Source organism: Panicum virgatum, chromosome 2K (assembly GCF_016808335.1).
Source record: "Panicum virgatum strain AP13 chromosome 2K, P.virgatum_v5, whole genome shotgun sequence".
Classification (NCBI taxonomy): domain Eukaryota; kingdom Viridiplantae; phylum Streptophyta; class Magnoliopsida; order Poales; family Poaceae; genus Panicum; species Panicum virgatum.
Window position 1 is genome coordinate 63,469,250 of NC_053137.1, and position 65,923 is coordinate 63,535,172.

The 65,923-nt window shown below is 46.9% G+C and overlaps 6 protein-coding genes across 11 annotated transcripts; 5 read left to right on the plus strand and 1 right to left on the minus strand.

Moving 5' to 3' along the window:
• Nucleotides 1-14,759: 14,759 nt before the first annotated feature.
• Nucleotides 14,760-19,076, plus strand: LOC120694157 (putative methylesterase 11, chloroplastic). The gene is made up of 5 exons (XM_039977331.1): nucleotides 14,760-15,273; nucleotides 16,701-16,937; nucleotides 17,923-18,066; nucleotides 18,213-18,344; nucleotides 18,450-19,076. Exons 1-5 carry the CDS (start codon nucleotides 14,929-14,931, stop codon nucleotides 18,735-18,737), a joined length of 1,146 nt encoding a protein of 381 aa, XP_039833265.1. The 5' UTR covers nucleotides 14,760-14,928; the 3' UTR covers nucleotides 18,738-19,076.
• A 3,937-nt stretch (nucleotides 19,077-23,013) lies between these two features.
• LOC120696220 (cytochrome P450 78A5-like) lies at nucleotides 23,014-25,074 on the plus strand. Its single transcript, XM_039979350.1, has 2 exons — nucleotides 23,014-23,995; nucleotides 24,133-25,074. The coding sequence occupies exons 1-2, from the start codon at nucleotides 23,048-23,050 to the stop codon at nucleotides 24,748-24,750; spliced, it is 1,566 nt and encodes a 521-aa protein (XP_039835284.1). The 5' UTR covers nucleotides 23,014-23,047; the 3' UTR covers nucleotides 24,751-25,074.
• A 5,054-nt stretch (nucleotides 25,075-30,128) lies between these two features.
• On the plus strand, nucleotides 30,129-33,500 carry LOC120694164 (protein NRT1/ PTR FAMILY 8.3-like). Its single transcript, XM_039977340.1, has 5 exons — nucleotides 30,129-30,479; nucleotides 30,983-31,091; nucleotides 31,422-31,639; nucleotides 31,783-32,330; nucleotides 32,543-33,500. Exons 1-5 carry the CDS (start codon nucleotides 30,441-30,443, stop codon nucleotides 33,345-33,347), a joined length of 1,719 nt encoding a protein of 572 aa, XP_039833274.1. The 5' UTR covers nucleotides 30,129-30,440; the 3' UTR covers nucleotides 33,348-33,500.
• Nucleotides 33,501-33,673: 173 nt separating this feature from the next.
• LOC120694175 (dihydrofolate synthetase-like) lies at nucleotides 33,674-38,901 on the minus strand. Of its 2 annotated transcripts, XM_039977347.1 has the most exons (10): nucleotides 38,386-38,859; nucleotides 37,861-37,958; nucleotides 37,314-37,464; nucleotides 37,064-37,126; nucleotides 36,412-36,573; nucleotides 35,476-35,667; nucleotides 35,279-35,378; nucleotides 34,995-35,126; nucleotides 34,772-34,903; nucleotides 33,674-34,655 (listed from the first exon to the last, which is right to left on the minus strand). In XM_039977347.1, the coding sequence occupies exons 1-10, from the start codon at nucleotides 38,644-38,646 to the stop codon at nucleotides 34,267-34,269; spliced, it is 1,680 nt and encodes a 559-aa protein (XP_039833281.1). In that variant the 5' UTR covers nucleotides 38,647-38,859; the 3' UTR covers nucleotides 33,674-34,266. The 2 variants fall into 2 exon arrangements, with proteins under 2 accessions (XP_039833281.1, XP_039833287.1); XM_039977353.1 differs by lacking the exon at nucleotides 36,412-36,573 and having other exon boundaries at nucleotides 38,386-38,901.
• Nucleotides 38,902-39,000: 99 nt separating this feature from the next.
• On the plus strand, nucleotides 39,001-42,788 carry LOC120694188 (pentatricopeptide repeat-containing protein PNM1, mitochondrial-like). 2 transcript variants are annotated; one of them, XM_039977361.1, is made up of 2 exons: nucleotides 39,001-40,542; nucleotides 42,441-42,788. In XM_039977361.1, exon 1 carries the CDS (start codon nucleotides 39,079-39,081, stop codon nucleotides 40,528-40,530), a length of 1,452 nt encoding a protein of 483 aa, XP_039833295.1. In that variant the 5' UTR covers nucleotides 39,001-39,078; the 3' UTR covers nucleotides 40,531-40,542; nucleotides 42,441-42,788. The 2 variants fall into 2 exon arrangements, with proteins under 2 accessions (XP_039833295.1, XP_039833298.1); XM_039977364.1 differs by lacking the exon at nucleotides 42,441-42,788 and adding an exon at nucleotides 41,311-42,410 and having other exon boundaries at nucleotides 39,020-40,542.
• A 2,155-nt stretch (nucleotides 42,789-44,943) lies between these two features.
• LOC120694205 (probable 6-phosphogluconolactonase 2) lies at nucleotides 44,944-50,580 on the plus strand. 4 transcript variants are annotated; one of them, XM_039977370.1, is made up of 4 exons: nucleotides 44,944-45,146; nucleotides 47,662-47,898; nucleotides 48,016-48,151; nucleotides 49,745-50,572. In XM_039977370.1, exons 2-4 carry the CDS (start codon nucleotides 47,714-47,716, stop codon nucleotides 50,273-50,275), a joined length of 852 nt encoding a protein of 283 aa, XP_039833304.1. In that variant the 5' UTR covers nucleotides 44,944-45,146; nucleotides 47,662-47,713; the 3' UTR covers nucleotides 50,276-50,572. The 4 variants fall into 4 exon arrangements, with proteins under 4 accessions (XP_039833304.1, XP_039833300.1, XP_039833310.1 ...); XM_039977366.1 differs by lacking the exon at nucleotides 44,944-45,146 and adding an exon at nucleotides 45,229-45,395 and having other exon boundaries at nucleotides 49,745-50,580; XM_039977376.1 differs by lacking the exon at nucleotides 44,944-45,146 and adding an exon at nucleotides 45,449-45,588.
• Nucleotides 50,581-65,923: the final 15,343 nt, after the last annotated feature.

Sequence of the window (65,923 nt, forward strand, 5' to 3'; positions counted from 1 at the left end):
TGGAAGGACAATGGGCTTGGTTTGGAAGATTTTTCCACCCAATTCAAGGGACACACTCGGAATTATTCGATGGGTGTGCAATCGTGCACCCGGTGTACAAATAGCATAAGGTCTTTTTATTTGAATTTCTTGCAAGTTGAGTCGTTCTACGCATGCTTGACTGATAAAGGTATGGGATGCTCCCGAATCAAATAGCACAGTAACAGGGCAGTGATCAACGGAGAACGTACCCGCCATCACTTGGGTGCCCTCTGGAACTTCTTCCAGGGTGGTGTAGTTTACGCGACCAGTCTTGGCAGGTACAATCTTCTTTTTCTGATCCTTCTGGCTGGAACCTTGACTCAGCGCAGGAGTCTTGTAGTTATTCTGCCGAGGTGGCAGACGACAGTCACGTGCAAAGTGCCCCAGGTTACCACAATTGTAACATGGGTAGTTGTTGGGGCGTGGAGCTTGTAGCATTAAGGGCCTCTGCTGCTGTGTCGGGAAACGGGGTCCCCACTGCTGCTGTTGCTGTGGTGGTCTAGCGACCCAACGGCCCTACTGTGGAGGACGGTTTGAAGCCTGCTGATTCCCGGCCTGAACCAACTTGTACCTCTGGGGTGCATTGCTGGAGGATCCAGCAGGTGCCTTTCTCTTCTTGTCAACCTTGTGCGCCAGCGTGGCATCTTCCTCAGTAATAGCTTTATTAACCAGCTCGGTAAAGTTGTTGCAAGTAGTGAGAGCTAGTTTGTCCTGAAGCTTTGTGCTGAGTCCCCTTCTGAAGCAATCTTGCTTCTTCTCATCAGTGTCCACATGAAAACCACCATACTGGGATAGCTGGTTGAAGGTCTGAGCATATTGGAGCACGGTGTTGTTCCCTTGCTTCAGAGCTAGGAACTCTGCCATCTTTCTCCTCATCAAGCTCGTAGGAATGTGGTAGGCTTTAAAAGCTGCCACAAACTCATCCCAGGTGAGACGCGTATTGGCGGGAAGTAAAGCCTTGTGATTGACCCACCATATTTTTGCAGGTCCCCTCAGCTATTGCGCTGCAAAGGCGGCTTTGTCCATTTCTGCGCAATTGAGGATGCTGAACTTATCCTCAATGGTGCGAATCCAAGCATCAGCCTCAAGGGGATCATCAGCCTTATGGAACAGAGGTGGCTGGGTGGCCAGAAAACCGACATAGTCAGTTTCTGTTGGTGGTGGCGGGGGAGCGTGTCGACCTCTGCCAACATTGGCTTGGGCTTGCACCAGTTGCCTTATCAACTCCGTCTGCTCGTTGCGGTCAGCGATAAGAGCTGCAACAGCTTGAGCCAAAGAGGGAGGTTGTTGGGGCAGGGCTTCGTGATTCTCATTGTCATGATTATCGCCCATCTGCAAAAATAATCATTCCCCTAGTTAGCCATTTCGCTATCAGGACTAATTCATGCAATTTAAAGAATGTGCACATATAATATGAACACATGGCATGAATCCTTCCCCTCGCGATATGTTTCAGCAAGGGAAGATAAACTAACTTACTTTGGTTGAAACCGCCTCAACTCAACAAGTTTCGTCTAGAGTAGCTCTAACGTATGCCATACTAACCTCGCTCAACAATATTTCAGATTCGAAAGCAACTAAAGTACAGCTCACAATTAAAGTTTCACACACTGACAGAAAGATCATTACGGAAGTAAAATTTACATTAAGCAGCCACACTGTTTAAACTGGAACAAGGGCTATTACATTACCAAAGCCCTGCTGCAAACCAACTAACATTAGAGAAGGGTTCACAAACGACCTGACAACACAGTACTACGGAAAGAGGGGTCTTACACGATCCGGCTACACACCACACTAGCGAGGGGTTATCCTACATGACTCGAACTACCGAGCCACAAAAGAATTCTCAACCCAAGGTTAGCCTAGAGCACTATGTTGGTCATCCTACCCAACTATCCTACAGTTAGGCTACACTGCAATAGGAGAATCAACACTATCCAGCTGCGTCCTCACGGAGTCCCAGGTCCCGACTCGACTCCAGACACTTCCTCGATCTCCTCAGGGTCCTCTTCTTCTTCTTCTTCCTCTTCTTCTGGCTCCTCCTCGGCTGCCTCAGCCTCCATGTCTGCTGCTGCCTGCACCTGAGCCTGAGCGTCCTCAATCCACTCCTGGGCCTGCTGAAGCTGCCCCTCAAGGTGCTGCACCATCTGAGTCCTGTTCTCCAGCTCCTCCTGCAACTCCTGAATCCTTATCTTCCTCGCTCTGGACTTGGCCTTTAGGGTCTTGATCTTATCTTGAGTACCGATCATGCGCTGCTCATGGAGGTGAGCCTCTCGAGCCTTGCTCCTGCATACCACATTTTCCTCGCGAAGTTGCTCATACATGTTGACCAAAGCGGAGGAGTAGCAGAACGAGAGGGCTGTCCTGACGTTGTAGTCGGGCATCATGTAGTTCATGTTGCGGTTCACCCGATCTGCATATGCCTGAGTGGTCTCATCCTTCAGAGGAAACACACTGTAAGGAGTATCTATGATCTCAGCACTATGCTTCTCTGAGAACTCCTCAATAGCCTTCCTAGCTGCAATCTCCCAGGAGTCTGCCAGCTCCCTACCATAGACAGTGAGCTGCCACGAGTCCTATTCCAAGCGAGCGGGGCAAGCAGGAATCTTCACTATCATCTGACAGCGCTCGGTGCCCAACAAGCTAGACTCGTGTCCTGAGTACTGTGGGGGCTCAGTGTAGTCAAACGCCCTGAGCATCTGCCACAACAGATGAGGAAAGTGGCCGGTGTGGAGGGCATTGGAGTGCGCCCAACCCTCAGCGTCCACGATCACGTGCGTGAAGCTAGCCATCTGTAAGAACACATAGCGCTAACGTAAGCCACAGATTTTTAAAAGAACAGATTTAACTTGGCAACGCAACACAAATAAATTTTTAAGAACACATAGTAAAAACATGTGATCCAAAGAAATTTTTTTATGAAGTGCAACCGTAAGCAACAAAACGATCAACAAACTCGGGTATGCAAGATGCAAGATGCATGCGCGTTCTAGCGTTTCTCACCCAAACAAGTACCAAATATGGTATACGAGGACAATCGGTGGCACATTTACGTACTCTCCCTATATATAGACTAGTCGTTCCTACGATCAAGGATTTTATAACGTGCTTAACGTGGTTAGTTTCCTGCAGACAAACCAAGACAACAAGAGAGATATAAATATCCATTTCTGGACCCTTCGTGCCAGCACACACGAACGGCCCCATATGTCCTACGCCACACGGGTAACGCATATGCAGTTTCCCACATATTCACACATACATTACCATCCACTATAGAGATGGCACCCAGACGTTCGACGATGAATGGGCAGCGCTGCATACGTCATAATAACATATTCACTTCCCGTACACTCGCCTTACGGGACCTCCAAGGGTAGACGTGTCCCAAGGGTCACGGTCATGACCAACCGCATGACAGGTTTACATCTCGTAACATTGCCTTACGAAATGACCGTGATCACAATCACACGGTATGAAATCCGCACTCCATATCAGGCGGCAGATAGCGACAGGCTCGTTTGAATTGAGTCTTATCACCTCCTCGTATGCTCATCATACGGGACCCGCGCACGTATGAAACACGTGGGCTATTCTAAAGGACTACCAAGAATGCTTACCTTGCTTACCTTAGCGGAGGTGCGTCGTTACAGAAGTAAGGTTTAACAAAAAGTAAAAGCTGGAAGTGCTGGAATAAAATAGATACTTAGATGCCACCTAACTTATGTAACATAATTAGGGCATACGAACTATCTATCCTATTCCTTAGCGCATCTAGCGTCAACTTTTCGAAAAACCCAAAATCGTCACAAGGTGAGAGTTGTTTAACGTAATTAAGCACACCAGTAATCACCCAGTGCAATTTAGAGCTCTGATGCCAGCTGTAGCAGCACCGTCCAAATTAAACCGGCTTAAATGCACTAACCATCATCTTAATACTTAATCAAGTTACTGTGCACTTAAAACGGTGTAACCTGACAGGCTGTCGGGTAAAATCCCGATTAAACTACTGTACTCCAGGATCACAATTGCACTTAGACCCGCACGAAGACGAGCACAGGTGATACCAGCATACAGAAAACTTCAAATTAATTTACAACACAGGTTTTACATAAAAGGTTCGAATACAAACGACAGAGTTCAAAAGCACAGCGGAAGGTTAAAAACTGAGTTTGAAATACAATACGATAACCATGACGACGATACAAGGTGAGCTCCACATCCTGCCCACCGATGTGACGCCAACCTGCCCGATCTTCACGGGGAAGACGGGGCCCACTCGACGGTCCACCCAGGAGGAAGCGGCTGTCCAATCCAGGACGCACATACCTCCTCAAAGTCAGCGGGGACGCAACCTGCTTAGAAGGGTTACAACAACAACCCTGAGTATACTAATACTCAGCAAGGCTTACCCGACTTTGGGTATACTTAGCCCATTACCTAGACATGCAAAGCTTTTTGGCTCTGGAGTTCTTTTGCTGAAAGGCTGCTAGAAGTGAATCCTTACTTTCAATATTTTAGCTCCATTTAGTATACCAAGTATTAACTAAATTCGCCTAATCATCTAGAGCACACATGGTGGAACAGATTATCTTTCAGTAACTCCCAAACCAGCCTTTTCCATTCCGTTTTCATTCCACTTTCTTACTACGATGTGACAAAGTGACCAAGGCTCTCATATCCGCGGGTCACGGCGAATCGATCCGATTTAACCTTGCAAGGTGGACCTAACTCACACGACACGTGAAAACCCCGTCGGGCCACACACGTCAACTGTTCCCATCATCACCCCGACGTCTGAATCACGCCTGCCAAAACCCGGGTGAAGGGTCCCTCACGGCGAACTCCCAGAGAACCAGGAGGCGACATGCTATCCAACACCCGCCATCATTCCACTCCCAGAGTAGCAGGTCGCGATTCAAAGTATCGTTGCAAATCAGGTAATTAGCTTACCGGTTTCGACTACCACCTACTTCCGGCATGTGGTTAGTACTGTTCAATCCTCGATCAACACTGCCAACAACGGAACGGTCCTCAATCGACACAGGCGGAGAAATCTTTTCATCCCTTCCATACCATTAATCCAACTCATTTCCGTCCGGTCTCCATTTCTCTTTACTCAACAATTCATTTCAAGCCATAACTAAGGAAACAAGATCCTAAAACTCGCGAGTGACAGCAATCACTCGACTTTTATCGAGATCCTACTTAGCAAAGCATTTCTATCGACACCTGCATACTAGTATAGACCCACGGTACCTAGGGAAAACATGCATCTATGGTTCCATACAACTCCTAGACATAAATGCACAAATACTTAAATAAACATTGAATAATTTAAATTATGGTTATGCTCCGGGGCTTGCCTTGCAGGTCAGCGGGGTTAACGAGACCTTCTGGAGCGGGCTCAACGGCGACCTTCTGCGGCTCTTCTGCTCGTGGCTCCTGGACCGGCTCAGCGATCAGCTCGTAGGCGGCCTCGTTCGCGGCGTCTACACGAATACAAATATGCCATGCAACAGTTAGGACACAGTGCAATGCATGAGTGCTTATGATGCGATGCAAAGAACTCATTTTAGCCTGAAGTGTTTCCTTCGAAATAACAACTACTAAACTTGCTTAGGGTAGCAGGGATTAAAACAGAGGCTTGTTTTGCATGCATGAAACAATTAACTAACAACACTAAATAAAGAAAAGAGCACAGTTAGGGGCAAAATAAAGGCAAAACTTAACTTTCAGACATGCTCTAGCAACAAAAATTTACCAACTTAACGTGATATTGATAAAACATGCCATCTAATTTTTCCAACATTTATTGCTGCTAACAAAGCATTTAAATAACCCTAGCAAGGTAAGCGAAGCATAAATAGATCTACCCAAAAGTGCATAGCAACAGGTCATGAAACTTTTACAGTGGGCTACACATGAAAGGAGTAAGCCACTGCGAATTTTTCATAATGTTTAGAACCATGGAACTACCGACATTAAATAAATTAGGTTAAACACAAACTGAATTTTCAACAGGGGCAAAAAGCGACATTTCGCATGAACAAGTATTTTTCCACTGAAGATCTTGATTTTTGAAACCTAACAAAATTGAGTTTTCATTTTTAGGAATTTCTTGCATTTTTCTACAATTTTTGGAATGTTTCAGCCATTTAATAAATAAAGAGAAATAAATAAAGGGGGGAGCTGACAGCCGGGCCCCACATGGCAGTGGGCGCCGGGCCAGCTCCCGCTCCCCCCTTCCTCTGCTCTGCCCCGCGCGGGCCAGCGCCGTGGCCGGCGTGGCGGCCAGGCACCGCGGCGGCGGCGCATCTTGGCCGGGCAGCGGCTCGCCGGCGGCGCGGCCGGGGCCGCCTGCGGCCTAGGCAGCCCGGCGGAGCCGGCGCCCGCGGCGGCGCAGGGGGCACGCGCGCAGCGCAGCTAGCGGCGGCGTAGGGGGGCACGCGCACAGCGCAGCTAGCGGCGGAGCAGGGGGGCAGGGCAACGGCGGCGGCGGCGTTCCGGCCCGGTCAGGGCCGGCCAGCAACGGAGGCGGGGCGGGCGACGGCCAGGGGGTCCAGGCGGACCTGGGGCGCGCGACGGCCGCACGCGAGCTGGCGCAGTGAGGGCCGGCGGCGTGCGCAGTGGGGGGGCGGCGCACGGTCACGGCGGCGCGGCGGCGATTCGGCGGCGGCGGCGCCGAAATCAAGTGGGGAAGGGGTCGGGGAGTAGGAGTAGGCCGCGATTGAGCTCACCGTGGCTCGATTTAGGGCGGAGGATGGCCGGAGGAGCGGGTCGATGGAGAGGGGTGGAGCTCGGCGGGAACGGCGACGGCGGACTTCGTCTGCGGCTCGATTTCGGCCGGGGGGTGGCTCGGCCGAGCTCGGCGACGGCGAAGGAGGTGGAGGGCTAGGTGGATCGGAGTTCGGGAGGGTCGGGGCGCGAGGAACGGCGGCAGAGCGACGAACGACGGCCGGCGCGACGAGCTCTGCTCGCTTCAGCTCGCCGTGCACTGAGGAAGGAGAAAGGAGGACGGGATGGAAGGGGAAGCTTCGAGGCGTCCGCGAGGATAAGAGTGACATAACACCTCCCGACAAAAGAGTTACGCGGACAAAAAGCGTCAATCTATCATGTTTCAAGCGGGGGATCATGTCTATCTGCGGGTATCTCCAATGAAAGGGGTTCAACGATTCGGTATGAAGGGAAAGCTCGCACCTCGCTATGTTGGGCCTTTTCTCATTGTTGAGCAATGTGGGCCTGTGGCATACCGCCTGGAACTTCCTGCTCACTTATCCGCGGTCCATAATATATTCCATGTCTCCCAGCTCCGGAAGTGCCTCCGTGTTCCAGAAAAGATAATTGACATTGAGAAATTGCAACTGGAGCCCGATCTTGTCTATCCGGCGCAACCAATAAAAATTGTTGATTTCAAGACTCAGGTTACTCGGAATCAAACTAGCAATTTTTATAAGGTTCAATGGAGTAATCATTCCGAGCGAGAGGCTACTTGGGAGACGGAGGACTTCATTCGGTCTAAATATCCGGAATTGCTACAAATGTATCAAGGTACTCATCAAGTTCCATTTTCTCAATTTAGCACCTCCACTAAATCTCGGGACGAGATTTCTTTTTGGGGGAAAGATTGTAACACCCGAGTGTTATACTTGGGATTTAATTAGCTAGTTCGGGACTTAAGACGTTCCGCTGCGAATCGAGTTAGAAATGGATCCAAGCTCAGTTTTCAGATTCCGGAGCCAGAGAAAACCGGAACTTCCGGATTGGGACCCGGAACTTCCGAAAATATCCGGATACTCCGGTATTTAATCCGAAAACTCCGGATATTTGTCCGGATAGTCCGGACCTGGAGTGGTATAACACGTGTTTTGGGTTGGGTGACTGTTCCCAAACGTTATAAACTGTTATTTACTCTCTCCCGTGCTCTCTCTCACTCTCTCCCGTGCTCTCTCTCGCTCTCCCGTGCTCTCTCTCACCCCAAACCCTAGGGATCCAAAACCCTCCCTCTACCCTTGATCCAAGGCCCACGGGAGCTTCACTTGGGTGGTGGACCATCTATCCCGCGTGCTCCATCCCTGGACGGCTTGGGTTCAAGCCCTTGGTGCAAGGAAGAGCTTCCCCCCCAAGGTAAATAAGCTAGGGTTCGGCAAGTCCCGTGTTCTAGGGGGTTTGAATCGATTTCCTCCGGTCAATCATCTTCTTATGAATCAATCTACTAGGGTCTAGGTGGGATTCGATTTTTGAAGGTTGGTTTCGCTAGAAATCAGAGTTTCAGTTTTGGGGGCGAAAGTTGTGCCAAACCCGGATACTCCGAGTATTATCCCGGATTCTCCGGAATTGTCGTCCCGGAAACTCCGGGTTTAGGCCCGGACACTCCGGATTTGGGAATCCGGATGCTCCGGATATGAATCCGGATATTCCGGGTTATGCAGAGTTATGGACGTTGAGATATTCAGTTAGTAGTAATTATGATAGATTGGGGTTTATTTCAAAGTTTCAAATTATTTTTGCATACATTCTCATATCATTGCATACGTGTAGCCGCTGCCGCCGAGGGAGCCGTGTACGAGGTGGTTGCGGAGCCACAGGGGCAGGCCCCGCAGCAGGAGGACCGTGGGGAGTCGGACCAAGGCCCAACTCACCCCAGTGTTGAGCAGCAGACGCAAGGCAAGCCCCGGTGCATGTCCTATTAATTTAAATTATGAATCATTATGTATATGTTTTTATCTACTACTTGTGCATTATGTATTAGGAATTGAATGGAACACTAGCTGCATGATCCCTAGGTTTCCTTGAGTTTTTACTAGTATGTCTAGGTCGATAGCGGTGCTAGACTAAATAAGTCCGGTAGAAGTCGGGTGACTTCGCGTCATTCGCGAGACACAGGGAACTTTAGAAATCGAGTAATTGCCGGTTACTCGCGAGATACATTATTATCTTTATACTTTAGTATTTGAGAAATGGATTGAAATGGATAGGGAGATGTGAGATCGGGCGGGGATGATGGTATTAGGTTTGGCAGCAGGACAGGGTTCCTGGGTGTCTTAGCCCCGTCCGTGTCGGTTAAGGACCGGTCATTGTGGCAGTGCTGATCGGGGATTGAATTGTACTAACTGCATGCCGGGAGTAGGAGGTAGTCGAAACCGGTAAGCCGAGTACTGCCTTGTTTCGAAAGTACAGGAACCCGCACCCAACTCCTGGGGCGAGTCGAGTAGTCGCGGAGAATTGGGATGCATATGTTTACTTTTGGTGGTCTCACGTTGAGCTCGGCTGACCATATGTCATTGGGCTGGTTCCTGTAGTTCGAGGCGGGGAGGGAAATGGTTGGCATGTATAGTCCGACGGGGCAAATACGTGCCGTGTTGGTTAGGTCCACCTTGCAAGGTTAAATCGGATCGATTCGCTGTGTCTCGCGGATATGAGGGCCTTGATCTCTTTGTCACCTCGTAGCAAATGTGTTAGGGTATTAGAGATATAAAAATGGATACTATTCTGAATCTTAAATTGGATGCTCCAACATGCGTGTGTAGATAGGCAAACATTAGTGAGAGTCTATCTATATAAAATATGCGGCTAAAACATTGAAAGCAAGGATACACCTCTAGTTGCTATTTCTGCAAAATAACCACCAGTCAAAAACCTTGCATGTCTAGTTATGTGGGCTAAGTTATACCCACTGATCGGGTAAGCCTTGCTGAGTATTAGAATACTCAGGGTTTGTTGCCACATTTATTATTTCAGGACACCCGGACATCGACTTCTGCCCCTATTGTGTCAAGTTCATCCGCCGGGATGCAGAGTGGTGGCAGGTCGAGGAGCGGGACCCTTAGGCTAGGGCTTTGTCGAGTCGTATACCTGGGGCTGCGTGTGCAGCTTGTCTGTTTTTGCGCGGACCGGTCTGACTGGTCTTGTTAGATCAGAACTGGTGAAAGCTAGAGTAGTTGTAGTATCTCTTATATTGGAACTTCAGTCGTATCTATTGTAAAGTTAGGTTGTAAATTATTTATGTATTCGAACTCGGTTTGTAGAACTAAATGTTTCGTGTCGTAATCACTCTTGTATTTTCAAGTAATGAGTCGTGTTTGTACCATCTGCGCCCACCTTCGTGTGGGACTACCGGTGTTGTTTTGATCGGGCCGTGGGTTGAGAAAAGATCGTCAAATTAATCCGTTAAGCTAATGCGCCCGATGTGTTCAAATGACGGCCATTACGCTTAATTAGAATTTTAATTTGGCGGTTCCGTCGCAATGACTCAATCAACTAGTTCGTTCAGTCAGTTTCAGACAGCCTAGTGCCCCTGCTTAAACTCTGAAGTCTGAACACATGCAGCACTATATATTGGCCTCCATTCGAAACAGTTCTGTCTATAAGGCGGCTAAGACAAGGAATTCTTCAGACAGTTGAGCTTCCAAGCTCCAATAATCTTACCTGAACTTTTATCTGCTACCCCCCAAGCTGACGTGCAGGGTCAACACACCCATGATGCCATGACAATAAGGTACCTGCTTGCAAGGCAGCTTGAGGCAGAATCTCCTTGAGCCTTAGCCCGCACTCCAGAAGCTCATGAGGAAATGATGGCTCGCACGCAGCATCCTCACGGTGTTCAGATGATGTTCTCTTATGATTAGGCATGAGCGCCGTATCGCGGCTTCTTTTGTGATGAAGCTAAAAAAGGACAGAGAAAGATATAACCGTACGTGGAGTCTCATGTGATCCATGATATTTGTGGGTGGCCCTGATGCCATGGGAAGTGAACAATGATGCTCCTCATCTGCCTGATCTGGGGGCTTTTGGCTTTTCCCCTATCCCAAAAGGGTTGGCCCTGAATAAACTTCCAGTGGAGCTTTTGGTGGGGAACATGTGAGTGAGCACTGAGCAGCAAGCTGTTGGAGATCAGAGCAGAATTGTTCGGTATCAAAATCAGATGAAATCCACCTTTGATCTTTCCATTACTGTGAGCTGCGTGTCAACAAAAGTTGACTGAAGAAAGAGAAAATGTGTAGTATGTTGGTAACTATGGTTGGTTGGGCTAAAAGCAAAATCGGATTGCCCACCCCTCAACTTCGGTTACCGTGTAGAGTGTATAGTTAGTTCTTACTTTCAGAAGAGATAGTTTTTGTAGAGAATGTTTTCGAACCTATGGTGATTTTAGCAAATTAAACCGCGATGAATTTTGTATGTATTTTTTCTTTAAATATATGACGTTTCTGACAGACTAATTAGTTTATTTTTAACCTACGTAAACTTTGTTTTTGTAAAAAAAACGTCACATATTTTAAAACAGCGGGAGCAAGTCCGATTGTAACAGCTAGTTTTACTGTATTGAGGTTTAGGGTCTGTTTAGTTCCCACCCCGTAAACGCAAAAAAGTCGTAAACGCATTAAAGTGAAAATGAATCTTGCTAATTTGAAGTACTAAATGAAGTCTATTTACAAAACTTTTTACATGGTTGGGTTGTAAATCGCGAGACGAATCTAATGAGCCTACTTAATCCATGATTTGCAACAGTGATGCTACAGTAACCGACAGCTAATTATTGATTAATCACGGATTAATTAGCATCATTAGATTCGTCTCGCGATTTACAACCCATCCATGCAAAAAATTTTATAAATAGACTTCATTTACTACTTCAAATTGGGAAGATTCCGACGCAAAAAAAATTTAGAACTAAACACGGCCTTACTGTATTGAGGAACAGGTTGATAGGTGCCAGTTACATGCATAGTAGTAGCTTGCTTTGGACCACCCAATTAGGTCTCCACTGCTAACATGCGGTTTGGAAAGCATAGTATGCTCATGACTAACAAGCATCCTTACCCCATGCTCGCATCTAAAAATATTTAAAATGTTCTTAAAAACCGACCATCATGCCATCTAAGTGCAAACTAATCATGTTCAGCACCTCTAATTAGCAGGCCAACAGTCTTCTTTTTTGGCTGGAAGAATCCAACAATGCAATTTGGTGCCACCCCACCTAACCTTTTCTCTGCGCTCATCAGAAAAGGGTGAAAATCTCGGCATATTGGTAGAAGTTTTTCATCTTTCAAAAGCATGCACACAGAGTTGGTTCATGGGGAAAAAAGCATGTCGAGAGAAGGAAAGCTGTGACGATGACATGAAACCACCTCACGCATGAGGGTAGCGTAATTGAATTCACACAACTAGCACCTGAACATAAACAAATCCTTTTGTTTTGAATTCAAGATTCCAATCGCATCAAACTAGGGCACCATCCCTGTTTTTCCACAGCGGTTGATCCAAAAATCGTCTGGAGAAGATTTTTTGATCTGAATCCTCAGTAGAAGCACGATGGCGTTCGATCTCCATGGCATGTGCTTCCATTCTTCTGCGCGGTTGGTGCGCGGCACGGCCATGGCGCGCCAACTGCATTGACAACAAGATGATCGACCTCAAATTCTACAAAATTTTCGCAAAGCGCGTGCAAGTTTGTGGAGCCCCGGATGGAAACTTTTGCGCTACTTTTATCTGATCCGTGGCGTGATCAGGATCGCAACCACCGGTGGCCGCGTGAGCCGTGTCGCCGTGCATCCCATGGTTAGTGGAGTATTGAATGGTCACAAGGACAATGGCGAGGGACACCCAACCACACCCCAGGGCCCAGAGCGCGTAGCCGCGTAGGTGTTCACCGGTCACGAAGAAGGAAGAAGATTACTTTAGCTCCGAGTCCGAGACGTGCTAATCGTGCTTCTCATTTTTCTTCTAGGCCGACGCTCAGTGCTCACACGTAACAAGCTTCTGCTCCGCGTGCTTCTGCTCTTTCTTGTTTAAAAGCTTATTGCCAAAATAGGCGTGCCGTGATCCGTATTGCCACGACTCAACAAAAAAAAAGGATAAGTCCCAATCATTTGTTTACAGATTCCTCCGTTCCTGAACTTGTAAAAAAAATCAATCATGCAAGTTTGCTGTGGATCAGCCCGGTCAAACAAAATCAAGCACGTTCCTTGTTCGTTCTCCGGATGATCCCATCCCCTTGGGGAGTCAAATCAACTGGAGCATGCTCATGGATCAGAATACAGATAGCTCGGCATGGGTTTTGTTTGACTCTGGTATATGATGATTGATGAGTATACAGATAACCGGTCGGCCTTCAATTCGACTCAACAACCGGCTGGTTAAATAAACTAATCGTTTCCCAGCTCTGACAGAGAACCGTCGCCATGACGCGCGTGTCGTCGTGTGCGTCGCCCGAGCCATCTGGCACATCCGTGAGCCCGGGCTGGCCGCGGCCGACCGCACCTCTGTTCTTTTCAGAAACAGGAATAGGCCAGGACAAGATTCAGCTGAGCCAGTCAGTCGATCCAGGCCCAGCGCCCTGTTGTTCGCAAGTGCCACTCCTCTGGTGCCTCTGTTCTCGGCGAGAGATTTCGACGCCGTCGAGTTCTCGGCGCCGTCGGCAGATGAGCTCCGTGGGCGCGGCGCCGGCGCGCCGTCGTGGACACGGGTCCAGCCTGCTCGCCCCGCCGCCTGTTGGCGCACGGCGAGACGCCGGCGTCGGGGCCGCGCCCGCCCGCCCGGCGGTCTATGTCTATCCACGGTTGTTGCAGCGTGACCGGAGGCTGCAGCTGCGTGAATTTGGATCTGGCCTGCCAAGAGGACGCGTCAATCTCTGCCACTGTGCTCCGGTCGCGGTTTCATTGGCAGCAAGGAGGACAGTGCGGCACGGTACGTCCTGCCCGCGTGCCGCCAGCACGGATCTGCATCGTGCAGCCTTCGCTAGTCGTTACGCGTTCGCTCGGAGCTCATAGGGCTCTGAGTTGCCGCTATCAACCGCAGGATGCCTCGACAGGTCATGGCAGAGCGCCGGAGCCTGCCCCTGGGTCCGTTTCGAGCTGCAAAAGTTTGGGCGGGTGGGAGGTGGGCACAGATATGCTCGGTCTCAAGATGCTAGCGTTTGTTCAGACAACTGAACTTTTATTTGGAACCGAGAAAAATGCTGTCACCTTTGGGTATGTAGTACTATTGAGAGGCGTTGTTAAGGTCGCGAAAAAGAGGCGTTGTTAACCAAACATGCCACATTTTGACGCCAGGGAGGGGGTTCAGGTAGCTTTTGTGTGGCTTCTCTAGCCACGTACTACTGACCCTGTTTAGTTCCTAAAAAATTTTGTAAATCACATCGAATATTCGGACATATGCATAGAGTATTAAATATAGTTGAAAATAATTAATTACACAGTCTAACTGATTAGCACGAGATAAATCTTTTAAGTCTAATTAGTCCATAATTAGATATTATTTGTCAAGTAACAACGAAATGTGCTAAGTACCAAAATCAACAACTTTTCACTGCCACAGGTGGAACCTGCTTCACGTCCGAGTCACGTACTAACATCTACAGCGCGCAACAGAAAATTTGCTTCAACACTTCTGCTGTACTACCTGTCAAGGATTGGAAGTCGACGTCGTGCCAATTCTGTAGTTCGCAACGTCAATTCTGTCTGCGGTACCAAATGTCAAAAATGGTTGCTGATTCTTTTTTGACAGATTGAACACGGTATAACTTAGCATTTCAATACCCGCAACAAAAAAAAACTTAGCATCCTAAAGAATGTTTGTGGATTCAGTTGTACCAAATTGTCAGCTCTAGTTATCTGCTAATGATCTCCGACCCTTACTAGTCAAGACTAGACTGGAACAAAATTCCCTCAACTAGGAGCCCTTTTGTGCAAAAACGGCGGTACCGGAACAAGTATAAATTTTTCGTCTCCTTTTTTCCTGCCATTGCTGCCGCGCCCGCTGCTCCGCTGCCTGCCTGCCGCCCGCCCCTGCTGCTGCTTCGTTCATCTCCCTCCCCGCCTCCTCGGCCTCCGCCAAAGCCAGCCTCCTGAATCGGAGAAGCGAGAGCAGGGATTTCTGGGATTTCCCCTCCCCTGAATCGGCCCGATGGGCTCGCTGGTCTCCTGCATGTCCGATCCTTGCCCGTCGGCGTCCCCGCCGCCGCAGGCGAAGCGGCGCTCCTCCACCTCCTCCCGCGGCCGTGGCGGCGGCGGCGGAGGCGGCGGGAGGGACTCCGCCAAGGCCACCATGGCCATCGACGAGGAGGCGTTGGCCACCGCCGCGGCGCTCGTGCTGGGGCAGCGGGGCGCCGTGGGGGCGTTCGAGCGGTCCGCGTCGGTGCGCTGCGCGGCCAAGCGCCAGGGCCAGGGCCCGCCGCTGCCCCGGAGCAGCAGCACGCGCCCGAGGTCGCTCGCCGAGCCCGAGCTCCAGCCGCAGCACCTGCTCGCCAAGGTGAGGACCTGCTTTCTCTCCCAGTCTCCCTCCCTCGCTTGCGCCTCTCGGCCCCATGCACCCCCATTGCTTGGTCTGGTTGGTCTCCGTGCCGCCGCCTGCGCTGCGTTGAATCCTGGCGCTGTTTTCGATTGACTTCGACCCGTTTTTCCTTCGGGTTCGTTTTCCTTCGATTGACTTGGTTGCCTTTGCGTTGCGTGTAAGAAACGTGCGGCTTTCGGTTTTTTCCACTTCCAAATTTTCAATTCTCGGATCTCTCGTTCTTGTGTTTTTTCTCCCTTCGTCTCTGTGAATTTTAGGCCCCTTTCATGGTTTGCTCGATTCGTTTGGCTCAGTCGTGGTAGGTGTAATGATCCCTGGTGGAGATCCTTCTCGCTCGTCTGATTCGGTGTATAATTTCCAGTATAATTCGATGCTGCTTTGCCGACGAATTCCTCTGATTTGTTTCTTGCCACATTTGCCTCTTGTATCAACCGGTAGACGACATCTGTGACACTGCCTAGTGGGACCGGGCAATGTATTTCCCATGCCAGAGGCGAGCAAAGCAAGGTTGTTTGTTGAAACTGGAAAGCCTACAAATCCGGGCTGGTGCCATGCACATGTGGTTCTCCACCTGTTTGCATCTGTTGATAGTATCCTGTTCAACGGTGGGCATTTGACCACGACCGAGCACTGATTTGGGAGTAACGTAGGAAACTTCGGTTGTGACAGATAGTAGTTGGTCATATGTATTGGGTCTTGTTCAGAAGCTCATCATGCATGGGATCTGCTGAAACTGATTGCTTGTTGGTTCTGGTTCTTGTGCGATTATATTGGCATGTGTGTTCGTTACTCTGGAGATAGGACAAGGGAGGACCTGAGGGAATCACAACTTGTGTGATGGTGGGGGATCTTGATTCTCGAGGTTGTTTCTTCAAATTGTTTCAGTATTGACACATACTATGTGTTGTGGGGATCTGCTGCCAGGTTTGCCTGAGTCCCTGATCTTGACGAGGAGAGGCAGCCAGCGTGGCCACTAATTCTGTTGACTTATATACCAGCATTTTCTGACTAAATAGTGGTATTGACTAGTAAGAGGATACCGGCTAGGAAGGAAACCCAGGTTGATTGGGTATGGAAGGTTTACGTTTGACGTTTTCAGAGTCATTTGTCAGCTGCCACCTGCCAAACGCATAAAGCTGGTATGCTATCAGTGAAAGCGTTTCTGTCTCTTTTTTTTTTTGAAGAACCGCGTTTCTGTCTTTTAGTCCTTATCGGCAAATGACTCCACATCGGTGACTACAAGAATAATTTGTATACATATCCATCAGGACCTCAGATAGTTTTTCTAGTTTCCTCCCCACTTGAATAATAGTGTTTGACTATTCTTGTACTCCTGTTGTTTCTATGACCATAATTTTTTTACTCATGGTTCATTTCTCAAACAGGATTTGAATACTAAGGATTTGGAAACCAACATCATTGTTCTCGTTCATGGTGGTGGCTTTGGTGCTTGGTGTTGGTACAAGACTATATCACTTCTTGAAGATAGTGGGTTCAAAGTTAATGCCATTGACTTAACGGGTTCAGGGATTCACTCTTATGACACAAACAAGATTAGCAGTCTTTCAGAGTATTCTGAACCACTTACATCTTACCTTAAAGGCTTAGGTGATGCTCAAAAGGTTAACCCTCTTTCCATATATCAATTGTAGATGCTTTGAATATTTAGAAACTTAAATTCTATTTGGGATGATGCAGTAGCCTAAAAAATGACTGTTGTCGTGTTATGCATGCTGTTTAGTAATTTAGCCCCTTTCATGCTTTATAGTTTTAATATTATTAGCATATAGGAGTTGCTTGCCTGTAGGGACTTTCCAATGTAGTAATATAACAAAGGCCTGCTTGAGCATAATCCATAATTATTTCCAGGCAAAGATAAATTCTTGTCTTTAATATGCTTAGGTTTTATAATATGCAAACTGGGATGCCATTAGCTAATTTATTGTAAGCTAAGATTATGTAGTGGCAAACGTGCTTGTTCCTTGGGCAAGAATAGATAGTGCAGCAGCATGAAAATTGTGAGCGAAGTGTTAATCTAAGTGTCTAATGTCCATGGGCGATACTTTAATCTTCTGGGTGTGAGGTCGAAACTAGTAGTTAATAGCCCAATGTAGAAATACCGAACTAGGGGAAATCATTAATAAGCCACAATTATCTTTAGTGTTCTGCCGGATTAAATATGTATGTGTTATGTGTGTGCTAAATTCTGTAGACCTTTTTTTTGCAAAGATCAAAATCATAACAGGAATCATGTTAACTAATTCTCAAATCACAGATTGAACCGGTTCTAGATATGATTTGATGCTTGGAATAACCTTATTATTATGTATGCACCAATGACATAAGGTAGTTGAGAGCTACTCAAGTTGATCTATATTTCCTTAAACTGATTCCCAGGAATTCTTTGTGAATGCTCCAATATCATCTTAATATTTAACCAGAATTTTGAGAAAAGTTCTTAGCAGTGCAATATTGATAGGAACTGTTCAGGAGATTTTTATACTGTAATTTTCGGATTTATATGAAGATCCCTGCTTTCTTTTTTTGCACATAACCTCTTCATCTTTTACCAGAAATATAACAATTCGATCCTCTACCATTATGCAGGTGATTTTGGTTGGACATGATTTTGGTGGTGCATGTATATCCTACGCAATGGAGATGTTCCCGTCCAAAGTTGCCAAGGCCGTTTTCCTCTGCGCAGCAATGCTGACAAATGGACACAGTGCCCTTGGCATGTTCCAACAGCAGGTTGATTTCCTGCTGCAGCAATTAATTTTGTTGAATGATAACATAAACAAAATCAAACAGACAAACACTGAATGTTGTCTTTTCTCGCTCATCCAAATTACACTGTCTTTCTATGATTATGTGCTGATCCCATTCTTCCGCTCCAGATGGACACAAATGGCACTCTCCAAAAGGCACAGGAATTCATATACTCCAACGGCAAGGACCGGCCTCCAACCGCCATCAACATCGACAAGGCACTGCTGAGAGACTTGTTATTCAACCAGAGCCCTTCCAAGGTAGGAGCCCTATGTTTCTGTCAAGGACAATCATCTCCAATCACATAACTGAATCCTGGTTCTGAATTCTGAAGTTCTTACACCCCCTACCTTGTGCTCGTGAAGGATGTGTCGCTGGCCTCGGTGTCCATGAGGCCCATCCCCTTCGCCCCTCTGCTGGAAAAGCTCGTGCTAACCGCTGAGAACTACGGCTCGGTGCGGCGGTTCTACGTGGAGACCACGGAGGACAACGCCATTCCCCTCCCTCTACAGCAGAGTATGTGTGGCACCAACCCGCCGGAGAAGGTGCTGCGTCTGAAGGGGGCAGACCACGCGCCTTTCTTCTCCAAACCACAGGCGCTGCACAAGACACTGGTCGAGATAGCCACCATGCCTCCGGTCCAGGCGTCGTGAGATCACGTTTTCATAGCTTCAGGTTTTGCCGTCAGGTGAGCGTGCATGGCTGGTGTACATGCTGAGGATGTAAGGATGTTGTCAGAGGTGCGGCAGCATAGCAGGGCATCCTTCGGTTGTGGACTGACATGGTGACATCTTGATCTTCGGGGCAACTATCACTACTGAATCCCGTCTAGAAAAAGTTTGGAAAGGTGAAATTTCACGAGATTTCTGTGATGCTTCAGCTTATGTGAAATTTCACATTTCAGATATAGGGCCTTGACCACTTCAGCATGTGTAACTCTACAACAGCCAAAAAGGAAAATGATAGTAAAGAAACATCTTTTTTTTCTCTTACGAGGTCTATGCTCGTGCGTTGCGATGGGTAAAATGAAACACTTAATTCTTTTCTATTTTGCATAAATTAGATAGATCTGTTAGAATTTCATGCAGTCTCTATCAGCTGCGAAACACTTCCAAGATTGGAAAGAGGAAGCATAAATGAACAGTAAGTCACCAGAAGCTAGGCTAAAATGCGCGGCCTTCCATCTTATCCGGAGGCACTTCAAATTTGTTTTGTTAGTTGCAAGTATCTGGAATGGAAAAGGAAACTAAAATCATTATCATCTCGATTCACACATTTATTTCAAGCAGAATTTAACTTGACAAAAAAAATTCGGCAACTTAAGACTAGACAGAATTTTTCAGAAACAAAAACTTCTGCTGAAAAATTGAAACAAAGCAAAAAATAGTTCGATAATAAAATTCTGAAGAAAAAATCATCAGAAAAAATTAAATAAAAAATTGAGAACAAAACTTAAGAGAGAAAAAAACTTTGGCAAAGGGGGGAATTTTTCAGAAGAAACGAATGTGAGCAAAAAAACAAAAAGATAAAGTTGGAGCAAAAACTTTTGGAATGAAAAAAAATTGGAGAACAGAAGTTTTAGAGAAAAAAAATGGAGAGCGAATGTTATATATCCATCCGTTTTAAATTATATGTCGTTTAACTTTTTAAAAATTAAATTTTTGAAAATTAATATAAAAGTTCGCATCCTCGGAGCACCCCAGATCAGAGATCTCCCTGAACGGCCGAACCCCAGAACCAGGATCTTATCAGTATTTGAGAACAGACAGCCCTGCAGGGAGCCCCCGGAACCAGCATGGCCGGCCGGCGTTCCCGGTTCCCAGGCTGCACTCGGTGCCAGCCTGAGACACCGTTGCCGGCCGCCCTAGCCAAGGCCCCGTCAGGCGGCCTATGGGGCGACGGGCCCTGACGCCGCAGCTCGCCTCGCAGGACAACACGCCGCGCACCGGGCCACCATCAGTCAATCATTCTGTCCGCTCCGGCGCCGGCGGGAGTAAAGCATGGGCAGCAACGCAGGGAGGACGGTATTAATGACAGTGTAAACAGGAGGGTTAAAGGAAGACGCCATTGCCGGCCATCCGGAGCACCCGACGTCGGGGGGAGAAGAAGGGCTTTGGGAATTGGGCTTGGGTCTCCTACCATGGGCTATCAGGCTATCAAATGTCGGAGCGGGCACGGCCGGGGAGGAGAGGCGGAGAGGGATGGTGCGTGCGAGCCAACTGCCAAGTGGAACGGATTCTCGTGTACGACGACCTCCGCCGGGTATGCAGGCGCAGCCCTCCGCACCCTACGCGATGTCCGTTCGTTTCAGTGCTCCAGGACACCATCGCCGCCGGCACTCGAGCACGACCGTGCCCCCGCCAGCCGAGCGCCGCGCTCCTGGAGGAGGAGGAAGACGCGGGCATGATTGGGGAGGAGGTAGCAACTGCTAGCGCGGGGGGCCGGAGACGGGGAAGGAGCGTTTGGCCGTGCGGCGGTACGGCAACGGGCCGCGGCGCACGTTCCGTTATGGGCCGTACCTAAGGTAAGGTCTCGGCCCGTTCCGTTATGGGCCGGGCGGCCTCATCGGAATGGGTCCGTATCAATTTAGTCAGTGTGGGCCGTGTGGGGACGGCTGCCGTGTGTCTTCCTCCCAAGAAGCTTCTAGAGAAAAAACCTCTCGTGACTGGATACGTACGTTGTACTTGGGCCCAGGTGTCAGTATCACTCCTCGGGTTCTGGGCAGGGCCCCTCATGTTGGAGCCTGATGAAAAAGGTACCGTGAACTCTGAAAAAGAGCACTAGGAGATATTTTTGGCTCTGAAGAAACTGACGATCCGATGGGAATCGGAACGGCCGCATGGCGTAGGGCCTGCATGGGTCACAACTCACAGATGCATGAACCATCACCACTAGAACTAAAACCCAGCCCACCATCGCTGCTGCAGCTGTTTTTGTTTGCTCTCCTTCCGGAACTGTTTCTACATACGAGCTGTCTGCACTAAGTAAATTGCGCAATAATCTGACATCCTCTCGAAACGTATTGCCATTTGCCAACCAATAATCTCTCTAGCCTCTATCATGGATATGGCAGCGTGAAGGCCTGGCTATTCTTTGCGCCTCTGTGTAGCAAACGGCAGCAGCAGTTTCTGAATTTCGTTCGCAGAGATTTGCCACATCATCCATGAACAGTCGTCGCTGTCTGCGCACCATGTCGATCGCCAGCTCGGCAGGAACCGATCGTCGGGTTCATCTTTAGTGGAAAAAAAAGCGAATAAATGAATTTGAAAGAGGAAGTTATTGGCGCAAATTAAATCGATCCACGACCTTTCTTGGCACTTGCAGCGGAAACGTCGTATCAGTTTTATGGACGGACGACAGGCAGCTTGAATTTCACGATGGCAAAAACAAACAAACAAACAAACGAACGAACGAACAAACACAGCTCGCTACATACGCCAACTCCACTCCTAGTAGGAGCAGTGTCCCTTGCACAAGAGGGAGTTCGATCTTGAAGTGTGCACTCTAGCTTGCTGCTAGCCTACACTATACACACACAAAAATAAAAAAATAAAAATTGAGGACAGGGACTTCCATCAAATGGCTCTCATGAGTTGCCCGGCCTATCTCGCGTTGGCTAGCTGCACTTGGACCATAAAAACGAAGGCCCCATGAAGCAATGAGTTCGTCACTTGCGTGTCATGTGCAAATCGAAAGGGAATTGAAACTGATTTCGATTTGCAACCACTTTGATTCGGTTCCAATGCAGAAGTTGTTGGTTTCGGTTCGTATTTAGGCCGAATTCGGGGGGGGGGGGGGGGGGTGGTTGCCACGCAACGGGCCGTTAAAGCGGAGCGTCACCGGCGTCCGGCTGGCGGCCTTTGCGTGCTCATCGATTTACGGCTGCGCTAGTGCTTCGCCACGACTGCTAGAGCAATACACGTAACCAGAGCCGGCTGGCTGACGATTTAATGGTAAGATTTTAAATGCCCCGTTTCCTGTGTTTAATTAGTCATGGACCTGTCATGATATATGAGCAATCAGCATTTTATTATATTCCTTTTTCAAGATTTGATTTGGTACATTGATGCACATTTCTGTTTCTGGTTGCCTGTTTCAAGATTTCCAGCTTGAAACGTCGATGCACATTTCTGTGCTTATTGATTATTTTTGGATTTCCAGCTTGATGTGTTTGGATTCCTGGCGAACTTCAAAGATTTATCTGTATTTAAGCTTTCAAGAAACGCGAACAAAACATAGGCTGGAAATGGTTAGCCATTCTGTTAGTCTCCACCGAACAATTATAAGCGTCTTCATGTTCTTGTTATAGGAGATTACAAATAACCAGCTTCTTATCATCGTGTGCCAGTTACCTCTATTTTTTTCTCTTTTGTTTTTTTAAAGAAAATGCAGAGCTTTTAGTTAAACTCTGAAATTTGTTCCTTCAGAGGTGCAGGTGCTGTTTCATATCTGCATGTACTGTTTCAAATCTTTAGACCGTTATATTATTATGCATTAGGTACAAACAGTACTGCAGTTCGTCTTTGATTTCATTCCATACCGTCTAGGATTTTTAAAATAAAACACGCACAATGACCTCATTGCACTTGAAGAAGCTCTGGCCCGTTTCAAATATAGTCTACACAGAATATTTTCTTCAAGAAAAAGATCCCACATATTTCTTTTCATTCATCAAGAGCTAAAATCAAGTCATTCATAAAGGTTAGTACACGCTTATTTAAAGGCGTTATTATTGTTGCAAGCAAGGGCGTCAATCACAATCACTCCTTGCCTTGCCTCCTAGGCAATGCAATTAGTACTAAATAAATACGCGCAATTTAAACGGAAATCAGAAAATTATTTTCCTTAACAGCTGCTACATCAGCGGTGGACTCCCTCCTATTTAAACGCTCCCTCCCTCTCACCATTCCACCAACAGACCAACTTCTCCAAACCCCTCATATCCCACACCACCCAAGCAGCCATGGTGCTCACCATGACCACCGGCCATGAGGACTCGCTCCTCCTGCTCCTCCTCCCGACAACCTCCCCACTGCCGCCCCTCGTCGCGGCCCTCGTCCTGGCTGCCCTTCTCCTGTGGCTCTCCCCCGGTGGGCCAGCGTGGGCGCTCTCCCGCTGCCGCCGCCCGCCGTCCGGCCCTCCGGGCGTGGTCACCGCGCTCTCCAGCCCCGTGGCGCACCGCACGCTGGCGGCGCTGTCCCGCGCCGTCGACGGCGGCGCGGCATTGATGGCCTTCTCGGTCGGCCTCACGCGGCTCGTGGTGTCCAGCCAGCCGGACACGGCGCGCGAGATCCTCGTCAGCCCGGCGTTCGGCGACCGCCCCGTCAAGGACGCGGCGCGCCACCTGCTCTTCCACCGCGCCATGGGCTTTGCCCCATCCGGCGACGCGCACTGGCGTGGGCTCCGCCGCCTCGCCGCCGCGCACCTGTTCGGCCCTCGGCGCGTGGCCGGGGCCGCGCACCACCGCGCCTCCATCGGCGCGACCATGGTCTCCGACGTCGCCGCCGCCATGGCCCGCCACGGCGAGGTCTCCCTGAAGCGTGTGCTGCACGCCGCGTCACTCAACCACATCATGGCCACCGTCTTCGGCAAGCACTACGACGACTTGGCCAGCCAAGAGGGCGCCTTGCTGGAGGAGATGGTGACCGAGGGCTACGACCTCCTGGGTACTTTCAACTGGGCCGACCACCTGCCATTGCTCAAGTGGCTCGACCTCCAGGGCGTGCGCCGCCGGTGCAACAGGTTAGTCCAGAAGGTTGAAGTGTTCGTTGGCAAGATCATCCAGGAGCACAGGGCGAGGCGTGCGAATGGGGCAGTCTACGATGAGATCATGGGTGACTTCGTCGACGTCCTCCTTGGCCTCGAGGGAGAGGAGAAGATGTCAGATTCCGACATGATCGCTGTTCTTTGGGTAAGATCCGAGTTTGTATAATGTGTAAAATATGCATGCACTTTAGTACAATCTTTATTTATCTTTTCTGTTATATGTAAATTAATGGTTTCGTTCAATTTACGCACGTTTTGTCCTGTTGTTTTCGTTGTGACCAGGAAATGATCTTCAGAGGCACCGACACGGTGGCGATCTTGATGGAGTGGATCATGGCGAGGATGGTGCTGCACCCGGACATCCAGGCGAAGGCGCAGGCGGAGCTGGACGCCGTCGTGGGCCGCGGCCGCGGCGTGACCGACGCCGACGTGGCCAGCCTCCCCTACATCCAGTGCGTCGTGAAGGAGACGCTGCGGATGCACCCCCCGGGCCCGCTCCTCTCGTGGGCGCGCCTCGCCATCCACGACGCGCACGTCGGCGGCCACCTCGTCCCCGCCGGCACGACGGCGATGGTGAACATGTGGGCCATCGCGCACGACCCCGCCATCTGGGCCGAGCCGGAGGCGTTCCGCCCCGAGCGCTTCCAGGAGGAGGACTTTAGCGTGCTCGGGAGCGACCTCCGCCTGGTCCCCTTCGGCGCCGGGCGCCGCGTCTGCCCGGGCAAGATGCTGGCGCTCGCCACCACCCACCTCTGGATCGCCCAGCTGCTGCACCAGTTCGAGTGGGCCCCCACCGCCGCCGCCGCCGGCGGCGTCGACCTGTCGGAGCGCCTGAACATGTCGCTGGAGATGGCGACGCCGCTGGTGTGCAAGGCCGTCCCCAGGGTCCAAGCAGCCTAATAAGCTGTCGTCAACTCGTCATCACCGTCACCGTCAGGCCCTTCAATTTGTTTGCCCGCGTGTCCGACCTACCTCCATGCATGGCCGCGTCGTCTTCTCCTTTAGCTGGTGTCTCGCTCTCCGAACCAGTTAAGGAAGCTACCAAATGGTCGCCGTGCATGGCGTCGTGAGAGTTTCCTTTTATATTTTCCGTGTGTCCAAGCATGCCTCACCTCTTAGGTTGTGGCCTGCTAAGTTTTGGGTGCTTCATCGTGTCCGAAAATAATTTGGTGTGATCGGCTCGGATTATATTTATGGCTTGTGATAATGATCATGAGCGATAATATTAAGAGTTATTTATATCGACTTGGTCTCAGTTTTTTTTTTAAAAAAAAATCGTTGTCATGCATGGACTTCTTGCACTGAACAGTCACATTTTGTTACCAAGCAGTGACCAATGCTCAGCAGTCGCTCAACGCCATTGACATGTACATGGAAAAATTGCTACCTGCGAGACGAAATGGCATGCGCCTAACAAACTATGCTGCTCTTATACTGTGTGTTCATGCTACTCTGCCTGCCCATCTCATGCATGTCCAATGGCATTCATGCTTGGCAGGAACAACAACTCAATAGTCATGCATTGTTCTGATGCTGCTTATCAGTTTTAGACTTGGTCGTTTCATCTGCAACGGGCTTGCTTATTTCATCGTCTGAATCCTGATGAATCCTTTTTTTTATGGGATCTGAATCTCGAGGCATGCGTTCACAGTTCACACGAAGCCAGAGCTCAGGGCATCAGATAGATTCAGATCATCATCTAAATTTCGCCCATTTCATTGTTCCATGTAGTGTACCAATGGGCACAGTACTGTTTTTTCTTCCTGAACGTGCAACAGGCGCAAAGATGCACAAGATAGCCAATTAGCAAAGTACGGATGGATGTCTTGAATTAGGCTGATTTTACAGCCTTGGTGTTGCCTCCCAAGGACCGTAAAACTGTCCCATGGTTCTTACTATGAACGCAGATGGTTTTTGGTGTGGGTATTTGAGCAGTTTGTAGCAGAGGAGATAAAAAGATATGAAATAATAGCTGAAGGTGCTCGTGCAGTCGACTCTGATACTTTCAAGAGAAAGGACTAGTTTACTTTCTTCTCTCCGCTTCCCATGATCCTGAGAGCTGACTTGTGTAGAAGTCGGTGACTGTAAAACCGCCTTTGTTAATCGACGACCAGTCAGACTCAGATCATGATCATCTTTGATACCTGCCAACAAATCAAGAAATCAGCTTGGTCATAGCTACATCCAGTCAGATCGAGACGATCAAACGGTTTTTGTTACATATCTTACATATATAGAAAAAGGGAAAAAACAAACTGCTTTGATTCCTAACTAGTCTGGTCATAGCTGAAGATTCGACAAATAAGATCTGATGGCAACAGTCGCAGCCAAATGCAAGGCCTGTATAAAAAAAACTAATATAGTCGCAGTTCAACGCCTGTGCCTTCAGAAGTTCAGATAGGCACTGCATTTGCCATGTTTCATGGAGGTAATCGAGGTCTGCTAGCATTCAGTAATCGAAGTCGGTCAAACACTGGGAACCAGAGCACTGTTTCATGGAAGGGAACCGGACGCTGGGCTGCAGAGCATTTCTTTTTATTGGCCTGCGCGCAGTGATCTGTTTCGTTTGAGGAAACCGTGATCTGTTTCCCAGTGGTCGTCAGACCGCATGGTGTAGCAGTAGAGACTTCTGGGAGATGAACGACTAGCAAATGATATGATTCCACCAAGGCACGGCAGATTCAAGCAAAATCTGATATGAGTATGGTTTCAGCTTTCACCCCGCCTTCGTTTCCCTTTTCCAGTTTTTTCCACAAATCCAAATCTGCGGAGCACTCGGGCTGTAGACATTCACCCCTGTTCGCTGAAACTCCCCCTCAATCTAAAAAAAAATCGGATCTAAAAGAAAAAGATCTGCGCGGCACATGCGACGAAGAAGACTGGAAAGCTGCGGGAATTTCTAGGCGCTGTTTGGTTTAAAGTAGTACAAGTAGTATAAAATTTTTGACTAATAATTAGGAGTACTAAATAAAGGCAATTTACAAAACTAACTTCACAATCCTGCGCTACTTCGCGAGACGAACCTAATGAGACCTTTGTCCGTACGATTAGAGGATGGTTACTGTAGCATCACTGTAGCCAGTCATTGATTAATTACTACCATTAGATTCGTCTTCGTCGTGAAAAGTTACACTCATCCGTGAAAAGGTTTTGCAAATAAATCGTTTAGTACTCCATGCATGTGAGATTCTTTTTTCGGAAATCGTGTGCGATAGGTATGATAGGGAAACCAAACAGGGCCCTAATTCGCGAGCGCTCGCCAGGAGGTTCACGAGCGAGCGATTCCCGGACAGGTCAGAACTTTCCTCTTTTGGAAAGTTTTATTTTCCGTATTTTTCCTTTTTTAGAAAGTTATAAATTTGTACATATAACTTTTGTATATAATTTTTTCATATCCAAACTTTTCTATGATATCTTTCCAATAAAATTGTTATTAGAAAAGATTTGAACAAAATTTTGATGCGTAATTTATCCTTATAATTTTTCTGAATAACTTCTTAGTGATGACCTTTAATAACAAGTTTTACATAAGAATAGTGCCAAAGAAAATTTATGAGCAAAATTATAATTAAAATTTCTCCGCATAATTGTTCTAACACAATTTTTATAAATAATTTGTACAAATAATCAACTCATAGTTAATTTATACACGAAACTTCTTCGCACAACTTTCTGCATAACTCTTTTTGTAGATAAACATTTTAAACATATGAATTTGATTAGATATGTAGCTAGTGGTTGTAGCTACCCAGATATTAAATAAGGAAGATACGGGGAAATGAAAAAGGAAATAAATGATTTGCCCATGGTAATGATGGTACGTACCCACGTGTTGAGAAGTAAAACTAAAAGAAAAAAAAGGAAAACAAATGCTAGCCACGCACGCTCTGGTGACAACTCGCGTGAAGTGGAGCGTGTCGGGCGCGGGGCGCGCATCGTCCGCCAGCATCAGCACTGGCGAGCGACTGCCGAATTGGATCCCGCGAAAGGTGCGCCGTTGCCATCGGTGGAAAGATCAGATGTGCCTGCAATGACGGAAATGGAAAGGCCGGTGCCGCTTGGAGCCAACCGGTGGGCGCCACCGTCTCTCATCATTTGGCGCAGTCTGGAGGTGCGGGAGATCTGGCGGCCGGCGGTTGGTCACGTCGCCGGTCTAGTCTGTGAGATGGTGGCAGCGTTCTGTCAGTAGATCAGGAACGTGATCGGCTCGGCTCATCTGGGCGAGATGCATGGGCTCCGTCCCGTCCCGTCCGTCGCGGTGTGATCGCCGGCCGCCGGGCGCTGCCCACGTGGGCTATACCGTCCCGCTCGTCGGTGCAGTAACCTAGTAGTCGGCAGGCAAAGGCTGCCGCGCACAGCCGGACGCGACGGGACTACGGGAGCGGCGGGGCGCTGCGGCGCAAATCCAATTTGGCACGCGCTCGTCAGGAACGCTCCTGACGCGCGATAAAACTCCACTCCAACCGTCCAACAGGGTCCACAAACCACGTCTGGGTGGGGCCGGCCTAATTAGCTTTTACGTTATAACTTTTATCTTTTATGAAGGTTGTAGCGTATAAGTTGTTCATATATCATGAAAGTGGTGGCACAAAATTATCGAGCGAAGAAATTATAAAAAAAAAGTTATACATATAAGTTGTGTATAAGTTACAGCTTTGTAAATAAAGAAGTTATACGTACGAGTTGTGTATAAGTTGACTAGAAGAAGTTAAATTATGCGTATAAGTTATGTGCATCGCGGAAGTGGCACTACAAAATTACACTCATATAAGTTGTGTGACAAAAGTTATATATAAAAGTTGTGTGCTTAAGTTATGTAATCGTGAAAGTTTATATTACATAATTACTCTTATAACTTGTTTGAAAAAGATTATATAAAAGTTGCGTCATTAATTATGTAACACGGAAATTTGTGTTACATAATTACATGCAAAAGAAATGGCCTACAAAGGAAATGGCGAGAAAGGAAAAAATAGCAAAGAGAAAAACCGGAGCTACAAAAAAAAAAGGAAAGGGACGCGTTAGACACGAAAACCGGAAAGGAAAATAAGCATCTGTCTGAAATCGCTCGCCACTATCTGTCCTGGCGCACGTTCACTTAGTTATTCATCTTTAAAGCCCACTTTGATTCAATTATCTACTGTAAATACGTTCAATATTTTAATTGAATTAACTCAACATTTTATTAAATATGTTCAACATTTAGCTTTTAAAATGTTGAAACTGTAAAAATAAAATGTTAAAATTAGAAATATAAAATGTTAAATATAATAAAATAAAAATGTTGAACATTTTTTCTCCACGAACTAGACGCTTCTTCTCCGGCGGTGGCGTACGCGGGCGGGGCGGCGCGCGGATGTGGAAGCAGCAGTAGCACTGCCGCAGCGGCGGCGGCAGCAGCAGCACGCGGCGGCAGCAGCAAGCGGCAGCAGCACACCGCGCGCGGCGGTCAAGCGGACATGCGGGTTAGGGCGGCGGCGGCGGCGGGTGATGAAGGGGGCAGGAGGAGGAAGAAAAATTAGGATTGAGTGATCCAACGATTGAGATGGTTTGTATAAATCTTAAACATTGAAAGATGAATAATTTTTTTTTGCAGAAGATAGGATTTGCCGCCTGACGCCCTGTTCGCTTTTCTTTTCCCGGCTTATTTTAGCTTGTTTTTTTTCATATAGTACTATTAAATTAGCCGGCTTTTAGATCAGCCGAACAGCCCCTGAACCCGATCCTCGCGAGCGGCCACCGGGCCCTTGGGGCAGGACGCGCCATGCCGCGCGGCTCGTGTTGGAAAGGCTCCGCCGCTCCGGGGGCTCTGGGCCTCTGGGCTCTGGTTGATACCTGTCGAATCGGCGACGGCACGGGCCGGACCGATGGTTGGGCCGGGTGTCGCCGCCCTCCTGACCGACCAGATCACACGGGCCGGTAGCGCCAAGCAGTGTAATTTGGGCCGCCAAATTGGCATCTACTACCTTCGCCCCCAACTGTAATCGATCAGACGGAAACTGTTCACACGAACGGCAACATGAATTCAGCCAAAATGCTCCAAGAAAGCAGTAAAAATTCCTGCCCAGAGTAGTAAAAACTAAAATTCTTCGGCACTAGTAGCCGGATCTGGTAAAAAAAAAAAACTGTCGCGCCTCGAACGAGACGAGCGCCACACCCACACGCACGCGTCAAAATTGAATTCCAACTGTCGCTCGCTCACTGTCCTCTCATCGGGTCGCCGCCGCGCCACCCGAACCGCAGAAAGCGAACCACCCTCCAGTCCACCCACCACTCCGCCCGCGCCCTTGCCCAGTTGCCCACCGTCCCGCGTCGCCGTCGCCCCGATCTGGACGAAGCAACCTCCCCCTCCTACGCGCTCGTCCCTATCCCCTCGCCGGCGTGGCCCCGCGCAGGGAGCGGAGCTGAAGCTACCAGCTGCCAGAACGGGACTACCGGGTCATGATGATCTTATCGGTCGCGCTCTCACCAACCAGCCGCCTCATCGCGTTCTCGGCAACCAGCTCCGCACCTAGCACATTTGACTATTTCTAGGGGAGGCGTGGGTCGGCGGGGGACTCGGATCAGCGGGGACTGGAGGCGGGCCGGCCATGGAGGAGGGAGGCGAGCGCACGAGCCTTCTGATCAAGGTACGGCGAATCCGAATTAGCTTCTCTTCCTTGCTTGCCGCGGAATGCCGTGCCTTTGTATCAAAAGCGGGGGCTGGGAGTATCATTTTTGATTTTTGAGTGCCACAAGGTGCTAGATGCCTAGATTGGGAGTAAGCAGGATGCTCATGTACGGTGTACTGGGGGAGCGAACAGGCCGACAAGCATCTGAGTGTGACATGTACGCATGCTGGATTGCTTGTGGATAGCAAGTCAGTATGATACTATTTGTGTTGCTCTGTTGTTGTTGGGGGAAACGTTGAATCTGGTAGGCCATGTGGAGCTGTTTCTTATTATATTGTTCGAGATCTGAAAGCCGGGAGAAACCATCGCATTTCAGCGCTGTTTCTTTCTTGTTAGCAGTGATTGTAGAACTTGGATGAGTGGACTCTGTTTCAGACAGCTATCAAATATTCTGTTGAGAAAAGAAATGGTTACCCGTGATGAACATTATGATCTCATGTTAATACTTGGCCTTCCTTCAGGATGATGCATCATGCCATGGAGATGAATCACAGAATCTATTGGAAACAAGGCAAGGGTCACAGCTTAAAAGTAAACGCTCGGACTGGAGAGCACCGGCACTCATTCTGGGTGAGTCATGCAGTGCCAAGCGTAACTTTTGTTCTGTACAATATCTGGATATTCTTCTTTGAAGCTATCTCATTACTAACTCTTGTGTAGAGCACTTATCACTCCTTTACATTCTTTAGCATGATGTTGCGTGAGATGTTTGATTGCTCTGCGTTCTTTCTGGCTCCTGGTGTAAGAAGTGCTATTCCTGGCCTCCTTGCCACAACTCCTACAACTAGCCTATCCATGGTTATCTGATTAAATACAACCATTTAAAAACATGTCTGCTGTGTAACAATCAAATTGCATTTTTGTATATTTAGAGGTTGTTGATCGGCTTTAGTCCTGCAGGATTGGAATGCTTGGAGAGCATGGCTTTCAATGGAATTGCGACAAACCTAGTCGTGTATATCCGCTCAGTTCTCCATGGTGGTATTGCTTCCAGTGCATCAACCGTATCTCTTTGGTTTGGAACAAGTTTCTTTGTGCCAATACTTGGAGCTGCCATAGCAGATACTTACTTGGGAAATTACAAGACCATTTTAATCTCACTTATCATGTACCTACTTGTAAGATCAGTCTCTTACTGCTAACCTGCTGCTTCTTATTCACTTTTCACTTCCATTTTTATAGACTGTTTTGGATAACCTGACCATTCAAGTGATGCACAATTTTGCATATTTTTCTAACAGGATGCCAATGCTCATTGTAGGGCATGGTACTCATTACAGTTGCAGCATTTATGCCTTCTACTTCAGTCTCGTGTGATATGAGCTCATCATGCCTTTCGTCAGACGGAACTCAAAATCTGATTTTCTTTGTTGCGTTGTATCTCACTGCTGTTGGATGTGGAGGAGTAAGATCTGCATTGCTTCCATTTGGTGCAGACCAATTCAACAATGACCACAGTTTAGATATTAAGAGGAGAAGGAATTTCTTCAGTTCATTCTATATATGTGTCATCTTCGGTGTGATTACTTCAGGGACTGTTATAGTCTGGGTTCAGGAAAATGTTAGCTGGGCTATAGGATATGGAATTGCCACGACATGCATAGGCCTTGCTTTGATAGGATTTCTGGTGGGAACACCTATATTCCGACAACATGTGCCTTGTGGTTCTCCGGTGAAGAGTATTTTCAAGGTTATTGTTGCCACTTTTAGAAACATGAGCTTGGAAGTTCCTGATGATAGCTCTCTTCTGTATGAGGTCAGGAGCAACCACACACAAAGGATAAAACTAGCCCACTCTGATGATTTTAGGTAAAAAAAAATTTTGTTACTACCATGAGATACTTAATTACTTTTCTGGAAAAATCCTCAAATTGTGTATCTCATGCATCTTATGATGTGAACTTATAAATTAATAACTGTTCCTGAAACATGGAAACCAATATGACTAACTTGTCCATTTGATGGGCATTCACTGGCTATCCTGCACTTATTAATCATCTGATTTCATCATTTTGTCTCAGATTCTTAGACAAGGCAGCAGTTATTTCTGATCTGAGCTTGGCCTATGGAAATCGTCAAAGTTCATGGAGTCTATGCACGGTTACTGAAGTTGAGGAACTGAAAATACTAATCCGCTTACTCCCAATATGGGTGACTGGAATATTTTTTGGTGCCGCAATCTCTCAAATGCACACCACCTTCATTCAGCAGGGAACTGTGATGAACACCAAGATTGGCTCCCTGACCATTCCACCGGCATCCTTGTACTCATTTGAAGTGATATGCGTCACACTCTGGGTACTTGTTGTGAACAAAGTGATTGTACCAGCAACCCGAATGTACTTTGCAAATGGCCTAGAGCTCACACAGTTACAACGGATCGGGATAGGTCGTTTCCTGATGATTTTTGCCATGGCAATGGCTGCACTTCTAGAAACAAAGAGACTACAGAGTGTTCGGGAAGCAGAGCCGCTAAGCATTGCATGGCAGCTTCCACAGTACTTTATTATTGCTGGGTCCGAGTGCTTCGCTGTCATCACTCAGTTGGAATTCTTCCATGGTCAGGCGCCAGACTCCATGAAGAGCATGTTGACGGCATTCGCGTTGCTCACCACTGCTCTCGGTAATTACTTGAGCTCAGCCATCATCACCTTCATTGCTGGGGTGACAGTTGTATGGCAAAGCCCGGGATGGATACCGGATGATCTGAATAGAGGTCACCTGGACTACTATTATTGGTGTTTTGCAGCCCTCTCTTTGGCGAATTTTGTTGTGTATGTGTATTTTGCCAGTAAATACAAACTGAAGAAAGTTGTTATTAGCTAACATCACCTGTTATATCACTAGATGTAATATATGGAAATGTTTATATTTATTCTTTGTGTATAGCCAATGGAAGGACCTTTTCTACCAATGCAATGTACACATTATTTTGGCAAGCATCCAGGATCTTGGAATAAAATCACTAAGATAACTTAAGTACTTTGGTATGGCATGCTGGTGGAAGTGGAACAATGCTGGTTGCCGATCGATCGGTTGCAATTTTTGTTCCATTTTTTGTTGGTGAAAATGTAATAGGGCTTCCTCTCGTTAGGAAAAAGCACACTACATGGAAATCTAGTAGATTACCACGGCGGCATTTTTATGCTCTGTTTATGATCTTAATCACTTGCATGGCTATTTTTTTCAGAACAAGGCTACCCTTAAAATGGAGAGCAAAGGTTACTGGTTGTTGAGTCATCCCTACAAGGATGTTGGCACTGTGATCAGGTTGGATTCCCAGCGCTCCTTAAACCTCAAAGGCTCAAAGTTTAAGGATGCCACATGCTGACATGCATGATAGCTGGGCTCACGGAACCGACCATCTTGGAATCTCAACCCAAAAAAAAAGAAAGAAAACAAAAGGAAATAGTTGAAGATCTTTTCCATCTCGAACCCTCGGCCAGGAGCAGGCACACGCACCACCACTCGAAAGAAAACAAAAGGAAATAGTTGAAGATCTTTTCCATCTCGAACCCTCGGCCAGGAGCAGGCACACGCACCACCACTCCTACTTCACTACTTCAGCACAGCCGTGAACCGATCCATCTGCACCAGCCGTGCGCAGGTACAGCTTCAGGCCTTCAGCACTCAACCAATCTGCACAACTGTGGACCCATCGATGGGTTCATGCCACTATTGTACTGGAACAGCTCCCAGTGTATGATATCCAATCGTTCCTTCACAACCAGGCAACCAGCATGCGCTAGTGCCGCTCCAGATGCTGCAGTACAGATGCAACCAAATGCAGGGAGCCGGTCACACAGACGAGGCCTGGAGATGGATCGTCACTGCCTCTGCTCTCGAGGATGAGTTGAGAGGCGGCCCTGATCAGATCGCAGGAGAACGGTACCGTGTCGTCCTGGCACCCGATCATCACCGTGGGTTTTCCATCGAAGCTCGATGAAGATGCGGCCAGGTTTGTAATGTGCTCTGGAGCCTCGGCACCATTGATGGTACCAATGTCCACACAACTGATGCCCAGGTCGCGTGCGGCAGTCATCCATATTTCTTTCAGTGACAGAGCTGGCATGGCACGGGAGGCTCCTCCAGCGATGCTCGCTTCCGTCAGCAACACCACATCTGGCCTTGAACCTGCAGAAAGTTTCAGAAGATTACACAAACTTCAGCACTACCGTTAAATTGTGTGCCAACAAAAACCGATGCATGTGGATTTCAAATGGTAAGGAAGGGATGAATCGTCCTTGTACCTGCTAGAAGCTGTTCAGCAAATGCAAAATGTGCCTTGTCATTAGCCATTCCGACAACAAGAGCTAGAGGACCTTCCGGTCTGACAGTCTCTATCATGTTTGACAAGGTCTTTGCTGATGCCTCGGTATGGGCTGGAAGATGCTCGGAACATCAGTGGATGGCAAAAAACACAACTAAAAATCCATTGAGGGTACATTATAGTATATAGAACAGATGACAGACCTCCGTCGATAAGTACGGTTGCTCCATGAAGCCCAAGCAGCAAGGCTTCCTCTTGTGTAAGGATCTGGCTTCTCCCAGGAAGTTGCGTTTCCTCTAAGCCAGCTTGGATTGAAGCATCGGAAATATCCCATCCTTGACTTCCCAAATCCATGAGATTATATCAGCCAGTGCTTGTGGTAAAACAAATAACCAGACAGTGCTTGTGGCATTAAGGATGAAGTAATTTTGCTTCGATGCAACTGGATGGATTCTCTGTCAGCAAATTGTCTTTATAGTATCATTACCTAGGTTACGGAGACATTGAGCTGTGCAAGAAGCTGTAACAGCATTCTGGCGCTGATGATCTCCCAGCAGCTGAAGGTTTACGTCACACAATTCAATGGACTGAAAAGCATAGTTTGCCCTAATTAGTCAGATGATTTGATAATCAGAGGAACCTATCAATTTTGATGAAATAGGTGGAGTTCACGATGTAATTCACCAATGGCATATCATTTGAAATCTTGATGCTGATGTCACAGCATTGATACGGCTTTCCATTATCCCAATCTATGCATTTCGTAATACTCTTGATTCCAGGATCACAAGCAGATATCACGGGAGATTGTGTCAAGAATGCTCTGTCACGAATAATTTGCTCAATGTCCGCTGAAAATGGTCCACCAATCACAACCTGAAAAAATATTTGATATCCAGGTTACATTTTGTCTAGGTCAGGAAACAAGCTGGATTTTTTTTTATAAAAAAAACTCAATCTTAGTGTACTCATTTAGACCATGTATGATATGTTAAAAAATTGAAATATGAGTAAAGAAAAGATCTAAGATCATAATTCAAGAACATGTTCTAATGTTTGGAAGGGATTGAGGAAGATAAATAAGGAGATACTAGCTTTCAAAAAATAAATAAGGAGATACCGGAAGAGGAAGGATTCCTAATACTGCCGCTCCTTGCATTCAGTGCAATGTTACAAAATCCAAGCTATAATGCTACATCTGAGGTAAACATTGCATAGCACACAACTCAATATTAGGAACCTAAATACCTAATAACTAAAATGTTGCTAAAAGAAACTTATTTGAGAATCAATCAGTCTGGGGAAAGAATAACTGAATAAGGAAGGATCTTCATGTTCAGTCATACTTGTCACATAACATGGCATATTATATGCAAGGATAAAAAATATACAACTGGACAAAAGTCTTTTGGAAAGACTCAAGAAAACGGTAACATCTTTCTCTCTCGTGTTACTGAACAAAGTAAAGGACAAGATTCCTACAATACAGTGGAACAGGAGTGGGGAGCAGGGCTTGTCATACAAACCATAATTCAAGTTAGCTATAAGCTCAACAAACAAACAGGAGCAACTAGATCTTGGTAGATATGCGGAACGAAAATGATAAGAGAATTGCATAACTGGTCGTCCCTGTTTGATGATTCCAGACTTTGCTATTGCTATGCTTTGCAGGGAGCCACCCAATGCAGCCAGATGCTCGCACCCTACTGTTGTTATGACAGATGCTGCTAATTCAGTACTTTGTATGACATTTGTGGCGTCTCTAGCTCCACCAAGGCCAGCCTAGGAAATAAACAGACAAATGCAAGCGATTACTAAAATCGTTTCTGCAACCATGAAAATTCAGGTTCCGTGTAATTTAAAGTCAGCAACGACAGATGGTGCTAAGAATGTGACTCCACTATGATAAGCAAGGCACTTTGCATCCGAGACCAACTGACCGTATGCTTGTTGTCCTTATGGCATTAGAGTGAGATCCGTCGGAAGTGCTAGCCAAGCACAGTTGTTTTAACTTATTAGCACTATTTCGGTATTATCTTCAATCTCATATCTCATATGCCACTTGGTTTAATATCTCAAAATAGATTGCCTATTCTACATTCCTAGCGGCAAACTCTTGTGACTTCTGATCAGCATAATATTAGTTCATATTCCTATCTAAAATATGGCAGGCCAAGTCATGGCCCTATATGTACCAGCCTTGAAATTTAACAGCGACGAGCACAGAACCTAAGAGGTCATATAAGGCAGTAGTAGATGTTCCATAACTTACTTCAACGATGGCAATGTCAACATTTTCTTGTGAGAATAGAAGAAATGACAGAGCAGTAAAAACCTGCAAAAACATGCAGATAATTCTAATTGTCATTATGATTAGATGAAAGACAAAACATGAAGAGATTCAATGCCAATGGTATTTGAGTCTACCGAAAAATTCCCATCAACTGTTTGCACGTGTAATCGAAAGGAAAAAAATTATCGTCCGAAAAAGAGGTAAGCTACATTTTCAATAAATAAACTACCTCAAAATGTGTCAGGGCTCCGTTTTCTGATTCTATCGATTCATCAATAGCTTCCTTAGCCTGATCAAAAATATCACTTAAGAGTCTAACTGGGACAGGTCCTCCATCATTTCCAACAGAAATTCGTTCACGTATCGTTAGAAGATGTGGGCTGCATAGAAAACAGAACTATAAACAACCTACAATAGATGACTACAATTCAAACACTTGACATAGAGCTCAATATGAAAGGATTTGCTCCCTAAGAATTGAATAGGATAGAACTAAGGCAGAGAAAGATACTTTTTTATGTACATAAGCCTCATTCGATCAAAGCTACTTAAAATATACTACATATGCTCCTGTGTACCTCTTTGAACTATCAACAGCCCCATCTAGGCTATTTCTCTTTAATATATTTTGTAAATTCAATTTGGTATCATCTGGTAAAAGTTGACATCAGTTGACAGAGGTTAAAAGCCTAAACCATTTTGTCTATGCCATTGTTTCATAAGTACTAACTTGTTCGAGCATATGATCGACATAGCTGATGATGAGTTGAGATTACCTGGAATAACAGCCCACATTGTAGCCTTGCTCCCTCATGATATTAGACAGGAATGCAGCAGTAGAACCTTTCCCCTTGGTGCCGGCGATATGCACAGCCTACAAACACGACTATTGAGCCCCTTGCATTTACTGCACTATGGCCCCGTTTGGGAGGGCTTCTGGAGCGGCTTCACGAGCGGCTCCAGGTGAAGCCCTCCCAAACGTTTGTTTTGTAACCGGCTTCACGTGTGAAGCCGGTTCTGAAGCCAGCGGCGGCTTACACAGGCAAGGTGAAGCCATGAAATCGTGGCTTCACGCGGCTTACACATCAATCTAACAAGTGAAGCTGTTTTGCCAAACATTTTCTAAAACGGCTCCAACTCCACCAGAGAAGCCGCTCCATCTGAGGAGCCAGAGCCGGAGCTGTTTTTGGAAGAGCCGGAGCCCTGCCAAACGGGGCCTATCTATGAACTTTGATGATGTCAGCCGTTGAAGCCGCAAGGTTTGTGTGTTAGTAAGCGAGATGAGATGACGGGGGGCTCACGGGGAAGTGGGTGTGGGGGTCGCCGAGCCTTCGGAGGAGACGGCGCATGCGGCCGAGGTCGAAACCGTCGTCAGAGTCTGTTCCGGCGCCTCGCGGCACGCCCGAGCGCTCGTAGTTGCGCAGCCGCTCCACGTACTCGAAGAAATCCCCGAGCCGACCCTCCTCGTCGCCTCCGGCCATTGCGGACGAGCCGCGGCGGCCGCTGCTCCCCCTCAGTATACCGCGCGGGAGGCGGAAAGCGACGGGGAAGCGGCCGAGCATCCGTCTGGGCCGAGCTGCGAGCGCGGCGGCGGAAGTCGCCGGAGGGCGCGCGGTCGCAGCCGTGGCGCCTAGATGCGGCGAATCGCGCCCGCGCGCGTGCACTCCTCGCTGCGGGATACAGACGGATGGTGAGCTGTTGCTAGGGCTTGTGCGAAGGAGAGGCCTCGCGCTTCCAGCTGAGACGGGAGGTGGGAAGGATGGCGGCGTCGCGGGGGCCGTGCTGCCGGAGGAGGAGCCGACGAGGGAGCAAAGAGAGAAGAAAGGGGCAAAACTAGGGGGGTTCTTGATAGATAGCGATAATTTTCCATCCTAACCGTCCGATGTCAGATCGGCGCTTGGCGTTGCTCTTGGTCGTTTAGACCAAGACAGAATAGGCAGCAGAAGCAAACCTCGCAAACCCTCCCCCGCTCCCCCGATCTCCGCCGCTCCAAAATGTGGCGCCGCCACCTCCGCCGCCTCCTCCCGTCTCCGGCGACCGGCGCCGCCGCTGCCACGCCCCCTTCGCCCTTCCTGCGCCACCTCTCCACCGCCACCACCCCCGCTCCGACCAACTCTCTCGCATCCTCCCTCGCGGCGGCGCTCGCCGCGCTCTCCACGACCCCACCGCCCGCCACCACCCCGGACGCCTACTTCTCGCTCCATTTCTCCGACGTGCGCCCCACCAACGCGCTCCTCGCCGAGGCGCTCGCGCTCTCCCCGCCCGCCTCCTCGCGCGCCGCCGCCGACCTCTTCCGCTTCCTCATCCGCCGCCGCTCGCTCCACCCCTCTGACGGCGCGCTCGCGCCCGTCGTCCGGCACCTCGCGCGCCGCCGCGACTTCCCCGCCGTGCGCGCTCTCATCCAGGAGTTCCCCACCGCGCTCGGGCCCGCCACGCTCGACGCTTACCTCCGCCAGCTCGCCAGAGCCGGCCGCCCCACGGATGCCGTCAAGGTGTTCGACGAATTGCCCGAGCAGCTCCGTAACCGCGAGGCGCTCACTTCGCTGGTCTCCTCGCTTTCTGCTGAAGGCTTTCCTTCGCACGCAGAGCGTGCTACCAAGAAGGTCGCCAATGAGATCTTCCCGGATGACAATATCTGCACTTTGCTGGTATCTGGATATGCCAATGCTGGAAAGCTAGACCATGCACTGAGGTTGATTGGTGAGACACGGCGTGGTGGGTTTCAGCCAGGGTTGGATGCATACAATGCTGTTCTTGATTGTGTTTGCCGGCTCTGCCGCAAGAAGGACCCGCTGCGGATGTCACTGGAAGCGGAGAAGTTCTTAGTTGACATGGAGGCCAATGGCATTCCCCGGGATGCAGGGACATTTCGGGTGCTGATCACAAATCTTTGCAAGATCCGCAAGACGGAGGATGCCATGAATCTCTTCCGCCGTATGGGTGAGTGGGGATGCTCACCGGATGCTGACACATACTTGGTGCTCATCAGGAGCTTGTACCAAGCTGCTCGGATTTCAGAGGGTGACGAGATGATGACGTGGATGCGGTCTGCCGGATTTGGAGATAAACTTGATAGGAAGGCGTATTACGGATTCATCAAGATCTTGTGCGGGATTGAGAGGGTTGAGCATGCTGTCAAGGTATTCCGTATGATGAAAGGATATGGGCATGCTCCTGGAGTGAAGTCGTATAGCTTGCTGATTGAGAACCTGACTAGGCACAATTTAGGGGATCGTGCAAGTGCACTGTTTAGGGAGGCAGTTGCACGTGGTGTAACTGTGGCACCGGGAGAGTATAAGACTGAAAAGAGGTTTGTGAAGGCAATGAAGGAGAAGAAGGTGAAGAAGAGGCTCACTTTACCGGAGAAGATGAGATTGAAGAGCAAGAGGCTATACAAGCTCAGAATGAGCTTTGTCAAGAAGCCCAGGCCTCGAATGAGAGCTTAAGCAAAATTTTGGGTAATTTTTTTAGTCATGCTACTTTTGTTACTCTTTGCATGATACTATCTTTGCTTAAGCATTTTCTTTGTGAATGGTGATAGTTCTGTGAACCAATCTGTTGTTTTATGTTAGTTATTTATCCTGCAATGTATCTTACTGCATCACACTTAAACTATGAAAGCACAAATGAAATATTATTTTTCCGATTTTTCTTGTATGCCGTTTCATGACTATGTTTAGAATCTATTCTTTTATGCCATCCTACTTAAAGGCGGTTGTCAAAAGCCTTGTTTCTTTATGAATGTGTGGAAGACAAACTCTAAGATAAGTTTGCTAATTAATGCATGGTTATGATACTGAATAAGCTATTAAGTCAAGAATTATAGGCAGGAAGAATTTTTTGGAACCAGGGAAGTTAGCAAGTACTGTCCCAAAGCAGCAGGTAGTTTCGCATGAGTTGGATTGCAGAACTCATCTCATTTCTCTGATCAGTAACAGTACATCAGCCATTGGTTCCCAATAATTGGTACATGAGTCAGAGCCTTAGCAAATTTGGTATCCTAGTATTGTTTTTCTTGCCCTTTTCTTCAAACTGGCTATTTCTGTTGTTTGTTTAGTCCCCTGAAGCAGTTCATAGATAAGTTACTTTAAATTTTGCCGCATTCAAAATAACTTATGGTTAAGTGCAGATATTTGATAAAACAAATTCCTGAAATTTCATGAATGGCAAGGTGCACTACTTATGAATATCAAAATTCCTGAATCTACTCTTTTTATGGACTGTAGGTACATGAAAATATAAAAGCATTTGAAAATACAAAAGGAACTAAACTTGCTTCATTGTTCCTTATCCAAGGTTATCATGCCTCTCTGCCTGCAAAAGGCCAGCACAAACTGGAATAGTCTTACTCATTTTCATTTTTCCCGCAGGCTAATTTGCCGCTGAAAAACATTTTACTTTTTACTTCATAGCAACTCCACGGCTCCTTTTTTAAATTCAGTTTATTAGGGACCTTTCCCTATGAAACAAAATTAGCCACTGTGCTCAAGTCCATGCTCTGAGCTGTGAAATACATACTCTGAATGATATGTGTAGCCAAGGCCCAAGGTTGCTCTGACACATAAAGTTTAATCCTGCTGGTGTTCTGATACATATAAGCATGAACAGAGCATATTCCAATATTCCATATGGTAGGAATGCTAACCTGTTTCCAGTTTTTTAAGTTCCCCTTTGTCACCAGAGCATATTCTGACCTAGGTGTACTTGAGCCCCACCACTACATGTAGGTCCAACTTCTTGTATTGTATCATATCATGAACTTGACTTAACAAACCTGGCTTCTCATCATCCAAGCTAGTGGTTCTCACTAACTTAACCATCATATTTGGATGAGGGACATCTTTAGTATTGAACGTATGGAATATGCTCTGGTCATGTGCCATGTTCCTTGACCTTAATTCTATGTATTCTTTATGGGAATCCTAAAGTGTTGAACATAATCACCATGTTTATGAAGTTGCGAGTTCTCTTGATAGAAGCACCACTATTCCGGCCGGTAGCTGAAGTTACAAGATAAATGAGATCATATTGTACTACTCCCTCTGTCTCAAATTATTAATTGTTTTGGCTTTTTAGGTGCATAGCAAAATCGGTGTATCTAGAAAAGCCAAAATGACTACTAATTTTGGATGGAGGGAGTAGAAGCTAATATCATTATCTAGGGATTTTCCTTGTGATCTCATCTGTCCAATTCAAGTTTTACGTATGATTTTATTCGCCACAACAAAAGTTTTACAGTATTGCACGGAGAAATTAAGGATTTAAAAGTTTGTCCTCTGTGCTTAATATGATTTTCTTAGAAACTACCTACGCCTTTCTGCAATTGTGTTCCTAATGGTTTGTAATTATGCATCAGTTTGGTTGGAGCAGATGGCCATGGGAGCGAAACACCAACGGGAGTTAGATTTATAATACAGAAGATCAGAAAATTGTTGTCCTTGACTTGTGCCTGCCATTGTGACCGGCTATTCAACAGTAATGTTTTCCAATGTAAGGGCTACGTATGGTTTTATGTTTTAATGTCTGGTGGCTCTGGTGATGTTTGATACAACTCCTTGCATTTCATTAGCCTAAATAATGTACCATTTCACTTCTTTTTATTTACCCATCTGGTAATGTTCTGTACACCTTAGTTTTTCATAGAAAGGGTTGGAAATCTGCAACAACCGTATGCCCGAATCTAACTTTACCATCTCTTGCCAAAGAACGGTTACTGTTTCCGCTTCTTTTTTATGCGTGGAAATGTGTTTTCCAATGTACTCGAGTGCCTGAGCTTCTACATGAACATCACTGTTTTCACTCACAATATGTTCTACACACTGCTTGATTTCTGCACGTCACGTCAGAGTTTAGATCTAATATTGGGGGTTGCACTGCCGGGACCGGGATGAGCACGAACAGCGGAAGGGATCACGGTGCACTGATGCAGGGACCCGTCCTTTTCCAGATTTCCATCAGGTAGGTATGACTTCTTCTTTTCTATGCAACTTTATGCACCTGGTTTGCGTGCACTGGTCCTCTTTTCTTGAGCTCTCATTTCGTAAACCAATCTCGGATCAAGCTGCTATCATCCACACCACCATTGCAGCTCTCTCTCTCTCTCTCTCTCTCTCTCTCTCTCTCTCTCTCTCTCTCTCACACACACACACACACACACACACACACACACTTGAGATAACATATGGGCCCCTTTGCCCCTCGTCTCCATTGGCACAGCCTGATCTCTGTTGCACCCAGAACCCGCAAGTGCTTCACTTCAATGAGTGGCAACCGAAAAAGATGTGCGCAAAAGACTAGCAAAATATTAAAAAAAGTGGTTTCCATCTGATAAAAACTTAAATTACCTACATGTCTCTATCGAAATTCTTGTGAGACATCTTTCACCGTTGTGCGATCTAAAAATCCCTGAGAAATGCGAAGGTGCTGAAGCGAAGAACTGTGCTCCTTCCAGGTCAGTGGTCACTATTCAAATCTAGGTGAGGTGATAAAGAGTTCCTGCGTGCCCAAATTTGTCGATTTTTTGTGAGGAATTTGACAGGCCACCAACCTTGGACCCTGCCCATTATGCCCCCGTCGCCTCTGCCACAGCCCAAATCCAGGCAGCCGTTTCCTGTGCATAAATGGGCAGCAGTACAGCTGAGAGCGATGGATATGGCCGGGAATTATTGGGGGTCACACATCACCATCATATCCTTTCCAACGCGATGGATATGGATAAACAGGCTCCCTCAAAAAAAAAAAGAAGAAGAAGAAGAAGAAGAAAAGAAACAGGCTCCCTCTGCGTTCCCTGACCTAAAACATGGCCTGATTCGCCGCTATCTTGTTGGTTCTCCGTTTGGGTTGGGTGGTGCTCGGTGTCTGGTTGTTGAGCTTCCAAGAATTGGAGTTGCAGTTGCCTTGGAAATTTGTGGGCTTTCCGGCGCTGCCACTGAGGAAGCCAAAGCCAACCGATGGCTGTCAACGTAAGCTGCAGTGCCCAATCAGAGGGTTGGGAGATGACAGTTTTTCATGCTGTAAACTACGCGGCTGGTACACGCAAGATTGAGAATGACACGTCGGTCCAGTTCTTCACCTGTTCACCTGCAAGTCCTGGTTGGTGGAGCCATGCAGGCTAGAGGAATGCTACCCCGTGCGTCAGAAACAGTATACAACTTGGAACAATTTTGTGTTTTCTTGATCCCCAGAGACTCTGGCCTTTCGTGATGACTAAGTTTGTGGCAGTACGCCAGTACATGTAAAAGGACCCTAATTTGAGGATAAAGATCAGAGGCCTCGTGATCAACTCACCTGAAACACACAAGCAAGTACTACTACTACCACCTGCAAATTGCAACTGAGGCACCTTTATCTATTCGCTTTTCTAAGATCAAATTCGAGGTGAGGTAGGTTGGGAAATTGGCTCGTAGGCACAACTGCTCGTTGCACTTTGGGATCGGGTAACGAGCGGGGCACAATTGTTCCACTAGCAACGTGTAAAGATATGGGGTAGGGTAGCATCAAAGACACTGGACCTCCCTCCATGGTCCTTGGTCCATCCTCTAGCTTGCAGATGAAGACAGCAGCTCAATCGTTTTCTCCAAAAAGATGAGGAGTACCGCAGGCGCCCCCTGCAACTTGCGTGATTTTTATCGGCTCGATGCCAACTGACAAAGCCCTTCCTCTGCCCCCGGTAGATTCCGTTACTGAAAACCCACTAAATTTCCCAGTGTTGTCTGCTGATGAACGGGATTGACAGTTACATGGATGTTTACAGGAAGCTCAAGGGGTAATCCACATGTACCAGGAGATGAATCGACGAGGCTGGCAGGTAGGGAAGCTGGGGTAGCGATAAGGATGAGAGGGCAGCCGCACGTGCGCGGCAGCTCGACAGATGGACGCAACCCAAATTTAATCCCCCGGGAACACAAGGATAAAGCCACATCTGCAGTGGAGTGGGGACTCCGCAGACCCAGAGGAAAAGGGCGGAGGAGATGGAATAGAAAAAAGAGTGAGCAGGAGGAGCGCGCGCACAGCAAGCAAAGGCAGAGAAGCGCAGAGGAGAATTCATTCAGATCAAACCAAGGTGTCCTCCTCCTCCGATGTCGACGTCCACCCCGGATTTCCCTTTTTCTGGTTTTAATATTTATCGCCAGCAATTCTTCTGTACGCGATACGTCGAGGGAAAAGATCGTACGCATGTACGCGTATGCGCGTGTGTCTGCGACTGCGCTTCCTTGCTTCCCCTGGCTTCTTTTATTCCCCCTCCTTTGTTCGCTTGCGGCTTCGGGACAAGAGGAGGCGGGGGGCAGTACGAGCGAATGCCACCGTTCTGGTGAGTTCTTGGAACCCGAGTACCCGACCCGGCTCTTCTTGATCCGTTTCCGCTCCCGTGATCTTAGGGTTGGCTCTTGGTTTGGGCGCTACTCGGGGTGGGGGCGATTTATCCTGCGCGCAGCCGCCGTGAACTGGAATTCTTCCTCTCCCTCGTCAACCTCGTGCTGTTCTTGACGGATCGTGTTTTCTTGGTACTGCCTGATCCTGATAGAACATTGGTAGGCAAATGCGGCTGAATTGTTTGCTGATTCATGGAGTGCGGTTTTGTTACTGGTAGGGGTTTTAGATAATGCGGCTTGGTGCGCGTTCTAGTCGATCGGAGATTGGATTTTTTTTTCGGGGCGGAATTGCGCGTTTTTCATACGGATGTTTTTGTCCGGAACAGCAAATCAGCAATGGTGCGCGGTGCGCCCGCCATGGCCTTATCCGATTTCTTTTGGGTTCTTTTCCTCGGGAGAAAGTACGCGAGCAATGGGGCCAAAGGCAGCAGCTTTTTTCAGTCTTCAGCATCTACTGCAATGGATTGTTCCCCTGCAGTGCTTCTGCTTCTTTTGCACTTTTTATTAGCAGTAAAGTAGTATTTGAGTGCTTTTGTTGGGATTGAAAAAAAGAGAGGATTGGAATCTTTGAACTGTTCTCAACTCAAATGATGGCCGCTAGAGCTTTCAGTTGCAACTGTCCGTTCCTTATTGCTAGTCACTAAGTTCTGGTCCAGAGCTCTTTCAGCTTTCTCCATTCCTTCACCAGAACAAGAAAGGCGGTTTCTGCTCTTTTATTCGTAATTTTGTGTTCTTTGAGTATGTGTTACTAGCTTGTATGTGAATCCTGTGTGTAATGCTGATAGCTCTATGTCTGCTGTGCAATTTTCCCTCTGTATTTAGTATGAGACCTTTAGAGCTTCAGTTTTAATCTGTGCTTTGTTTGAACTTAATGAAGATTAGTTTTGTAGTCTTACTGTCGCAGATTGAGTTATGCAATTGGCTTTGGAGCCTTTGGCTCATAAGAGGAAGTTTGCAGGTGGATGTTGAATAGGTCGTTTTGCTGAGATGTTCATGATCTGATTTGTGCGATAACCTGTTTCACTGTTCATCCATGCCTAGGACTGGGTTTCAGGCTTCAGCTAACGTGCAACAGGCAGCCAGCAAGACTTCCATATACAGCAAAATAGGAGACTCCCCTTCCCTTAAAATTCATACTGAAATGTCAAAGCTATAATTAATTAGGGGCTAGGGCAACAATAGACCCCAAAGTTTTATATTCTTTCTTATGGGTTAATCAATCCAGCTATATCTCTGTCACAATCATATTACACATGCAAATTTATGATACCCAAATTGACATGATGCAATCAGACATGTTCAGTTTTTTAGGTGATCTAATGTTGCGTGCGAGATCTTTCCTAGAATACTTATTCCTTTAGGATGTTTGGTCAAGTTCTACAAAATGTAAGAGTAGCTTTTCAGCATTTACAACTAGAAAGTTGGTGTTATAGTTTTATGTTGTGCTTGAAATGTTTAGAAGAGAAAAATAACTTGTATAAGGATAACATATTACAGAATGCAGCAAAAGGAACCAGCATACCTGTTTCTAGATTCATGTTATGCTACCAGTTTCCTCTATTGTTTTTCTCCTGCATTCTAGAGAGAAGCTCCCTATTATAATATTTTATTGCAGAGCAACTTCATAATTATGGAGTAATTGTGTCTTGTTTTGATCATGTTCAGTAATGAACAAGAATATTAGCAAAAGGCCCTGTGATGCTACCCTTAGATGGGCTAGTGGACATTATGTTAAGCTTCAATAGATTTACTGATATTACTTTGGCTAGTGGAGACTATGTTATGCTACAATTGTTATACTGCTGTTCAATTGGTCATCGGAGACTGTTATGCTTCAATAGTTTTACTGCGATTAAATTGGCTAGCGGAGACTATGTTATGCTTCAATATTTTACTGCTATTAAAGGGGCAATCACTCTTGTGATACTAGGCTAGGTAAGCATAGGTAATTCTATTGTACTTAGTAGATTGTCTTCCGTTTTCTAACATTTTGGCCCCTTCTTGGTCAGAAACAATAAACAAAATGGTATTTGAGTTGGGAGTGTTAGAGACTATGGATGTCTATAATGTTACTACTTGTATCGTAGATATTTTAGACGTACAAGTTAGTCTGCATTTTGCAAGCTTTCATATATTCTAATGTTAATTAGATCACTTCTTCTGAATCTACTTGTGTTGTTAATTTGCTGCTACATCTTTCTGCAGGAATATTTTGGTGCAACAGTAATTTGATATAGAGTTCAAGACCAAAGAAGCAATGGAAAGGGAATCAGCTACCACATATGAGCCAAAAAGGAACAGTGAAATAAGGGTTTTTGAGAGTTTAGATGAGATTTCAACAGATCTGGCTGAGTATATCTCGCAAATTTCAGAAATTTCTGTCAAAGAAAGGGGGTACTTTGCTATTGCCCTATCTGGAGGTCCCCTAGTTAGTTTTTTGAGGTAATGCTATTTCCTCAGCTTTATTAACTGCTCTATGTTCTTTTTAATAATTATGCACAAGAATTGTCGACACAATTCACATTCCTATATCTGAACTTTCTCTCTTTCAACTACAAGGAAACTTTGTGAAGCCCCATACAACAAGACCCTGGATTGGTCCAAATGGTACATCTTCTGGTCCGATGAACGTGCTGTCGCAAAGAACCATGCAGAGAGTAACTATAAGCTAACAAAAGAAGGATTCCTCGCCAAGGTATGGGCACTGAATAAACCTTTCTTTTCTGTTCTGCAGGGCAGCCTAACATAAACAGATAAACTTATGCACAGCTTCAATGTTTTTGTTTACTAAGATTTTCTTATTCTGTATTAATTTGTTGATGTCTGTCACCTACTTTCTGGTTCCTTGAAAATGAGTTGATTTGGATAACATAGTCTCCAATGCTGGTTGTATCTTGCAGGAGATCCTCTACTGATGATTCTCCTTGTTCCTTCCACCAATGATTTATCCCTCTGCACCTAAACAATGAAAAGTTTATTCACCGAAATAAGACGTCAACAAACTCTTACATACAAGTTTTCATTCTCTATTGGTGGTGTGTACTGCATGTTATGAAAGCTTTCTGATGTTTTTTTCATTTAAGACGTCAACAAACTCTTACATACAAGTTTTCATTCTCTACTGGCAGTGTGTACTGCATGTTATGAAAGCTTTCTGATGTTTTTTTTTTCATTTTTCTTTTCTTGTTTCAACGGTTCAACCAAATTTTAGAGTATATGGTACTTCCATTTCAGGCTTCAAAGCAACAAGGCTTAAAATTAATAATTCAGGGGACCAACCAGTGCGAGTTGTAGATAATCAAGAATCCCCTGTTCTTTACTCATATTGCAATGATTTTGTTCAAACAAAGAGTAGGTCAAGAGTAGTGGTATATATTAGCCCAAAATATATGTTGCTAACATTCAGTCTACTGTCGTTCTCATATGGCCATATCCATTTTCCTATCCTGATTCAGTAAGAAATGTTAATGCTAAATGAAAGTAGAGCACCTTGTTAGGTAGATTTTACACCTTACACACTAACTGTTGGTCTGGATGGGTGCTACACCTTATCATTTGTTATGTCATTTTCTGGTAGTCTGATGTTTTCAGACTTCAGATAATGCTATATCCTGTGCCAACTTGGGGGTGGGGGACAGATTAAGGCTGCCTAACTACCGACTTAATAGTTCCATGTTCCAGCTTCTCCGGAAGCCACCAGTACCAACCAGAGTCCACACATTTTTCATAGCTTCCAATCATTGCCCATTGTCAAACTAACAACTTATTTAAATGGTTTCTTATTGCAACTGAATTACTGCACTCAGCTGTGGAGATTTCTTGGCTCTGTTTTTCTAGACTAGGATATTACTCAGTTAAATCATAACAAAATTTCAGTTGAAAATTTTTGTTGATCTTTTTCTTGATTGTACTTACCCTATTATTTTTTTGTAGTTTGTAGCCCATTTAAATATCTAGAGGGCACAGAAGACTGGTTGTCTAAAAGCCTTAATAGCCTTAATAAAACCACAACATTCTCTATTTTTAGAGCATGCCATATTCTTGTGTGCGGAGTCTTTGATTATATGTATCTGTTCCATGTTATCCCTATTTTTACCATTTCAGTTTACACTGATTCCATGTTTAGCTTATTTTGGCACCAAGAAGCAAATAACTGAATAAGATATAGCTGTTGGTGTCGTATTTATGATGGTTGGCTTTGCTGCTGCACATCATGGGTTAGCACCTTTAGCAATGCATTATTTTGCCAAGTTAACTAACTATTTGATGTATTTTAATTGTCTTACAGGTACCTATTCTTAATGGCCATGTCTACTCCATAAATGACAATGCCACAGTGGAGGATGCAGCAAAAGACTACGAGTTCGTCATCAGGCAGCTGGTCAAGGTCCGCACAATCGGCGTATCAGAGAGCAACGACTGCCCCAAGTTTGATCTCATCCTCCTTGACATGGGCGCTGATGGCCATGTGGCCTCTCTGTTCCCTAACCACCCTGCCCTTGAGCTGAAAGACGACTGGGTCACCTACATCACTGACTCCCCGCAGCCTCCACCTGAAAGGATCACCTTCACTCTCCCAGTAATCAACTCAGCGTCCAACATAGCAATAGTGGCTACTGGTGACGACAAGGCAAAGGCCATGCACTTAGCAGTTTTTGACGGCATTGAAGGCCCTGAGGCTCCCGCACTGCTGCCTGCAAGAATGGTCAAGCCAACAGATGGGAAGCTGGTGTGGTTCCTGGACAAGGCTGCGGCATCATCCCTTGAGGCCGAGAAAGGCGGCAATGCCTCCTATGAGCATCACGAGTACTTACTCTGAAGATCCAAAGGTTGTTTTGCCATTAACGAGTGGAGGTATGTAAGTAGGCGGTGGGATGTCATGGAAGATGCTTGGTTCCCTGTTTTAACTCGATATATAGTCTTCGCATTAATTTTGTCTGAGGGTCTAGTTCCGGGAAATGAAAAACTGCCCCTTGGTCCTTTTGCATTGAGGTTATTTAGAGCGAAGAAATGTGTATGCGATGTCGAGAGCAAAGGACGAGAACATTTAACTGTGGTCGTATTGTGTTATGCGCTGCATTCTATTGCGATCTAATTGAAGTTAGATTCTTTAATATGTTGGTATTTGCTCGAGCATAGCACTCTTCTGAATATGCTTGAATCCATACATGGAAATTCTGTTTTGTTCGCTGCCTGAAATGGGCTCAGTTGGTTATTCAGAGCTAACTTTCCATGATTCAGCACACTTGTGTTCTCTTTCAGAGAAAGTTTATAAATATGAAGATTCTAAAGGAGTACATACATGTTGCCTGGTTCCTCCACTGCTTGCAGTATATGAATGCATGGCTTAGCGTAGACCTGCAAATGCAATCAACTGATGAACCTTACTATTCTCTGAAGCTTAAGAGAAACAGAGGAAACTTTATAGCACACGAGTCAGAACTGGTGCATTTGCGCGTATAGGTAAACCACTGACCATCAGTATATTGCCGAGTACTGTATGCAATTAGCATACCTACATAGTGACCTCCAAATTAGCATTGATGTCTAAGCTGGGCTCCTAGCTGTTGTTGCTCCATATTATATGGTTCCTCATGAACTCTGTTAGAATTCAGCAGCAAATTCAGGAAATTAAGCAACGGAAACACTATACCACATTTTGCAGAATCATTCATGGAAATGTTGGCGAGGACATGAGAGTTTTGAGAGTTTTTTTTACAAAGAATTGTATAGAAGAGCAGTTAAATTAACAGAGCCAGAACCTTTCTGAAAAGAGTCCATTCTGCTGCCCACTGACTGCGAAACCTCAAACTGCAAAGACAAGAGGAAGAGAAGAGTCAGAATCTATATATCCTATATAATTGGTCCCCACTGAGTGTATTCTCTCTTCATGCAAGGTGTCCACATCATTCTCCACTAATTGTCCCACTAATTTTGCAATTAGATTTCAACTAAGTGTATTATCTCTTCGTGCAAGGTGTCCACATCATCCTGTGCCACTAACTTTGCAATCCTTTCATGCAATATATCTATGTTCCTTTTATTAATTACAAAAAATGTCCATGCCATCTCTACTATATGTGATACTTTTAATCTTTAATCTATTAACGTAAAGTCATATGCATACGCTATTTTTTCATCACCTATTATTCTATAATGTGATTAAATATTCTATTCTATTAGTTTTTCCTGTTAGCTTACCTATTTTTACCGGATTCGATATCCAATTAAAAAATTAATGTGCAATTCAAATTCATATCATTACCACATAAATGATCACCAAAAGTGTCATAAATACTATTTCTCTCTTCTCCATATCATCAGAATTAACATATTTGCCCGATCAACTTCGTGCACATCTTTTGTCCATTAGATGTATGTCTTCATGATTTTTTTTCTTCTCCTATTTATTAATTAACCAACAAAGAGGTTAAACGTTCATGCATGTAAGCCGAGTACAATTAAGATTACATCTCTAAACCAAAATTACCACCATGTGTTAAGTAACATCTATCTACTTTGTATGTGAATATCAGTTCTATTAATTTCATAAATGTGTTCATTAGCTCAATGACAAGTTTCCTTTATTAGTCATATTTTCAATAAACTTGATCTAAGTACTATATTGTAATGTTGCATACTCTCCATACTATTTTACTTAAAAATATTTTGCATCATTTAGTCACAATTTATTGAAAAGCTCCATCAAATCCCGCAACGATGTGAGGGGAAATCACCTTTTTTTTTGAGAAACCGGGATTATATATCACAGAAAGATTTGATAGTTTACATCGTACAATTTACAAGGACAACCATGAAAGAAAAAAGAATTGCACACAAATCCTTGTAAGAAGCTCCCGGTAGTGCTCGTCATCGGCGGCCGGAGAAAACGCACTGAAGCCGTCCACCATCCCGACGAAGCATCTTCAAAGTTTTGAAATGGCACCGAGAGTAGCACGTTGGGGAATCCAGCATGCCGTGAAGTCGATGAACGTGCAGGCCGAGGAAGATGGCCGTAGGCCATCTCTTCGCCGGCGAAGAAGGTAACCGACGCCGCAGACAGCGTCAACCCCAACACGTTGGAGAAGAAGACACCCAAAAGGGGATGCAAACCACCAGAGAAGATGGGATCTAAACACCAACTCGATTTCTCAAGCTGGTAAACAAACCTCCAAAGGTCTCCGCCATAAACGCCAGCCCCGGCGCCGACGAGGACAAGGGAGGGACAGTAGAAGAACCGGTCGGGATCTGGAACACTCACCACAAGTCCAAATCCACCAAGCTCTTCCTTTATTCTCCACAAAGCATCACCGAAGGAAGGTGTTGCAGATTCGCCAACATCGTCGCCAAATCTACGACCCTGCACCCTCCCACGACGCTCAGGGACAGCAAAAGCACCGGCAGCCATCGGAGATGCGCCACCGTAACCCTAACCTCACTATATAGCTAGCTATATACAAGGGAATTCAAATCCGCCGTCGATTCAACCAGCCTCCCTCCTCCTCCTCTGATGCCGGCGAAGGCATCAAAGGCAAGGAAGACGGCGAATCGACGGAGGAATGCGATTTCGCCCTCTGGTCGCCGCTCTCTACTGTGGAGATCTGGAGAGGTCGAGAGACATGTGGGGGGAAATCACCTTGTAACACCCCGTTGTTAATTTTTGGTGCTAATCGTGTGGTTAGTCGCTAATCAGGGTTAATCGCCGTCATTAGCACTAATCAAGTTTCCAGAGTAACTTTCGAGTTAGCCGCGTTCGATCTCGTTTTTGTCCTTAATCCGGGCTTCGAATCAATTTTCACCCAAAAGCAAAGTTGTAGATCTTTTATTCCTCTACAACTTTTATTTTGGCCAAATTTCATGTTCCCATATGAAGTTTGGAGTTTTGGGTGGTCAAACTTTGCTTAAAATCTTTTCAAACGAATTCAATTCGGTTACTGGCTCTCCAGTGAAGCCGTACGCGCGCCCATACCGCGACCCAGCGTCGTCGCCGGCGAAGCCACGCGTCGGCCGTCGGCGAACCTCGCCTGCCGTGCTCGCGCGTCATCCTTATCTCCCACGGAGCCGTGTCCGTTTTCTCCTCCTCCTTCTCCTTCGTCCTCGAGCCGTGCCGAGCAGAGACGTGCAGACCGCCGTCGCCGTCCACGCCGGCCATCTTCGCCACCCCGCCTCGATTCACCGCGCCCAGAGCTCCGCAGCATCGCCCTCCATCTCCTCCAACCGTCCCTGAGCCCGATTTCGCCGCTCCTCGGCCAAATCGGCCTCACGACCACCGCGCCCGCCATCGTTGCCGCGCCGAAGCTCTGCCCTCCCGTCGAGCTCCACCTTCCGGCCTCCTTCCGCTCCAATCGAGCCCCCGGTGAGCTTCTTTGCGACTCACTCATGCTCCCCGAGCCGTTCCCCTTTCGATTCCGGCCTTGCCGTCGTCGGAGCGTCGCCGCGCCGCCGCGGAGGCCCTGCTCGCCGCCGGCGCATGCCGCGCGCCGTCCCCGCGCGAGCCTGCTCACCGCCGCTGCGCGCCCCGAGACCGCCGAGCATCCCTCGCCGCGGTGCCGCTCCCTCCCCCGGCCGCCTGGCCCCGCCACGGCCGGAACACCGCCGCCAACACGCGCCGCCCGCCCTGCCCCGCGTGCACCGCCGCCCTGCCCCACACGCGTTCCTGCGCGGCTGCGGGTGCGCTGGCCCTGCGCGTGGGCCGCTCGCGCTGCCCCGCCGGCCGGCCGGCCCATGGCCGCCGCGCTCGCGCGGGCGCGCCGCCGTGCGTGGCCGGGCAAGCGGCAGAGCAGAGCAGGGGAGAGCGCCCCCCTCCCCTCTCTCTCTGTTTCTATGGCGAGTGGGGCCCGCGAGTCAGGATTTTAGGGTAGATTTATTTCTTTTGTTGATTTTTGGCTGAAATCTTCCAATATTTGTAGGAATTCGTAGAAAAATGCTTTAAAGGCAAAACTAGTTGCTTTAGCTTCGTAATTTCATGCTCTATCTGATAGACCATGAAATGGAGAGTTTTGTTACTTTTGTTAGGTGGTTCTGCTTAGGTTTGTTTAATCGCCGCTGAGGTTTAGAACATTTATTTATCTACCTCAGAGTTGAGCTTGATTTGAGCAAGGGCAACTCCCGTCTTCTTTGAGGGAGACTCTTCAGGCTAAAAGAAATTAACAACTGAAACCCCATCTCAGCACTACACCATGCTTTTGGATCGTAGTTTTGAGAGTGCTGTTTATCGGTCATGCCTATGCTTCAGTTGCGGGTGTTGCATTTCATTGCATCATTTCATGAGTCTCATGCATGGCATATTCTTATTCGTATAGCCGCTGGAACCGAAGTCGCCTGCGAGCTGATTGCCGAGCCGATCCAGGAGCCGCAAGCAGGGGAACCACAAGCCGAAGCAGCCGTCGAGCCAGATCCAGAAGTCGCTAACCCCGCTGACTGGCAAGGCAAGCCCCGGTGCATAACCCTTATTTTTAATTACTCCATGTTCTATTAAAGTATTGTGCATTTACGTTCAAGGAATTGATTGGAACCATAGATGCATAATCTTGGCTACCCAGTGTCTCTACTAGTATACAGGTCGTTAGTCCTGCAATGCTTAATTAGGATTCGGTAGAAGACGAGTGATTCCTGTCACTCGCGAGATATAGGTCTTGTTACTTATGAAAAAGTTCTGGAGTGTGAATCTTGAGAAAAAGAAAGGAAAAATGGAGACCGGGCGGAGATGGATTGGTTATGGATATGGAAGTTATGGGAAGTGAGCCTCCGCCTGTGTCGATTGAGGACCGTACCGTTGTTGGCACTACTGATCGAGGATTGAACAGTACTAACCGCATGCCGGGAGTAGGAGGTAGTCGAAACCGGTAAGCTCAGTACCATATGTGCCCCGGTAGGCGGACTTGATACTGTCTTCACCAGTGGAGCTAGTATACAAACTCATGGCTGACCCTTCGTTGGTATCGGTGGGGCTAGCAGTCCCGGGTCGCAGGGCAGTTCGCCTATTCGGTGTGCATATGCGAAGGGTTGGTGTGTATAGCCCGACGGGGCATATACGTGCCGTGTTGGTTAGGTCCACCTTGCAAGGTTAAATCGAATCGATTCGCCGTGACTCGCGGATATGAGAACCTTGATCTCTCTGTCACATCGTAGTAAATAATGGAATTGGGAATGAAAAGTTGAGAATATGAGTTTTGGTTGTGGAGCTCTGAAAAGATAATGTGATCAACCATGTATGCTCTAGAGTACTAGGCAAACCTAAGTTATAGCGGTCAACTCAATTGGCGCTAAAATATTGAAAGTAAGGATTCAGTGCTAGCTGCTTTTCAGCAAAATAACTCCAGAGCCAAAAAGCCTTTCATGTCTAGTTAATGGGCTAAGTATACCCATGGTCGGGTAAGTCTTGCTGAGTATTAGAATACTCAGTCTTGTTGTTGCCATATCTTTTGAGCAGGTTGTATTCCGGAAGTCTTCGAGGAAATTAGTGTGTCCTGGAGTGGTCAGCCTCTTCCTCCAAGTTGGACGGCCGAGTGGGTCCCGTTTTCTCCTGTGAAGTGAAGGCAGGTGAGCTTCACATCAGTGGGCAAGATGTGAAGTTCGTCTTCTGTCGTCGACGTTATCTATCGTATTGTTTTAAAGCTTGTTTTTAACTCTAAATTGTTTTCCGCTGCGTTTGAACTCTGAGTTTTGAATTGTAAAACTGACTTGTAAACACTTGTTGTAGTTTAAGTTGGTGCTTCTGTTAAACTCGGTTTGTAAATGTCTTTAAACTGCTTTTATCGCTGGTAATCATCTGTGCTCGTCTTTTGGCGAGAGTTCCTGTGCAACCGATCCTGGTTACAGCAGGCGGTCTGAGTGTACTGGTTGAGTGCAGTAATTCTGGTCTGAGTTAAGTGTTAATTAGTGCACTTGATCGGTATTATTTGGACTGTCCTGTGACAGCTGGCATCAGAGCTAATTGCACTAGGGGGGTGATTACTGGTGTACTTAACTATGTTAAGTAAACTTTGTTTTGCAAAAATTTCGGGTTTTCGAAAAGTTGACACTTGATGCGCTAAGGAATAGAGTAGATAGTTCGTATGCCCTAATTATGTTCTATAAGTTAGGTGGCATCTAAGTATCTATTTTATTCCAGCACTTCCAGCTTTTACTTTTTGTTAAACCTTACTTTTATGCACAACTGCTATTCTGTAACAACGCACCTACGCTGAGGTAAGCAAGGTGAGTATTCTGATAGTCCTTAGAATAGCCCACGTGTTTTATACGTGCGCGGGTCCCGTATGTTGAGCATACGAGGAGGTGATAAGGCTCAATTCAAACGAGCCTGTCGCTATCTGCCGCCTGATATGGAGTGCGGATTTCTTACCGTGTGATTGTGATCACGGCCATCTCGTAAGGCAATGTTACGAGGTGAAGACTCGTTATGCAGTTGGTCATAACCGTGTACCTTGGGACACGTGTACCCTTGGGTGTCCCGTAAGGCGATTTGTACGGGAAGTGAATACGTTGCTTCGGTAACGTATGCAGCGCTGCCCATTCAGCGTCGAACGTTTGGGTGCCATCTCTATAGTGGATGGTAATGTATGTGTGAATATGTGGGAAACTGCATATGCGTTACCCGTGTGGCGTAGGACACATGGGGGCCGTTCGTGTGTGCTGGCACGAAGGGTCCAGAAATGGATATTTATACCTATCTCTTGTTGTCTTGGTTTGTTTGCAGGAACACTAACTACGTAAGCACGTTATGAATCCTTGATCGTAGGAACGACTAGTATATATAGGGAGAGTACGTAATTGTGCCATTAGTCGACTTCGTATACCATAATTGGTAATTGTTTGGGTGAGAACGATAGAACGTGCATGCATCTTGCATTCTCGAGTTGGTTGGTCGCTTCGTAGTTAATAGTTGTGCAACGTGACAGCTAGACGAGTTACCAACCTGCTGTTCAACTCGATTAGATGCGGTTTCAACTGAAGCAAACCATTTTGTTCTCTTGGTGAACCATATCGCGAAGGGAACGATTCATGCTGTGTGTTCATATTAATTATGCACATTCTTTATTTGCATGGATTAGTCCCGATAGCGGAATGGCTAACCAAGGGATGGTGCTTTTGCAGATGGGCAATAACAACACTGCTAACCGTGGAAATGAGGGTCAAGGAGCACAGCCACCACCGTCTCCCTCCTTGACTCAGGCTATTGCGGCTCTTATTGCCGACCGCAATGAGCAGACCGAATTGTTGAGGCAACTGGTGCAAAGCAATGCCGGCAGAGGTCGACAAGCACCACCAGCAGAAACTGACTACGTCGGTTTTCTTGCTACTCAACCACCTCTGTTCCACAAAGCCGATGATCCCCTTGAGGCAGATGCTTGGATTCGCACCATGGAGGACAAGTTTGGCATTCTTAATTGCACAGAAGTGGACAAGACTGCCTTTGCAGCGCAACAGCTGAGAGGCCCGGCAAAGATATGGTGGGCTAGTCATTTAGCTATGCAACCTACAGAGAGACATATTCCCTGGTCAGAGTTTAGAGAGATTTTTAAGGCACATTATATTCCAGAAGGTTTCATAAAGGTGAAAGTGGAGGAGTTTCTAAATCTGAAACAAGAGAACAAATCGGTGATGGAATATGCTAATATTTTCAATCATCTTGCGCAATATGCTGCACATCATGTAGATACCGATGAAAAGAAGCAAGATTGTTTCCAGAAAGGGTTAAATACTGAATTATTCATGCGTTTAGCAGTGAGAACATTTACCAGCTACAGTGACTTGGTCAGTAAAGCTATTCTCCAAGAAGATGTGATGCTGAAGCATGAAAAGGCGAAAAAGAGGAAGAAATCACCTATTGGGTTTCCTGGGAATGTGGTGCAACGCCTACGCCTGGGATCCACTAGCTCCTCCCAAACTCAACATCAACTACGACAGGGGGTGTCTGAACATGTGGCTCCTTCACAGTTGGAGCAAAAGAAACCAGTATTGCAGCATGTTTCTCGCTCCCACCCTGACCCGTGCAAGCATCACCTAGCCGAGGGTTGCCATCACTCAGAGAATATCTGTTGTACTCCACCCAATCCGAGAAAAGGCTCTAGCAATACAAATAAGAAAAAGAAGATGTCGTATATTAAGGATGGGTGTGTGAGTTACACCACTTGTGAGGACGTGCCAGAAGGGGAACACGTGATGGAAGATATATTCTCCCTCAATGATCGTCCAGTTAGAGTTCTATTCGACTCTGGTGCTTCGCATACATTTCTTAGCAAGGCTTGTGCAGATAGGCACGGAGTGAAAGTTGATTGCATGAACACTTCATATAAAATTCAATCCCCAGGTGGTCAAATTATCACAAACCAAATGGCAAGAATGGTACCAATCAACTTGGCTGGGAGAATCTTTCCGACCTAATTTTATCATTCTCCCACATCAAGGGATTGATATCATATTGGGTATGAATTGGATGAAGGCGCATGGAGTGGTGTTAGATACTCAGGCGCATGCTGTTTATATCAATTCACGTGCACATGGTTCTACGGTGTTACTTTTGACCAAGTACAAGACACACAATGCAACCATGAATAAATTGGAGGGTAAAAGCTTAGAGGAGATACCTGTAGTGTGCGATTATTCAGATGTCTTTCCAGAGGATTTACCTAGACTGCCACCTGATCGGGACGTTGAGTTTGTTATTGAACTCCAACCAGGTACAGCACCTATCTCTAGAAGGCCATATCGGATGCCACCGAATGAATTGGCAGAATTGAAAGGTACAATTGCAAGACCTACTGAATAAGGGTTTCATCCGTCCAAGCTCATCACCTTGGGGATGCCCAGCTTTATTTGTGAAAAAGAAAGACCAAAGTTTAAGGTTATGTGTTGATTACCGGCCTTTAAATGCGGTTACCATCAAGAATAAATACCCATTGCCTCGCATTGACATTCTCTTTGATCAGTTAGCCGGAGCTAAGGTATTTTCTAAGATAGATCTTCGATCAGGTTATCATCAAATAAAGATCAGACCTCAGGACATTCCAAAGACTGCTTTCTCCACCCGCTATGGTTTATTTGAGTATCTAGTCATGTCTTTTGGATTGACTAATGCTCCAGCATACTTCATGTATCTTATGAATTCGGTCTTCATGCCTGAGTTGGACAAGTTTATTGTGGTATTCATTGATGACATCTTGATCTACTCCAAGAATGAAGAAGAGCACGCCAAGCACCTTCATATTGTTCTTCAACGTCAACGAGAGCACAAGTTGTATGCAAAATTTAGCAAATGTGAATTTTGGCTTAAAGAAGTTCCTTTCTTAGGCCATGTCATATCTGCAGAGGGTATTTCAGTTGATCCAGGAAAAGTTCAAGATGTATTGGATTGGGAGGCTCCAACATCAGTTAAGGAAATTCGCAGCTTTCTAGGATTAGCTGGGTATTATCGTCGATTCATCCCAGAGTTCTCAAAAATTGCTAAGCCTATGACCGAGCTACTCAAGAAAGGTGTCAAGTTTCATTGGAATGACAAATGTGAAGAGGCTTTCCATACTCTGAAAAAGTTGTTAACTTCTGCACCTATCCTGGCTCAACCCGATACATCAAAACCATTTGACATATACTGTGATGCATCTGGTACTGGTATTGGTTGTGTCTTGATGCAGGAGAACCGAGTGATTGCATATGCGTCTAGGTCACTCAAGCGCCACGAGGAAAATTACCCAACTCATGATTTGGAATTAGCTGCTGTAGTTCATGCTCTGAAGATATGGAGGCATCATCTCTTAGGTAGTCCTTGTCACATCTACACGGACCACAAGAGCCTTAAGTATCTTTTTACTCAACCTGATTTGAACATGCGCCAAAGGCGATGGTTGGAACTGATCAAGGATTATGAACTTGAAGTGCATTATCATCCGGGTAAAGCGAATGTAGTTGCAGATGCGCTAAGTCGCAAAGCTCACTGTCATTGCATCTCAGCTATACCATTAAGCGAGTCTCTTTGCTTTGAAATGGAAAAGCTGAACTTGAGCATTGTACCACATGGCACACTGGCCCATCTAGAACTCACTCCTACTCTTCGTGATCGAATCATCACAGCACAAAAGAAAGATAAAGGAATAAAGGAAATTCAGAGGAGATTATCAGAAGGAGATTCGAAAGTAAGTTGTTTTCACCAAGATAGTGAGAATGTGTTATGGTTCAAGCACCGACTAGTGGTGCCTAAGGATTTTGAGCTCAGGAAGCAAATTCTTGATGAAGCTCATACCTCTCGACTATCAATTCATCCTGGTAGCAACAAAATGTATCAAGACTTGAAACAACAGTTTTGGTGGACTCGGATGAAAAGAGAGATTGCCAAGTATGTGTTCAGAATGTGACATCTGTCGTAGGGTCAAAGCTAGTCATCTCAGACCAGCTGGAATGTTGCAACCTTTGAGTATTCCTGAATGGAAATGGGAAGACATCAGCATGGACTTTATTGTCGGTTTATCCCGAACTCAAAAGGGTTATGATTCGATCTGGGTCATTGTAGACCGCCTGACCAAATCCGCACATTTTCTTCCAGTTAGAACAATCTATCGAGCAAAGAAGTATGCCGAGTTGTATATGGATCGCATCCTATGTTTACATGGAGTGCCCAAGACTATCATATCAGATCGAGGGACCCAGTTTGTTGCTCGCTTCTGGGAACAATTGCATACTTGTTTAGGAACTCGATTGATCCGCAGCTCAGCTTATCACCCTCAAACAGATGGCCAAACAGAGAGAATTAATCAGATTTTAGAAGATATGCTTCGCGCATGTGTTTTAGCCTACCCGCAGAAATGGGATGAATGCTTGGCATTAGCTGAATTTTCTTATAACAATAGCTATCAAGAAAGCATTAAAATGGCACCATTTGAAGCTTTATACGGTCGTCGATGCCGTACTCCACTAAATTGGTCCGAAGTTGGAGAGAGGACTATTTTTGGACCTGACATGGTTAAAGAAGCCGAAGAACAAGTTCATCTGATTCAAGAAAACTTGAAGATTGCGCAGTCCCGTTACAAGAGTTATGCGGATAAGCGGCGTGACCCACTTATTTTTGAAGTCGGTGACCGTGTCTATTTAAAATTATCACCTTGGAAAGGCGTGCAAAGATTTGGAGTAAAAGGAAAGTTAGCTCCTCGCTATATTGGTCCCTACCCAATTGTGGAAAGGTGTGGTCCTGTAGCTTACCGGTTGGATCTTCCAGCAAAATTTTCGGCAATTCATAACATCTTTCATGTGTCACAACTGAAGAAGTGTTTGAGAATTCCAACTGAAGCTATTGACAGTGACTCAATTCAATTAGAATCTGATCTCACTTATCCTGAGCGTCCAATCAAGATACTTGATCGCAAGGATCGAGTTACTCGTCGCACAACCAACCGATTCTACAAAGTTCAATGGAGTAATCACTCCTGAAGATGAAGCTACTTGGGAGCAAGAGGAATTTCTTAAAGCCAAGTATCCTGATTTCCTAAGCTCTCATCCAGGTACTTCACCTTTCAACTTTCTCTTCTTATATGTTTCTATCGTGCCTGAATCTCGGGACGAGATTCCTTTAAGGGGGGAAGGCTGTAACACCCCGTTGTTAATTTTTGGTGCTAATCGTGTGGTTAGTCGCTAATCAGGGTTAATCGCCGTCATTAGCACTAATCAAGTTTCCAGAGTAACTTTCGAGTTAGCCGCGTTCGATCTCGTTTTTGTCCTTAATCCGGGCTTCGAATCAATTTTCACCCAAAAGCAAAGTTGTAGATCTTTTATTCCTCTACAACTTTTATTTTGGCCAAATTTCATGTTCCCATATGAAGTTTGGAGTTTTGGGTGGTCAAACTTTGCTTAAAATCTTTTCAAACGAATTCAATTCGGTTACTGGCTCTCCAGTGAAGCCGTACGCGCGCCCATACCGCGACCCAGCGTCGTCGCCGGCGAAGCCACGCGTCGGCCGTCGGCGAACCTCGCCTGCCGTGCTCGCGCGTCATCCTTATCTCCCACGGAGCCGTGTCCGTTTTCTCCTCCTCCTTCTCCTTCGTCCTCGAGCCGTGCCGAGCAGAGACGTGCAGACCGCCGTCGCCGTCCACGCCGGCCATCTTCGCCACCCCGCCTCGATTCACCGCGCCCAGAGCTCCGCAGCATCGCCCTCCATCTCCTCCAACCGTCCCTGAGCCCGATTTCGCCGCTCCTCGGCCAAATCGGCCTCACGACCACCGCGCCCGCCATCGTTGCCGCGCCGAAGCTCTGCCCTCCCGTCGAGCTCCACCTTCCGGCCTCCTTCCGCTCCAATCGAGCCCCCGGTGAGCTTCTTTGCGACTCACTCATGCTCCCCGAGCCGTTCCCCTTTCGATTCCGGCCTTGCCGTCGTCGGAGCGTCGCCGCGCCGCCGCGGAGGCCCTGCTCGCCGCCGGCGCATGCCGCGCGCCGTCCCCGCGCGAGCCTGCTCACCGCCGCTGCACGCCCCGAGACCGCCGAGCATCCCTCGCCGCGGTGCCGCTCCCTCCCCCGGCCGCCTGGCCCCGCCACGGCCGGAACACCGCCGCCAACAAGCGCCGCCGCCCTGCCCCGCGTGCACCGCCGCCCTGACTGCGTGCACCGCCGCCCTGCCCCACACGCGTTCCTGCGCGGCTGCGGGTGCGCTGGCCCTGCGCGTGGGCCGCTCGCGCTGCCCCGCCGGCCGGCCGGCCCATGGCCGCCGCGCTCGCGCGGGCGCGCCGCCGTGCGTGGCCGGGCAAGCGGCAGAGCAGAGCAGGGGAGAGCGCCCCCCTCCCCTCTCTCTCTGTTTCTATGGCGAGTGGGGCCCGCGAGTCAGGATTTTAGGGTAGATTTATTTCTTTTGTTGATTTTTGGCTGAAATCTTCCAATATTTGTAGGAATTCGTAGAAAAATGCTTTAAAGGCAAAACTAGTTGCTTTAGCTTCGTAATTTCATGCTCTATCTGATAGACCATGAAATGGAGAGTTTTGTTACTTTTGTTAGGTGGTTCTGCTTAGGTTTGTTTAATCGCCGCTGAGGTTTAGAACATTTATTTATCTACCTCAGAGTTGAGCTTGATTTGAGCAAGGGCAACTCCCGTCTTCTTTGAGGGAGACTCTTCAGGCTAAAAGAAATTAACAACTGAAACCCCATCTCAGCACTACACCATGCTTTTGGATCGTAGTTTTGAGAGTGCTGTTTATCGGTCATGCCTATGCTTCAGTTGCGGGTGTTGCATTTCATTGCATCATTTCATGAGTCTCATGCATGGCATATTCTTATTCGTATAGCCGCTGGAACCGAAGTCGCCTGCGAGCTGATTGCCGAGCCGATCCAGGAGCCGCAAGCAGGGGAACCACAAGCCGAAGCAGCCGTCGAGCCAGATCCAGAAGTCGCTAACCCCGCTGACTGGCAAGGCAAGCCCCGGTGCATAACCCTTATTTTTAATTACTCCATGTTCTATTAAAGTATTGTGCATTTACGTTCAAGGAATTGATTGGAACCATAGATGCATAATCTTGGCTACCCAGTGTCTCTACTAGTATACAGGTCGTTAGTCCTGCAATGCTTAATTAGGATTCGGTAGAAGACGAGTGATTCCTGTCACTCGCGAGATATAGGTCTTGTTACTTATGAAAAAGTTCTGGAGTGTGAATCTTGAGAAAAAGAAAGGAAAAATGGAGACCGGGCGGAGATGGATTGGTTATGGATATGGAAGTTATGGGAAGTGAGCCTCCGCCTGTGTCGATTGAGGACCGTACCGTTGTTGGCACTACTGATCGAGGATTGAACAGTACTAACCGCATGCCGGGAGTAGGAGGTAGTCGAAACCGGTAAGCTCAGTACCATATGTGCCCCGGTAGGCGGACTTGATACTGTCTTCACCAGTGGAGCTAGTATACAAACTCATGGCTGACCCTTCGTTGGTATCGGTGGGGCTAGCAGTCCCGGGTCGCAGGGCAGTTCGCCTATTCGGTGTGCATATGCGAAGGGTTGGTGTGTATAGCCCGACGGGGCATATACGTGCCGTGTTGGTTAGGTCCACCTTGCAAGGTTAAATCGAATCGATTCGCCGTGACTCGCGGATATGAGAACCTTGATCTCTCTGTCACATCGTAGTAAATAATGGAATTGGGAATGAAAAGTTGAGAATATGAGTTTTGGTTGTGGAGCTCTGAAAAGATAATGTGATCAACCATGTATGCTCTAGAGTACTAGGCAAACCTAAGTTATAGCGGTCAACTCAATTGGCGCTAAAATATTGAAAGTAAGGATTCAGTGCTAGCTGCTTTTCAGCAAAATAACTCCAGAGCCAAAAAGCCTTTCATGTCTAGTTAATGGGCTAAGTATACCCATGGTCGGGTAAGTCTTGCTGAGTATTAGAATACTCAGGCTTGTTGTTGCCATATCTTTTGAGCAGGTTGTATTCCGGAAGTCTTCGAGGAAATTAGTGTGTCCTGGAGTGGTCAGCCTCTTCCTCCAAGTTGGACGGCCGAGTGGGTCCCGTTTTCTCCGTGAAGTGAAGGCAGGTGAGCTTCACATCAGTGGGCAAGATGTGAAGTTCGTCTTCTGTCGTCGACGTTATCTATCGTATTGTTTTAAAGCTTGTTTTTAACTCTAAATTGTTTTCCGCTGCGTTTGAACTCTGAGTTTTGAATTGTAAAACTGACTTGTAAACACTTGTTGTAGTTTAAGTTGGTGCTTCTGTTAAACTCGGTTTGTAAATGTCTTTAAACTGCTTTTATCGCTGGTAATCATCTGTGCTCGTCTTTTGGCGAGAGTTCCTGTGCAACCGATCCTGGTTACAGCAGGCGGTCTGAGTGTACTGGTTGAGTGCAGTAATTCTGGTCTGAGTTAAGTGTTAATTAGTGCACTTGATCGGTATTATTTGGACTGTCCTGTGACACACCTAGTTAGAGAAGTTTTTATGGCAAGACCAAGCGGGCGGTAGGAAGATAGCCAGCCCAAAGAGCATTGCGTGGTGGTGAGCTAGTGGCCCGCTCCAGAAGCCCATTTCTCGCGACGCCGGCCCATCCCCCCAGAGCGACGACGACGAGCCGTGGCCGCGGAAATTGAGCTGGCCGCCTAGCTGGACTGAGCGTGTGGCCCAGGTATATCAACTTGGCCTGGCCGATCCATCTTTCTTGACTGAAATCTGGTCGCGGTAGCGAGCGTGCATTTTGCCACGTCATCATGACATCAGCCTGCAATTTTGAACTATTGGATGGAGATCTATCGGTGCAGGTGATAGTAGAGAGTAGTAGTCTGACTCTTCGGTTCCAGAAGGGTCAAGATGATTCTAGGGAAGATCAAAAGTTATCTAGCAAGTAAATCCTCCATACCTTCTCACAACGCAATCAGCAGTTCCTAAATATTTTTCTACAGTACCCATCGCGTCGAAGCTTCGAACATATGCACGGAGCATTAAATGTAGTTAAAAAAATAACTCATAACACAGTTTAACTGTAAACGAAGAGACGAATCTTTTAAGTCTAATTAG

Coding starts and splice junctions, on each gene's coding strand:
- LOC120694157 (XM_039977331.1), top strand. CDS start 14,929: ATGGGCTCGCTGGTCTCCTGCATGTCCGATCCTTGCCCGTCGGCGTCC. Junction 16,938..17,922: donor GCTTAGGTGATGCTCAAAAG/GTTAACCCTCTT, acceptor ACCATTATGCAG/GTGATTTTGGTTGGACATGA. Junction 18,067..18,212: donor TTGGCATGTTCCAACAGCAG/GTTGATTTCCTG, acceptor CTTCCGCTCCAG/ATGGACACAAATGGCACTCT.
- LOC120694175 (XM_039977347.1), bottom strand. CDS start 38,646: ATGCTCGGCCGCTTCCCCGTCGCTTTCCGCCTCCCGCGCGGTATACTG. Junction 36,574..37,063: donor TTGACATTGCCATCGTTGAA/GTAAGTTATGGA, acceptor TTTATTTCCTAG/GCTGGCCTTGGTGGAGCTAG. Junction 34,904..34,994: donor AACCGTACTTATCGACGGAG/GTCTGTCATCTG, acceptor AGCATCTTCCAG/CCCATACCGAGGCATCAGCA.
- LOC120696220 (XM_039979350.1), top strand. CDS start 23,048: ATGGTGCTCACCATGACCACCGGCCATGAGGACTCGCTCCTCCTGCTC. Junction 23,996..24,132: donor ACATGATCGCTGTTCTTTGG/GTAAGATCCGAG, acceptor CGTTGTGACCAG/GAAATGATCTTCAGAGGCAC.
- LOC120694205 (XM_039977370.1), top strand. CDS start 47,714: ATGGAAAGGGAATCAGCTACCACATATGAGCCAAAAAGGAACAGTGAA. Junction 47,899..48,015: donor CCCCTAGTTAGTTTTTTGAG/GTAATGCTATTT, acceptor TTCAACTACAAG/GAAACTTTGTGAAGCCCCAT. Junction 48,152..49,744: donor AAGAAGGATTCCTCGCCAAG/GTATGGGCACTG, acceptor ATTGTCTTACAG/GTACCTATTCTTAATGGCCA.
- LOC120694188 (XM_039977361.1), top strand. CDS start 39,079: ATGTGGCGCCGCCACCTCCGCCGCCTCCTCCCGTCTCCGGCGACCGGC.
- LOC120694164 (XM_039977340.1), top strand. CDS start 30,441: ATGGAGGAGGGAGGCGAGCGCACGAGCCTTCTGATCAAG. Junction 31,092..31,421: donor AGCACCGGCACTCATTCTGG/GTGAGTCATGCA, acceptor TTAGTCCTGCAG/GATTGGAATGCTTGGAGAGC. Junction 32,331..32,542: donor GCCCACTCTGATGATTTTAG/GTAAAAAAAAAT, acceptor ATTTTGTCTCAG/ATTCTTAGACAAGGCAGCAG.